This window comes from Carassius auratus, unplaced genomic scaffold, assembly GCF_003368295.1.
Source record: "Carassius auratus strain Wakin unplaced genomic scaffold, ASM336829v1 scaf_tig00028723, whole genome shotgun sequence".
In the NCBI taxonomy this organism is placed as follows: Eukaryota; Metazoa; Chordata; class Actinopteri; order Cypriniformes; family Cyprinidae; genus Carassius; species Carassius auratus.
This window is the reverse complement of record NW_020525715.1, coordinates 56,403-128,491: the sequence shown is the minus strand read 5'-3', so window position 1 is coordinate 128,491 and position 72,089 is coordinate 56,403. Positions and strand designations below refer to the sequence as shown.

The 72,089-nt window shown below is 35.5% G+C and overlaps 5 protein-coding genes across 5 annotated transcripts in view; 3 read left to right on the top strand and 2 right to left on the bottom strand.

Moving 5' to 3' along the window:
- Window positions 1-1,440: 1,440 nt before the first annotated feature.
- On the top strand, window positions 1,441-3,845 carry LOC113079609 (uncharacterized). The gene is made up of 3 exons (XM_026251853.1): window positions 1,441-1,447; window positions 2,869-3,204; window positions 3,508-3,845. Exons 1-3 carry the CDS (start codon window positions 1,441-1,443, stop codon window positions 3,843-3,845), a joined length of 681 nt encoding a protein of 226 aa, XP_026107638.1.
- A 103-nt stretch (window positions 3,846-3,948) lies between these two features.
- LOC113079607 (uncharacterized) lies at window positions 3,949-7,923 on the top strand. Its single transcript, XM_026251850.1, has 4 exons — window positions 3,949-4,077; window positions 5,948-6,256; window positions 6,600-6,890; window positions 7,037-7,923. Exons 1-4 carry the CDS (start codon window positions 4,074-4,076, stop codon window positions 7,138-7,140), a joined length of 708 nt encoding a protein of 235 aa, XP_026107635.1. The 5' UTR covers window positions 3,949-4,073; the 3' UTR covers window positions 7,141-7,923.
- A 1,916-nt stretch (window positions 7,924-9,839) lies between these two features.
- On the bottom strand, window positions 9,840-13,471 carry LOC113079612 (uncharacterized). The gene is made up of 5 exons (XM_026251855.1): window positions 13,333-13,471; window positions 12,409-12,738; window positions 10,840-11,151; window positions 10,602-10,709; window positions 9,840-10,241 (listed from the first exon to the last, which is right to left on the bottom strand). Exons 1-5 carry the CDS (start codon window positions 13,379-13,381, stop codon window positions 10,024-10,026), a joined length of 1,017 nt encoding a protein of 338 aa, XP_026107640.1. The 5' UTR covers window positions 13,382-13,471; the 3' UTR covers window positions 9,840-10,023.
- Window positions 13,472-20,652: 7,181 nt separating this feature from the next.
- Window positions 20,653-54,810, bottom strand: LOC113079608 (uncharacterized). The gene is made up of 6 exons (XM_026251852.1): window positions 54,762-54,810; window positions 54,205-54,516; window positions 48,466-48,753; window positions 39,159-39,488; window positions 38,791-38,882; window positions 20,653-20,703 (listed from the first exon to the last, which is right to left on the bottom strand). The coding sequence occupies exons 1-6, from the start codon at window positions 54,808-54,810 to the stop codon at window positions 20,653-20,655; spliced, it is 1,122 nt and encodes a 373-aa protein (XP_026107637.1).
- Window positions 54,811-59,543: 4,733 nt separating this feature from the next.
- LOC113079606 (uncharacterized) overlaps window positions 59,544-72,089 on the top strand; it is a 15,745-nt gene continuing 3,199 nt past the window's right edge. The window contains exons 1-6 of the mRNA XM_026251849.1: window positions 59,544-59,829; window positions 60,384-60,500; window positions 62,070-62,102; window positions 66,871-66,921; window positions 67,569-67,880; window positions 72,063-72,089. The exon at window positions 72,063-72,089 is cut by the window's right edge and continues 282 nt beyond it. Coding sequence (XP_026107634.1) covers window positions 59,544-59,829; window positions 60,384-60,500; window positions 62,070-62,102; window positions 66,871-66,921; window positions 67,569-67,880; window positions 72,063-72,089 — 826 coding nt within the window. The remainder of the gene's footprint in view (window positions 59,830-60,383; window positions 60,501-62,069; window positions 62,103-66,870; window positions 66,922-67,568; window positions 67,881-72,062) is intronic.

The window sequence follows — 72,089 nt, the reverse complement described above, 5'->3', positions numbered from 1 at the left end:
CTGTAACTTTATAAAGTCCGGAGTCTGTGGTGCTGGTGTTTGTGATGGTCAGAGATCCGGTCTGATCCAGTTTCAGTCTGCCTCTGAATCTCTCATCAGGACCATCATACGTTGAGTTTGTCTGAGCGAGTCTGTTGACTTCAGCTATTCGAGTGTGTCCGAACATCCACTGTATTAACAGATATTTCTGTATTTTATTAGCATCAGCGTGTAGAGTGACAGGATCTCCCTCCATCACTGATATTGTCTTCACTTCATCTGTCACATCTGTACAGAACAATGAGGAACATGTTTTGTAACAGGCTAAATGCTCCCTACAAACTTGATGGTGACCAAACTATTATACAGATGTTTCATCTGTGAGAATGTTGAATGAAAACAAAACTTTAAAGTGGGCTATAATTAGACATGAATAACAATGAAAGTTCCTGAATTCAGAGCAAAGTGATTTTTGTTTTATTATGTAAGGATAGCAGGCCTACTGTGGATCAGCTTTTCACTAAATTCCTTTCACTAAATTTCTCAACAGCCCACAAATAACAGTGATAAACTGTCTGAAAACTTTTTATGAGAACTGAAAACGTTTTATGAGAACCACCATAATGTAAATTATTTATGTAAAAACACGTATAACTTACCAATCAGACGCCACAAGCACAGACATAACAAAATAAACGCGTTAACCATATTCACTGATGGCTATTTGTCATTCACCAGTCTAAAACAACCTCTGTTGCTGCATGCCGCCTATGTTTACAGGCTCGCTAGTAGGCGTTCCCTAAGTTTTCATAGCGATTATAACCGGATGCCATGCCAAGCTGTTGACACAGAATATGTTTTCTTACCACTTAAAACAAACGTATGTAAAGTGAACAGGAGCGTGCTCTTCGATCCCTGCCAGTGATCGTACTGACCATGTACCGTTTCGTTGACACTACCGTGGCTGAGTTCCAAGGAAGTTCCTCTCGCATTCTTTTAGAACACCAAAACAAGACGGAAAGCGCTGATTGACATAACGATTTATTTTTTACTTTAACTTTATTACAAGCTCGTAATACAGCTGGGCTACAGGAAGACGTCTAAATGGAGAGAACAGCCACCAGTCATTTATTTTGTAACTACATTTCCTTCACGGCTTCAGAACTAAGGGACACTTTTTTCCTCCAGTCAGAAAGCTGTTGACAGGTTGTCGCCCTGGCGGCACACAAAGCTGGAGTTTCGAAATTCCTTCAAAGGTAAAATTACTGGGACTTTATTCACATCGACGTGAAAAGTCGTGATTCCCAGCTAAATTTGGCGTTTTTGTTATGTTTTGAGTTCATCAGTCTGTGTGCTTCGAAGTGACGTGACGACAAACGCAATCCTCCAACTCAGTGATCATCCTTATTCAATTCGGATTCTTCACAGCGCTTCAAAATGTTACTGGTCTTTCTATTTCTAATGGCGAGTAAGTATGGACATTTGATTAGCTACTTTCGCTTTCGGTTTGTGTGTTAAAGCATTAAACACAACAAACAGAGAGTATGTTATTGTTTATAAAGCTTTTAATCAAGAGTCATATTTTTATATACCCCAGCCATTGGAACACAAAATCTTATAATGGGTACATCTGATGGTGCTGACAAATATGCCAAGTTCTTTCACAAAACACATGGAGTTCAAACTGTATAGCTATCTTGTTTTTTTTTTTTTTTTTTTTTTTTTTTTTTTTTTTGATGCTATATGCTAATTATGGAACCTGATTCAGGAGAACAAAATGATGTAAATATTTCAAATAATTTTCTCAGAAATTGGAAGGTGGTGTTGACACAACATGGTTGTGACACAGGAAATATAGGATTTAAAATATTTAAAACTATAAGTCTGACTAGAGCCTGGTGTATACTCTGCAGAGGGGGATTGTGGCAAGGGGGTCCTTAAGTGGGACAGCTGCCCCTGATATTCCCTGATGTTGTTACATTTTAATGAATGTCTGACAGTGTTGACTAAAAGTGAGGACACAACTTTGGAACCGTATGAAACGTGTATGTGTCACTGAAAAACAACCTTGTTTTGATATGACATATCAGAAGTGTTGCTTTTGATAAAACAAGATTTTTTCCATCATTTATTTTTTTAAAATCCATTTTACAGCATATAATTGATTGAACCCTTCTCTGTGGACACTGTTTTAGATGCAGTGAGAAGACAATAAGTGTATAATAATGATACAATTAAATTGAAGGGGATAATTGTGTTAAATACATTCTAGTATTAACCCCCCATAACATTTACAATGGAAAAGTATTTTTATTCCTAAACCTAATAGCAGTTACAATTGCTGGGCATGTTTTGTCGCATGTCTCAAGAATCAGTGCAGTTTAACTTAGCCTAAAGCTGACTTCATTCTTGACATCAGGAAAGCGTTTTTCCCCGATAATTTCTGTAACTAAGACTGCTAGATATAACAAGGCCCATGTGAAATCAAATTTAATAGCTTTCGATCGGCAAAAAGCCTGTTGAATTTTAGTATTCATATTCTTTTGGTTTTCATAGACTGTTGCCTGTTTTCAAAGTAAACAGTTCATCTTCATCTGTAGAATCCAGTTTGATGAAAACCTCTGCTTGCCTAAACGTTTAATAGGCCTAATTGCTTACATTCTTCTTATTCTTATGGCAAACACGTGTTAATCACTTATTCATCGTGGTTCATACATGTATCTTGTTTTAATACATAGCTTGTGTAATTTTAATTTTCACAGTTTCTCCCTTAACAGTCTAAAAAGTAGGCTAATCACATATTTAGCAGCTCACCCAATGATTTCAGCTGAATCTGTTTGCTCTAGTCATAGTGTTGTATCATTAAACTGATTTCTGTTTGTTTTTTAGGTGTGCCAGGTGGAGAGACAAGTAAAACTGAGTCCATGTCAGTGACAGAGGGGGATGCTGTCACTCTATATTCTGATCTTTCGGAAATACTGAATGATGATACAATAATGTGGATGTTTGGACCTAAAGACACTTTCATATACCAAATCCGAAGAAAGGATGACTTGACCTCATTTATGGTCACCGATGATGAGCGATTCAGAGGCAGATTGCAGGTGGATCAAAAGACTGGCTCTCTCACCATCAGAAACACCAGAAAGAGACACTCAGAACAATATAAACTAACAAGCTCTAGAGAAATAATTACAATAAAGATATTTAATGTTACTGTCTTAGGTAAGCCTTCCATTGTAACAATGATCCAGTTCCCAAACCCTGAGTGTGTTTTTTTTTAATGTTTCAAACTAGTCATATTTAATCAGGGTTAGTAATAATTTGACCGGTCGGTCTGGATGATTTCAAACCATACACTTGAATAACTGACGCATGTCTGTGTTTAACAAGCATTTATTGAGTGAACATTTACTGAATTTTCACCATACAAGCAGGTCTTCATGATGGGTCTAACGTTCTTTCAGAATTTCAATTCTGATACATTGTAAAACTCTACATTTTATTATTGTTCTGCTGATTTCCCAGCTGTGGTTGGTAAGACGGATGGAGTCAAGTCAGTGTCATTGTCAGTGATGAAGGGGGATCCCGTCACTCTACGTGCTGATTCTGAAATACACCAAGATGCTCTGATGCTCTGGAGGTTTGGAGATAAAGGCATTCTTCTAGCTAAAATTGACATTGAGACCAATGAGAGCTTATTAAATGATGCTGATGAGGGATTCAAAGATCGGCTGCAGCTGAATGATCGGACTGGATCTTTGACCATCAAGAACACCAGAACCACAGACTCTGGACTTTATGAACTACAGATCAAAGGCAGTGAGAGCTTACACAGATTCCTGGTTTCTGTCAGAGGTGAGTAACTCTTTCAATGATATCAATATATGCCATTTTAAGCATATATCTGAAACAATTTGAGATGATCACATTGACTGACACTTTCGGTGTCTCTCTTCAAACCTGTCCCAGATGCTGGTCTTTCATCCAGTCATATAACAGGAATAGTTGTTGGTGTTATTATTTCTGTTCTGCTGATCCTGATTCCCTGTGTGATTTACTATCGCCGCAGGATTTCTAAATTAAAAAGACAAATGGGTAACTATAACATATTTAAACATTTCCTCCAAACGTGCCAGGATTTTCTTTAAACTGTGTACATTATAGTATTTAATTTGAGTACTTTGTTTTACCATTTCATTTCAATTCGAACCACTGACTAGTCTAGGATGTTCATGCTCCGAAGTAAGTTTCAGATTAGTGAGATTTTTGATATTCTTGTCAGCACAGAATCAGTTTAATCCATCATTCCTACTTAAATACATGCACATTAAAGGTCAACCAATATTGGATTTTGCCGATACCGAAAGCTAGGTTGGACCACACTGGCCAATACCGATTAATTAACTGTTAGTTTTTAAAATGGATACTGAACAAAAGTTAATTTAGTACTTAATAAAAAAAATAAATAAAAAAAAAACAGTACTGAACCATACTAATAGTAGTAGTAGTAGTAGTAGTAGTAATAATAATAATAACAGTAATAGTAATAGTAAATGTTGAAATTACTCTAATAGGGCTCTATGTAATCAGTTAATTTTTTTTTTCCTAAATTCCATTTAATTTATTTTGAAATTCCGTTATTTAATTTTCCATTAAAAATTTTCTCCACTCCTTTTTAATAGTTAAATTAAAGTTTATTAATCATAAAGCAATTAATTAAAATCATAAAACTTGGACATTTTCACATCAAGTTAATAAAAGTTTTTATTGTTACCAAATTCTGTTTTAGCATTTCTTTTATTATTTGAAAACTTAATTTATTAAACATTTTCTTAAAGAAGCCTAGTGATTTATTCCCTTTAAAAATTCTGTGTGTATTTACATTCTTGTTGCTATATCAAATCAAGGCATTAAACATTCATTTCATTTATCTTTTAATTACTGAAAATTAATCATTAATTAAACTTTTTTTGGCAAACAAAGGGGATTTACTATTAAAAACATGGAAGAAATGTTGTGAGATTATTACTTAAAAAAATAATGTTTGTTTCATTTTAGTAGTAGGCTATGTACATTGTACCGAATAATATGATGCTTTTGCTCAAATCAAACGGTTAGGTGCTCATGAAGTGACTCTCAGTGCAGTTCTGGAGATGTTCTTCATGTGTTTTCGTCCTTATTTAGTCAGCCGGCAGATGCTGAAATCACCGCGAGCGTCACACACGCTAAACTGAATTTCATTTTTATTCTGCGATTCCATCCGTATTGTCCGCACCACGAAAAACATAGGGCCCAACATTTATACCAGCACAATGTATACTAAATGATTATCTAATCAAAATCAGCCCGCTCTCACACTGTATAATGAAAACAGACCCTTCTCAACCGCTTCAGCAATGGACGCAACCCGGAAAACTATTGGCATGGATTTTTGTAAATAACCAATTGTTCCAGCAATCAACTATTGGTGCCGATTAATCGGCAAAAGCGATACATCGGTCGATCTCTAATGCACATGTACGGTTATGTTTTAGGTGTTTGTTATTTATACTAAAATGAAAATTCATTTGCATGTCATTTCAAACATATATACTGTTGTACGCACTGCTCTTTTCCGTACACTTCACAACATTCATTCTCTAAATTGGAAAAGTATCATAAATAAATATATATATATATATATATGTATGTATATGTGATGTTCTCTAAGCAATTCATGTTGTATACAGCATGTCAAACGGAGTTTCCTGGAATCATATCATAATTACAACGGACTAAAATTGTTGATTCAGTGCCAATGTTGAATTGCTACAAGCGTTGACATGCTGTGACACGTTTTACATTTCTCACTTAAAAGACTTGAAATATAGCATGGGTCATATGGACTTTATAGTGTGACTGTATGAATGTACAGTAACTGAGATCTTCACCTAAACACTCACATTTCGATGCATTTCTGTGACAGTCGAAGAGAAGAAGACAGTGATGGAGGGAGAATCTCTCACTCTACACACTGGTTTTACTGGAACACTGGGAGATGTTACGATACAGTGGTGCTATGAAACTGAAGACAATCTCATTGCTGAAATCAAAAGAGGGACTACAAAGAAACAGGAGGGTGCAGATGGGAGATTCAGCGGCAAACTGAAGCTGGATGGTCATACTGGAGATCTCACAATCAGTAACATCAGGACCATTCACTCTGGACTCTATAAACTTAAGATCAACAGCTCCACAGGAACCAAATACAAGAGATTCATTGTTACAATCAATGGTGCGTATAAAGGCATTGTGTGTAAAAGATCATACAGTTAGTTTTATCTTAAAGTGCTTTAATTACTTTTAAATTTCAGTTACTTTGTGAGTAGTGCACGATAAGGAGCGGATATTCATAATATTGCATGAATTAATTAAGACTGCTTTTATAGGAACTCAAAATATGAATTGAATTTAGTAAAATACTTATCATAATTCTGACACATTTACTGCAACATTCCTACAACAACTATAGCCTATTAGTCTGATTTTGTGTTGTTTTAAGAATTAAATGGCTGGCTAAATTAATTCAGACACTAATGCTGAATTTCTCTGTTTCTGTGTGCTGCTGCGACGTGAAGTGAAGTCAGTGTCAGTGACGGCAGGAAATTCTGTGTATCTCCAAACTAATGCTGAAATACAGAGCGATGATCTGATACTGTGGACGCGTGGAGCGGACAACGTTCTCATTGTTAAAAAAGATTCACAGTCAACTACTGTTAATGAGAGATTCAGAGGCAGACTTCGGTTGGGCAAGAAGACTGCATCTCTGACCATCACAGACCTCACAAATACAGACTCAGGACATTTTAAACTGCAGATCATCAACTCTAAAAGGACCATATTCAGGAGAGTCAATGTGACTGTCACCGGTGAGTAGAACATCATTTATTATAATGACTATCAATATATACAATACAGCACTTCTGTGTTTTGGAACACTTATGTCGTCCTTAAGATTGTGTACAGTATATAGAAAAACTGTTTCTTTCTCTCTTTTTACTTTCCATGGTTTCAGGTTCCACAGGAAACCAAGTGAGTGAATTAGAGACCGCCGTAATGCTGCTGTCGGACGATGTGGATGGAGTGAATGAGCAGGAAGAGACATGGTCCCTTTCATGAAATAAGACACGCCCACCAGTGCCAAAACCTTTTACTCTTAACACTTTAGATGCGTGACACTTTCCCATGATATGTGGACGCTGCAATTACCAAACACTAACAAAAGGGTCTATTTACAGTGATGCCACTGAAGAACCATTTTTAGATTCTTCAAACCAGTGCACAGTTCTTAAAAGAACATTTTTTTATTAATGTGAAGAACATTTGAAAACTTTCTTTCACTATAAAGACCTTTCTGTGAAACGGAGCATTTCCATGGAGGTTAAAGGTACATCATGGAAATAATTCCTTAAAATCAACATGGTGCAAAAATAGTCTGAACACTTAACAGTAATAATGCATAAATTATAGATTGTTATTACTTACATTACAATGAGAGTGTTGATTTTCATTACTTTATACAGAAGTTATTTACTTATAAATATTTATTTTCTTATTCTGTTTCTGTTAATCAGTGTTGGGGATAGTTACTTTTAGAAGGAATGTGTTACAATATTGTTATGTCCTAAAAGAATAACTAATTATGTTGCTTTTAGTATTACGTAGCATAGATACTACCCTATCTTGCTCGTATGGTATTAATTTTATTTGTGGAGGTCCTAAAAAAGGAATATTTAAAGCCTAGTTTTATTCTTTTCTTTTTTTTTAAGCTTAAATACCTTGTAAACTGTGTAATAAAATGCACTCCTTGATATTTGTGTATCTGAATGATGTTTTGACTTCTGTATAATTTTCTAATCACATGGTATGCATGGGGACACTGGGGAGAACTTTAGACCAGACGTTCTTATAGAGGTTGAATATAGGAGTGTCTTTTCCAAGATTTAAGACACAAATAAGCTTAACCCTCTGGGCCTCTTTGGTCATTTTTGAATGTTTAATTTTAAAATGTTAAAAATCATAGCTTCCTCAGAATGAGATGATACTTGGTGACTTTTGTTGCATTAGCTATGTTAACATACAAACATACACACACACACACACACACACAAACCATGGACTTGATTTGGATATGTTTAAGGGTCAAAGAAAGTCACGCTTGGCTGCTTGAATGTCAAAAAATACAGACTTAAGGATTGAATGGGAGATAAAAAAAATAAAATAATAATATATATATATATATATATATATATATATATATATATATATATATATATATATATATATAAGTACAAATGTAGTACAAACTACAAATTAGCCACTGTGCAAAAAAAAAAAAAAAAAAAGTGCAGAATTGAAGGGGTGACACTCTAAAATATCAAGAGTGCCCAGACACACACACAGAACCAAAAATGTATAAACCTTTAGAATGTCTAAATATATATCTAAATGCAAAACCTGATTAAATTAAGAAATTATGTTTAAAAACCGCAACATTACACAATTCTCTTTTAAGCCTCCAGGTGGCGCCATTCTCACTTGAAAAAAAAAAAGATTTTAAATGCCTTCATGCACTCTAATTTTAAGTGAAATATTGTATTTGTTAAAAAATTTTACAAAATAAAATGCAGAAATTAAGAAAAATATATGAATTCTAATGGTAAAAATATCTCATTAAAATTGTTAAAAAGAAAACAAACTTCCTGGTTATGAATATGTCAAGATGGTTTAAAAAAAAAATATATATATATATATATATATTTATGTGATATTGAAATGGCAGACAAAAAAATAATTCAATCACTTTTTCCCCTTTTATTTTTAGTCACTTTCCAGACACATTAAAGCACATACAGATGATGAGATACTGTGAACTTTTGGAGCTGAAAACCGTTGCATCGAAAAAACCAATTCAGGAACAACTAGTATTATTATGAAAATCAGATTAGTATTTTTATTTCTTTTTTTTTTTGGTCAATGATAAAAACCCTTGTTCTCTGATCATCTCCCGCTCCATGTACCACATCTTCTGAAGTTAACAGCAAGATGAATAAAGTCTCAGTATCCTTCTCTATTATTTTTCAAGGCGAGAAAAATCTGTAGCAGTTCATATTGCCAAAATACTTAGAGCATCCCTATTTTATCATTCATTTTCTTGTCACTTTAATTTCTGTGATTGTCTCTGTACTTTCTTCCAGATTCCACAGGAAACCGAGTGAATGAATCAGTGACTTCTGTGACACTGCTGTTGCAGGAATATGTTCCTAAAGGGGTGAATCAGCAGGAAGAAACTGTCTGTTACATCTCCAACATCATTCTTCAACAACAGGCTTCTGCTTTTATGAAACGGAGAAATGAGCCCGTTTACTGGAATGAAGCCTTGTGTGATGAAGCACCCGACTAACAGCAGCTTACACATGTAAAGACAGAAGTGTGTTAACACCAGCATCACTGCAGAAGACCTGCAGCTAACTGATGAATTACTGATTCTTTTTCTCTTATTCTTCATGTTGTCTGAAGTCAAACACTGTCTCACTGTTGTTATTGTCACAGGACTATGCTGTTAAGCAGTCATTTTCTATTTGCTTTGGTGTATTTGTGATGGTCAGATGAAGTCTGACTAAAGATTGAGAAGATAAAATAAGCATCTGCTTACATCTGCACCTTTTGACAGGCAGAATAATTTATATCTGCTTGATAAAGTCCAAATCATCTTTATAAAGACAAACAGTGTTTTATATTTATGAGTGGGTTAAATCTTTTATGTACAAATCAGTTGAGCCCCACCACATCTTTAAAAAAGAATGCTTCTATGCCATCAGTTGTGTTGTGTTCATTTATTCTGTTATAGTAATTATATTTACAGCCGTGTATTTAATAGATTGGTCAAAGTCATATCCTATGCAGATACAATCAATAAACGGTCAACTAGTGCAAAAATGAAGTTATTAAACAGCCGTATAAGGAACAGTAAAGGTGCAGAGCATTAATGCGTGTTTTGCTTCACATCTGGACATATTGAGAACCAAACCCTCTTCTCAGTTCACACTTGTGGTCTGATCCTCCTCCGTAGGTCTCATAGAGATCTTCTGTATCTTCTGTCATGTCAAGCTCACTTCTTGTGGATCTGATATCATAAACCAGCAGAGCAACAGCAGCCACGGCCACCAGAACAGAGAGGAGCATTCGGATCACAGCTTCAGTAGAACCACAGCAGTGCTCTGAGAAATAAAGCACAGTGAATCACAACAGTGCATTTATTTAGAGCTCAAACAGACAAGGCATGGATTTTGTGGGTTGTCGGGAAGGCCGTGAATCCACAAGCTTCAATCTGTGAATGTTTGCATTCTGCATTCGTTCATTGCTTAGCCAAATAACATTAGCAGGGTTGCATAAGCAGTTCAAGATCATTTCTACAGCTCCCTAAAGAATGTAAATCTCTCTCCTAATTCTAATGTTCTCTAGAGCAGCATGAGACCAGTGATTCATTTCTGTCACTTGTCTACTATCCGTTTTCGATTCCTGCAAAATCACGGAAGAAGATTTAAGTAAACATTCCCCATATAAACCCAGTGACTTACCTGAGCTCCTCTTAGAGGTTTCAGTAATATTAGCATTCTCGGTCTGGTTTAGGGTTGATTTGATCGTCGCACCGCTGGACGTCACGTAGTTTGTGCTCTTTGACCTTCCTGACAACGAAGAATTTGGGTATTAAAGGAAGCAATATTCTAAAATGTTCATTTAAGAGATTTTGAAAATAGAAAATGTGATGACGCATTTATAATTCAACTGAAGGGCTAATAGTGCTGTGGTTCTCACTGTAGACGATAACTTTATAATCCATGTAACTGGTTTCTTTGTTGACGATCGCTAGCTGATAGAGTCCAGAGTCTGTGGTGCTGGTGTTTGTGATGGTCAGAGATCCGGTCTGATCCAGCTTCAGTCTTCCTCTGAATCTCCCGTCAGCATCGTAGGTATGGCTGGTTTTTGAGAGTCTGTTGACTTCAGCTATCCGAGTGCTTCTATACATCCACTGTATCAACAAATATCTCTGTGCTTTAGTAACCTCCGGGTTTAGAGTGACAGAGTCTCCCTCGATCACTAATATCGAGTTCTCTTCTTCTGTCAAGTCTAAAGGAAACAGAATCATGTTACAAAATGTGATCATTAATGACCAAATGACTATTTAAATCTTATAAAAGTTCAATGTGAGTTGGTTTTACAGTACTTAAGCACTTTTATGAGAAAGCGGAAGTGAAACAAAATGCACAAAACGCTCATCTTGGACCTGACTGCTTTAAAGGAAGTTCACTTAAAAAATCAAAAGTTACCCTTTTGAGAATTACATAATTTGAGTAAGCACTGCATTGCTTTATTGATGCAGCTGATTACATTTGATTACGTTTCTAATGAATGTTTCCCACTGTTAATCTTTTGAAAACATTAAAACCAGGCAGATTATGGCCTGATGCTTTCAGCAGCAATGTGGCATAGTGTCTGCCAATTCAAACACAAGAAAAAAAGCAGAAACAGCAGAATAGCATTGCTTTAACAAAAGGGCCTTTAAAAGGCAAGAGGCATTGTGCACTTCAATAACAGGCAGAGCAACACATTAGCATTATTAAACATATCCTAGCTTTTTGCAGAAAATATTTAGATGTAACACCGCTTGGTCCCCTTGGAATTATAAGGTTCTATCTGCGTTCAGAGCAGTTTTGAGATATTGAGCTTCAAATTTTTTTGTGTTCCATAGACTTCTGTAGGAAGAACCTTTTGTTTTTTTAAAAAAAAAAGTCTCAAAATGTATACAACTTAAAAAAAATAATAATATAAATAATTTGTCACAGAATAAGAATATGTGAATAACTCAATTTTGACAAAAATGTCAGATAGAACCTTATAATTCCAAGGGGACGGTTTGTTATCGTTAACATTCTCGTAAATGAAAAATGAATTTAAAAACTAAATCTGTTACTGTAACAGATTACAGTTACATTTATTTTTATTTTATAGTGTTCCTGTAGCTCAAGTAGTAGAGCATTGCATAGCAAGCGCAAGATTCGGGGTTCAAGTCGCTTTGGATGAAAACGTCTGCTAAATGCATAAATTTAAATTTAATTAAATTACATAAAAGTTATATGTAACAACACTGCACACAAGAAAAAAAAACTACTACATAGTTAGAAGAACTTGTTAAATCATGACATAATATTATTTTTTTTTGGTGCACTATTCCTTTAACTTCCACATTCTTAACTGTGTTTAATGGATCAACGGGAATTAAAGCCATCAAGTATACCAAAATAAATAGAAAATAATCATTTTAAAATATTGCAATGACAAATAAATAATTTAAATGAGGAGCAAACTATTCTGTGATTCTCTTACCATAGACTGTAACATTGAAACTGATGTAAATGGTCTCTTTTTTGACAACCGTTAGCTGATAGAGTCCAGAGTCTGTGGTGCTGGTGTTTGTGATGGTCAGAGATCCAGTCTGATCCAGTTTCAGTCTGCCTCTGAATCTCTCATCAGGACCATCATACGTCGAGTTTGTCTGCGCGAGTCTGTTGACTTCAGCTATTCGAGTGCTTCTGAACTTCCACTGTATTAACAGATATTTCTGTTTTTCAGTAAAATCGGGGTTTAGAGTGACAGGATCTCCCTTCATCACTGAGACTGACTTTATTCCATCCTCCATCTCAACACCAAACACACCTGCAGAACAAACAGGAACATGTTTTGTCACAGAAATATATTCTCCACTGTTGAATATAATAGGAGAAAATCTCTGCACGTGCTCAGTAAAATGGGAAAACACAGATGAGCATTACTGAACTGATTGTTCCTCCTTTGTCTTGTTACTTCCACACTCATTATGGGGTGTAAACAGAAGTGAAACATGATCTTAAGATCAGAAGGCTTTACTCTTATTGTTGTCCTAACTAAAGCTGTTCGCTTGTGGACAAATTTAATTCTATACAGAAAAATGTAATTGGTACACGCCTAAATTAACTAAAAGCATTACTGAAGCATGTTGAATATTATAACACTGATGTCTATTTGTGTTAATGGAGAGTGTTTAAAAATAATCATAATAATAATAATAATAATATATTTGGTACATTTTGTAGAAATCCTTCAAAAGTATAACTAGCATTACTTTTGAAAAACAAAACAAAAAAGTCAAAGTGATTGACTGAGAAACTTTTGTTGTTGTTGTTATTATAAATCCTGTTCGATTTCAACCTGAAGCTTACTCTTAACTTAAATTACTGAACGTGAAGCAATGAAAACACATTTATAACTTACCAACCAGACTCCCCAAGCCCAACGAGAACAAAACAAACGGATAAACCATATTCTCTGGCCGTTTGCCCAACTATTTAATGACTAAATACCGTCCCGTTTACACCTCAAGCTACTTGTGGTTGCATGTCGCCAATCCTCATATTTGTGTCGCCAGTAGGCGGACCCACTACAGCAGCGGATGTTACAGTGCATTCGTTTTCTTACCGCTTAATATATATATATATATATATATATATATATATATATATATATATATATATATATATATCTGTCAAATTATTATTTGAGAATATCAAATTGTGACGAAAAGTGTGTGGATTGGAATAAAAAAAGAAACCTTGGGCAAAATTTGTAATGGGTTTATGATTGTTTTAATGGGAATGGTCCCTTCGCTTCAACTAAAACGGATTTATTTATTTATTTATTTATTTATTTTGAGCAGGGTCCGAGAGAGGTCCGAGAAGTCGATTCTTGAAAACTTGATCGGCAATATGAGGATGCGCAATGCTAAAGCCGTGCAGGCTATTGACATAATGTCACCGCATTGTAATCAGGCTATTTGAAAATGCTTATGTGTTCATAAGCCAAAGCTTTCACTGATTGTGGTTGACAGTGTGGTGGAAGTGACTCGCATCAAAGCACCGATGCAGCGCTGAAAAGACCGATCGGCGTTTGACTGGGAGCGAACAGCAGAGCATGATTAAGCGTAACGAAATAGCCTAATCTAAATCTGCAGAGATCATTTTCATTCATTCAGTTTTTCACACCTCCACAACAACGCGCAAGAACATGTCATTGCTCTTTCTCATAAGTGATGGATTTCTGTTCTTCCGGTTTCATTTTTAGACACCACAGTAGCATATTAATGAGCTCTGAGTGAAATTCACGGAAAATGACACCGACAAAACACACCCAGACGCGTCTTACCATCGTAACACACACACACACACACACACATATATATATATATATATATATATACACACACACATTTCATATAACATACATTATATATATATATTTTTTCTGGAACATTTCCATTGGAAAATGTTGAACACAAAATTAAATTTCAGATATTCTGTTTGTGGCAGTGTTAATGCGTTATTGTTGTTTCTATCATAGCTGATTTTGTTTAGTTAAAAATACATTTTTACAGTTCAGTAAACTTCAGTGCTGCTGTAATTGCTTTGAGACATGATTTAAACTGTATTTTAAACCAGCATGCAACAAGAATGCCATAATCACAGACAATTTCAGCTGTTCTGTTTAGTCATGCAAAAGTGGTTTTAAAGTAATAAAACTAAAGTAAATACTATTCACCATAATGGTTTCTTCAAAATAAAAATTTCAAAAATGAATAAATAAATAAATGAGACTGTCCTGCTCTTAAAAACGACCACATACGTCGTTTGAGAAAGCAGCGATCTATTGTTAAATTTTAAAATCAGTCTCGTTTGTCGGGTGTGTCGTCATCAAATGACCTTTGACTGTCGTTACCATCGTTACCACCCACAAGAAGCAGGCGTGACCCAACATTTTACAGAGCGTCGTTGTCCAAGTGTGTAAACTTTTATTATATGGTTTATTTTTTAAGGTAGCCTACTGTTCTGATTATCTGCAATTAATGTCAAAGTAAGTGCAGTTTGACGTTTTCTTTACAAATCTGATGCGAATGGCAGTGAACGAATGTGTGGCAATTGCAAAGAATGTTAAAATCCCAGTGACCACAACACTTATTTTACCATGATAACTTTTACTGTGGTATTTGTAGTTAAAACACATTAACCACAATGCCATGTCTTTAATACCTTTTTGTAATATAATTGTAATTCAGTGTTTTTTTTTTTTCTGTTGTACATCTCCAGCTCCTACAACAACATTCAGTGTCCAGCAGCTCTTTATGAAGCTCTCTCTCTCTCTCTTCTACTTTTTTACATACCCCACGACACCATCAGTACAAGCCCTGTGCTACATCAAAGTATTAATAATTCAAACAATTTCAGCAAATTGATATGATATTGCACAAGCGTACTCTCCAGCTGTTCCTCCTGCTGTCATGACCATTCCCTCAGCTCTCATGCAGACTGTGCTCATTGTAAGTAGTCAGAGCGTTTATATCCTAAAGTTTATATCGAGTCCACTGTAATTAATTATCACTGTCTTAACCCGTTCTAACAGTACATGATATCTGTCCACACTTCACAGTCTGCCTTTATTTCAATGTTGATTTTAATTGAACACATCTGTCTAAAAGCAAGAATGGAAATGCTGTTTAACTTGTCATGTGACACATCAGATCTTCAGTTAATTTGGCCAAATTAGATCATTTAAGGCTGTTCACACCAACAATAGTAACTACAATAACTGTTTTAGCATCCACACCAACGCAAAGAACATCAGTCCTGGTGGGGATGAGGAATGAACATGGCCGTTTTGTGTCCAAACAGAATTTGATGTTGATCTCTATTCAGCAATTGTTATTTTTCGCATATTCATCTTTATATAAGTCCTAGAATGTACAAATCATTAGTGCATCATTTCTGGAGTTTGGGCAGAAAATGACTGAATATGGTGAGTACTGACACCTGCACTTGTATTCACCAAAACTGTTTTTCTTATGGACTTAAAGTTTTTGATTTTTTGAAGGAGGATGAAGTCAGTTGATGGAGAGATGAAGAATGAGCCATGTTGTATATGAAGACTTCAGACGCAAAAGCCTTTAATTTCTATCTTAAATGTTCTTCTAAGACACAAGCATTTTTCAAGTAAATTTCACACATTTGGAAATTATAAATCTACTTAACTAAGTTAAGTAAAAAAATAAAAATGAATAAGTACATGTAACTTGACCTGTTAAATTTTATTGAGTACATTTAAATTAAATGTAATTAATTTAATGCATTTAGCAGACACTTTTATCCAAAGCGACTTACAGTGCATTCAGGCTAACAATTTTCACATAACCGACAAGTAACCAAACTCAAACCGTTTGAGTAAACAGATTGCCTTGATTTAAACCATGTAACCATGTTTTAAAACTTAAAATTAAGTGATTAACTAAGTGCTGATTGAGAATTAGTGATGAACAGCTGCTGTTAACAAACAGAATCACTGAAGAAAAGAGAAACACAAAAACTACTACAACTGACTTCAGACACAGCCTTAGATGAAATCAACTGAAATAAAATACATGAAATCTCTCAAGATCTGATTAAACAACCCCACAAACAGCATCACCAGCTCCACTTATTAATAACCAGACTGACTTCATTTCTGTCAGACGTCTATTCAATTCAATTCAATTCAAGTTTATTTGTATAGCGCTTTTTACAATACAAATCATTACAAAGCAACTTTACAGAAAATTACGTTTCTACAATATTTTGTAGTAGCTTATAAGTGGTGACAGGATTTATTTTAGCATCATCTGAGGTCCTCTGAGGGTCAGCATCATCTCTTCTTTGGATCCAGACTAAAGCTTGTGTAAATCCTAGTTGCAAAACATAGAAACAAATATAGACATTAGCATAGCTGCTGTTCCAACAAAGTAAAATTAATTAGTTTAACCCAAGCTAAAGAATAAGAATGTGCATTTGATCAGATGCAACTAACACAATTTAAGAGATACATTATTCGAATGCTTGGCGAAAGACGTGTTTTTAATCTAGATTTAAACAGAGAGAGTGTGTCTGAACCCCAAACATTATCAGGAAGGCTATTCTAGAGTTTGGGAGCCAGATGTGAAAAAGCTCTACCTTCTTTAGTGGACTTTGCTATCCTTGGAACTACCAAAGGTCCAGCGTTTTGTGACCTTAGGGAGCATGATGGGTTGTAGCGTGGTAGAAGGCTAGTTAGGTATGCAGGAGTTTACCTTTTAGACCCTTATACTGTAGGTAAGTAATGATAATTTGTAACTGATACGGAACTTAATAGGTAGCCAGTGCAGAGACTGTAAAATTTGGGTAATATGATCATATTTTCTTGACCTGGTAAGGACTCTAGCTGCTGCATTTTGGACTACCTGTAGCTTGTTTATTGAAGATGCAGGACAACCACCTAGAAGTGCATTACAATAGTCCAGTCTAGAGGTCATGAAAGCATGAACTAGCTTTTCTGCATCAGAAACAGATAACATGTTTCGTAGCTTGACAATGTTTCTAAGACGGAAGAATGCAGTTTTTGTAACATTGGAAATATGATTTTCAAAGGACAAGTTTCTGTCTAATATAACACCCAGATTTTTGACTGTAGATGAAGCAACAGTACATCCGTCTAGTTGCAAATTGTAATCTACAAGATTCTGTGTGCTGTTTTTTTGGTCCAATAATTAATATCTCTGTCTTAACCAAATTTAATAGGAGAAAATTATTGGTCATCCAATCTTATACATTTTTAACACACTCTGTAAGCTTAGATAATTTAGAAGTTGAATATGGTCTCGTTGAGATATATAGCTGAGTATCATCAGCATAAAAGTGGAAACTTATCCCGTATTTTCTAATAATATTACCAAGGGGCAACATTTACTGTATATTGAGACTAGAAGGGGACCTAGGACAGATTCTTGTGGAACTCCATATTTTACTGATGATAAATGAGATGCCTCCCCATTTAAATGAACAAAATGGTAGCGATCAGACAGGTAGGATCTAAACCATCTTAGAGCCTGCCCTTGAATACCTGTATAGTTTTGTAATCGATCTATGAGTATGTCATGATCTATGGTGTCAAACGCAGCACTGAGATCAAGTAAGACTAGAAATGAGATGCAGCCTTGATCTGAGGCAAGAAGCAGGTTATTTGTAATTGTAACAAGTGCAGTTTCTGTGCTATGGTGGAGCCTGAAACCTGACTGAAATTCTTCATACAGATCAATTGAGCAGACACAACTTTTTCTAAAATTTTAGACATAAATGGAAGATTTGAAATAGGCCTATAATTTGCCAGTTCACTAGGATATAGTTTTGGTTTCTTAATAAGAGGCTTAATAACCGGCAGCTTGAATGGTTTTGGGACGTGACCTAAAGATAACGACGAGTTAATGATATTAAGAAGCGGTTCTTTGGCTACAGGTAACAACTCTTTCAGTAATTTAGTGGGTACAGGATCTAATAGACATGTTGTTGGTTTAGATACAGTGATAAGTTTATTTAATTCTTCCTGTCCTATGGTTGTAAAGCACTGCAGTTTATCTTTGGGTGCGATGGATGAAACTTAAGTGTTAGACGTTGTAGAATCTACATTCGCTATTGTATTTCTAATGTTATCTATTTTATCAGTGAAGAAATTCATAAAGTCATTACTATTTAATGTTGGTGGAATATTTGAATCAGGTGGCGTCTGGTTATTTGTTAACTTAGCCACTGTGCTAAATAAAAACCTTGGATTGTTTTGGTTATTTTCAATGAGTTTGTGGATATGCTCTGCCCCTAGCAGTTTTTAGAGCCTGTCTATAGCTGGACATACTGTTTTTCCATGCAATTCTAAAAACTTCCAAGTTAGTTTTTCTCCATTTGCGTTCAAGACTACGAGTTTCTTTCTTGAGAGAGTGAGTATTACTGTTATACCATGGCACAGTACGTTTTTCTCTAACCTTTTTCAGTTTGATGGGGGCAACAGCTTATAATGTATTAGAGAAAATAGTGCCCATGTTAGTCAGTCATTTTGTCTAGTTCATGTGTATTTTTGGGTACAGATAGCAGTTGAGATAGATCAGGCAGGTTATTTGCGAATCTTTCTTTGGTGGCTGGAACAATAGTTCTGCCCAGACGGTATCGCTGAGACATATAGTTAATATCAGTTATACGCAGCATGCACGATACAAGGAAATGGTCTGTAATATCATCACTTTGAGGTACAATATCTATAGCAGTAAGATCGATTCCATGCGATATAATTAAATCTAGTGTATGATTAAAACGATGAGTGGCCCCATTGACATTTTGCTTGACTCCAGAAGAGTTTATTAGGTCAGTAAACACAAGTCCTAATGTATTATTTGTATTATCAACGTGAATATTCAAATCTCCCATGATTAGCGCCTTATCAACTGTAACCAGAAGGTTAAAAAATGCTTGTGCAAAAACTTGCGAAATAAAAATTAAGTACATTTACTTATTTTTTTTTATTTTTATTTTTTTTCAGTTTAGATTGTGTGTACATTAAAGCATGTCACAAAATGTATAATTATGATCATAGTAATATACAAGGCAATAATATGAAATATTGGGTCTGGGCTATATAAGCCTCAGTTGTGGCTCAGATTTGAGGATTCTGGTTTACTTAAGGCTGTGAATTGGCACCAATAATAAAACCTGTTTTGGCCCAGATCAGGGGCAGCTAAGCTGATTAACTGGCTGAGATTCGGGCCGGTTATGGCCCATGTGTGGCCCGAGTCTTTAATCCAGTTCTGGGACACTTCTGGGCCATCATAAAGACAGATAAAGTAGCATATTAAGACAAATGATATTCAAGTGAAATAAAATTGGGTCATGTTAAAAGCATATTATTTTAATCAGATGAAGAAACCAGGATTGAGGCATGGTGAGATGTCTTAAGCACCAAAGAATCACATCCAGTTTCCTTCTCATCATCAGAGCTCTCCTGGTTTTCTTCAAATCCATGTCCCTATCATAATCTTCTTCAGTGTCATGTACAATTTGCAGTTGTTATCCAACACAACAGTACAACTGATGAACAAGTCATGTGACCAATTCAAATCAAATCACTTTATTAATCACAATACCATGAATGCAAGTAAAATGCTTTTGTGCAAACTCTGCAGCATGACAGAATAACAAGTACTGAATATATTTCCAAATATCTGAATATATAAGGGCTCAATACTGGTAGAAAATATAGTGCAATACTATACTATGCAGAGAGAACAAAATGAAAAGAATAAACAACAATCACTGTATACTGTAGATATACCTCTGCAGTGCAGTACATTATGAATTAACGCAACTGAGAATGTCAGGGAGCACAACATGGCTTGTTCTTCATTTCTCCATCAACTGACTTCATCCTTCTTCAAAAAAATCAAAAACTTTAAGTCCATAAAAATATTTTTGCTGAATACAAGTGCAGGTGTCAGTACTTACCATATTCAGTCATTATCTGCCCAAACTCCAGAAATGATGCACTAATGATTTGTACATTCTAGGACTTATATAAAGATTTATATGTGAAAAATGATAATTGCTGACTCGAATAGAGATCAACATCAAATGCTGTATTAATGCATTGATTGAATAAAGACATACCAATGGGATTGAGCACCTTTTCAGTCTTTTCTGTTTGGGGACAATAGAGCCATGATCATTCCTCATCCCCAACAGGACTGATGTTCTTTGCGTTTTTGCTCTTCAGCTGTAAAACAGAAATATGTCTTCTATGTCAAATTCGGTGCAAAATGTAACTGCAGTAAAGTTCTGTCGAGGTGCTCAGACTGACACAGACGTAACACTGGAAAGGTTTGCCTTCACAGCTTTTGGTCTTCTCCGTAAACACACAAGATGGTCAAATTCATCCCTCTCCACAAACAAGATGTGTTTGACAAGAGTTTGAGAGGCCTTTTGTCTTCCTTTTCAGCTGAAATAAAGAAAAAGTAAAAAGTTGTTGTTGTTTTAATGCATACATGTTGAGACCGTGTTTTATAAATGATCTGTGAACAAAATATTTGAAAGGAAGGGCTATAAGGAAGGTTATTAACACATAAAATGAGGATACATTACTTCAGCTTTCCTGACAACTTCAAGTTCAGCTTTGAGATTCGAGTTCAAGTTCCCTGTTAATACAAGAACTGATCCAAATCTGATTCTGAGCTGAGAAAATATGCCATGATGAACAAGAGAAAGAAAGAAAGAAAGAAAAATATGTGTCTGAATTATGAATTACAGTTCAGAAAAATAGGAAAGAAAAATGTGTGTGAGCGCGACTTTTACATGTCCTCTTTCCACCACAGGCGAATTTCAAACGAATATCACAATGAAAACTAACTTTATAATGCTGCAGAGTCCGTCTGAATGATCTGAACGTCAAACTTGTTGAATAGGACAAACAGTGTCCTGTATCGATTTGAAAATAAAAACTCATATTATTCATAAACGATCTACTGCTTTATGAGACGGGAGAAAACCTTACCTGTACATTTTGGAAGTCATCTAAAATCCATATCTTTTTAGCAAAACATTTCAAACATCTGGGAGAGTTTAAAACACAAACAATTCAAAACGCAAATGGCAAACATATTGAAATAAACCCACAATGCATTTAGGCGACAGTTTATGTATCATATCTCCTGTTGCCAATAGGGGCGCTAATTTAGAGAACGCTCGTATGGGTATTTGAGGATAGTGACAAACGACTTATACGGTCGTGTGAGTTGGAGGACTTGTTGGTTTTCCAGCTCCTGTTCCTGTTCCTGTCTTTATGAGACACTCTCCACAGTATCTATCATCATCTGAAAGGTCATCAAAATGTCTGTTGCTGTGTTCAGTGTTCAATGTGAGTCATGTGCAAACGCTGTATTCTCCTACTGAACTCAGACACTAATGTCACTTGCACATTCACATTTATAAAAAGCATCCGCTCTTACGTTACTTCCCCCCCCCCCCATTGTAAAGAATAGTGCCTTGCTAACCCACTGCGATCACTATTATTAAAATGCTAAATGAATATATGGCTCTGTATGTCTCTTTTATTAACATTTGTAATCTCGCTCAATGTGATAGCCTAAAAATTCTTAAGAGTTGTTATGCAAGATCAGATATGAAAAAAATGTTTATGCAGCATATTTCATATAGTCTTTTATTATTATTTTTTTCATGCTGTCATATAGCCTAATTACATTTTTGGGCTTAATTTCTGACCACTGGAAAAATGAACTTTAATTTACAGCAATATTGTTGACTTGATTGCAAATTATTTCAGATACTATTTAAACTGAACTGAGCTGAACTGCCTTTAACTGTCATTTTGCATTATTGACACACTGTTTTCTTAATGAAAAGTGTTCAGTTGCTTTGACGCACTCATTTTTGTATAAAGCACTTTATAAATAGAGGTGTCTTGACTTCATCTGTGCTCACTGTTGATTGTAAAATCTGTAGTATAGTCACAATAATTACAAGTTAAAATCAATCCATGAACAGTTCTGCATTTTCAGTTTGCTGCATGACTAATTCAATTTAATATAAAATGTGTTAAAAACTATTTATTTCAGCATGGTGTCTTTATGTAGCATCCACATGAGCACCAAACAAGAACTGAGAATTCAAGCATTGAGAGAAGCAGATCTATCACAAGATCTATGGCTAACATTATTAACATTAATAACAACTAAATCACTTTTTATCCAGAAAATACTACAAACACCACCAGGTCATTTAAAAGAAGAACTATAGTTGATAATATGTATATTTTATATAATTTTATAATTTTAAAAAGAAGAACGACCTAAATGTATCATGGATGTGGTCTTCCATTAAAACACCCATCCGAGAAGTTTCAGAATGAAGCGTTAAATGTGAAACCAGAAGATGAAAAAAGAAGTGAGCAGTGTAAATGCATGACCTTCAGTTTATATTTGACTCTCGTGTTGAGCCCCACTGGTTTCCTGACTTCTGCTGATCTACATGTTTGATCTGATCAAGTATCTTCATTGTGTTCAGCTGGGAAAATCCTTGTTTGGTTCAGTCAGTGTTTCTCTGCTTTCCACAAATCACAATCAAACTCCACAGACCGACAAAAACTACTGATATGAGTTACTGAAAAGATTTCAACAAGAGATGAGTTCAGTACAACAATCTGAAGACTGTTACACTACACGAATAAGAAATGTATTTCTGTGCAAATAAAGTAACAAACAAATTAATTTCACAATACTGTACTACAACTATAGTGTATACACTGAAAACCCTAATAAGTTGACTGAACTAAATTTATTGAGTAAACTTGTTGCCTCAATTTAATTGAGTAATGGAGTCTCCCAAAACTTACATATTTAAGTTCATTTAACTTGTTGGTTTTGTAGACTACCTAAATCCCTCAGAGGTCACCATTGTGGTGGAAAGTGTTTGGTTTAGTTGGGATCTTGGTCCAGTTACTTCTTGTGTTAATTTGTCTCTTGCTGCTGTTTTTGTGGTGAAAAAAAGACAAATTTAAATGAGCTCAGGTGTTATTTGATGTTTTTTGTTGATGAGAAAGTCATCACATAATACGTAATTGAGATCATAAAATAAGTTTTGTTTGATATTTTTAACAGGCACCAGGAGTAAAATACTTATTTTAAAGATGGATGAAATGAATGTGTTTGACATAATTTGAGTAAAAGAATCAATCAAGTTTTCACACACACAGACTTCTAGATGTAGCATATGCATCACAATAATGGTGACAAACAAAAGAGCTCCATAGCACAAACTCATCCTTATTTTCCAGCCTTTTTTGTTCTGATTGTCACCATTGATGTGATGCATATCCAAAATCTTGATGTCTGTTTGTGACGACATGACCGGTTTTCTAAAAGTAAGTACATTGTTTTATCTACAAAGTTTGTCCATAAAAGTATATCCGTAGTTGCAGCAATACATTTTATTTTACTATAATTAGTCACCATTACAAGCAAGATATGTTAATGTTAGATCTCAACTCTCTTTGCCACAGTAACAGTGTTTTACAACACACAAGTTACAGCAGCAAGAGACAAGCTAACACCAACAAAGAGCTGATAACACCTGAGCTCTTTTAAGCTTCATCTTTCTTTGCCACAAAAACAGCATTTTAAAATATACTGTTATAGCAGCAAGAGACAAGCGAACATAAGAAGTATCTGAAACAAGATCCCAACTAAACCAAACATTTTCCACCACAATGGTGACTTCAAATGAATCAAGTAGGCACATTTAAACCTCTGTTAATTCTCAATAAGAGCTTCTCTAGATGTCTGACAGAAATAAAGTCACAGAACCTTGTAAGGAGGATATGTGAACGTCTATATCGGATGTACAGAAGACATAAAAAACATTAAAAAAATACGTCATAAAAACATTCTCTCCTCAGTGGATGTCTTTTCCATGTCTGCAAAGACATAAAAATACTTTTTTTTTCTTCTTTTTTTTACAGTGCAGTATAGGGTTTACTGTATTTTCATAAATATTGTGACAGTTTGTCAAAAGGTCAAAGTTTAAATATGCTGTTATTTGTTTTACTTCAATGTGCTGTCAAAAATAAGAACATCATTTTCAGTTAAATGTACATGTTGATTTAACTTAAATATATAAGTACACTTGAAATTAGTACCAAGTTAAGTGAACATAATTGTTTAAGTACATTAAATAAGCATCAAGTTTGGTGAACTGAGTAATTTAAGTACAATCTACAAATCCGTCAAGTTAAATAAACTTAAACATGTAAGTTTTGGGAGACTCCATTACTCAATTAAATTGAGGCAACGAGTTTACTCAATCAATTTAGTTCAGTCAACTTATTAGGGTTTTCAGTGTACAGTCTACAAAACCGTCAAGTTAAATAAACTTAAATATGTAAGTTTTGAGGGACTCCATTACTCAATTAAATTGAGGCAATGAGTTTACTCAATCAATTTAGTTCATTCAACTTATTAGGGTTTTCGATCTAACGAGTTAAGCAGTAACTTTAGGTGCCATGTTCTTTCGCTCAAAGGAAAACGATTGGGCCACTTCATCAAATACTTAAGTTGTCATTTCAATAATCATCTCAAAATCACGTACCACAAGGATTTAAATTAACATATTTCACCAGTAGAAATTATGCAAAACAACTTTATATCTACATAATTTTAGTCACCGAACATAGTACACAAAGAAAAACTTCCTCTTGAATTGTAGTTCAGCAACCAAACAGACCAAAAGGACGAATTTTGTAACCCACCAATCAGTGCTTTTGTTCTCTTGTTGCTAGGCAGAATTTCTCCCATGGCCAATCACATTAAAGGAAAAACAGAGTGACGTTGAGTTTTTCGAAAGGATTACTCATGATTTTGAGCTCACAACACTTGAAATCTTAAGTTTGTGCATTTTTAAGGTAAATTAGTTAAATTAACTCATATTTTTAAGTGACAGGGCCAAAATGCAAAATTTTAAGTAATGTTTAGTCAACATTACTTGATTTTTTAAGTCAAGGCAACATTAGGGTTTACAGTGTAATGTACTAAAATACACTACAGTTTACTGTAGTAAAAATGTAAATTACATTATTTATTACAGTTTGTCAGTTCACTATAGTTAATACTAAACTATACTGTAGCATTTATCAATAATGTGTTGTAAAATTATAATATATTATAATTATATACTATAGTATGGTTCGAAAACACTAAAGTATTTACTATAAATTACTATAGTATTTTTTTTTTTTGATTTCTCGTAAAGACCCTGCTGAAGCGCCAACTAGTGACCGAACATGAAAGAAAAGTGTCAAAGGAATTCAAACTGTTACCGATATATTTTTATTACTATATGCTATAGCCCATATATTCACAGCCTGATCCTGTTTTGATTTAGTTTCTGATTAGATCTGATGCTGTTTGAGAAGCTTAATTCCTCACATAACTTAGATTTAATGCTTTTAATGTAATAGTGATATTTTTTTTGTTTTGTTTTAAGAATAGATATGTGTTTTCATGGTTCATGCGTAGTGTTTGTGTCTTCTTTTCTGGTTAGCATGGTCTGCTGAAGATAATTTAAAAAAAACAAAAAAAATATATATATATATATATATACAACAAAAAAACTAATAATAATAATAATTATAATATAATCTCATATATATATATAGTATATTTTTTTTTACTAGTGACTGAATTCAGTATTATGTAGAGCAAGGTATTTCTGCTAATGCAGATGACATTTTACTGCCCTTCCTGACTGAAAATGAAAACACTTTTTTTTTTTTTTTACCACAGTCTCAATGGCTGAATGGTGTTTATTAACAATCTCTTAGCTTTTTTTCAGTATTTGTAATTAAAATGATCAATATATATATATATATATATATATATATATATATATATATATATATATATATATATATATTGATCATATATATATATATATATATATATATATATATTGATCATATATATATATATATATATATATATATATATATATATAGTGAGACAGTAGGCCTACTGTGGGACCTCATGATTCTAATCCTGATTAATTATTTGTCTGTTTTACTTAAAACGACATAACATTAGGCTGGATTTGATTCGAATTCATGTTTTTCAACTTGCCTGAAGTGGCACATTATCATTTTATCATTGTCATCATCAAATTAATATTCTGAAGTCTTACATCCAACTTTTCTGTATTCATATTCAGTGCACCAGATTCAGAGGTCACTCAGTGATTCATCTGACAACCACTAGATGGAGCTAATCTGTTTTTCATATGTATTAGGATAATTCATGGGCATTATCCTCTACAAATCACATCAGTTGTATCTGCTAAGATTCAGTCTACTCTGGTTAGGAAGCACTGGACTAGTCCCCCACTGGTAACCCCAAACTTGTTTCGTTTTACAAGTTTTTTAATTAGATTTTTTTTTTTTTTTTATATAACCTTGTTTGACCTTTTGACCTTTAATCTAATTCATACACACAGTGTCATTAAGGGCCACAAACACAACTGTGTTCTATAGTCATTAAAATCTACTGTATAAAGCAACACAATATTACTATAATATACACTTGGTCTGTATGTCATTGTTCTCTACAGAAAATAAAAATCACTTGTGTCAGCAGCGTTCTATCTGTTTGTGCTTGTGGAGTCTGCCTGGTAAGTCTTTACTATGGCTTCATTTAGATTTAGTCATTTAGCAGATGCTTTTATCCAAAGTGACTTACAAATGACGACAATTGAAGCAATCAAAATCAACAAAAGAACATTTGTGTTAATATCAACATTTCAAAATCAGTTTATTTTTATGTTTATTTGATCAATTATCCATGTAGCGTACGCAATGTTCTGATATATTCATTATTTTCATCATTCATTTTGCATCTAATATTTATTTAATAGTTTTGTCCGACTAAAATACTCAAGTAGGCAAGCTACTTCTGTGTTTTCCCTCTCAGCATGAAAGGTTAAGGTTATAGAGAATTATTGGATTATCCATTAAAATAAGTGCAAGGTTTAAAAAATACAAATGTTCTGACAAATGATTAGTAGTTATAATCAATGTCCCCGCAAAATTTTCTCTATTGAAAAACTACACTATGTGTAAACTCTTATACATTTAACACCCGAAACACACAACAGTGTGTTCAACGAAAGTAAAATAAAATAAAATTAAATAAGACATCGACATCTTCTTTCTTTATACACACTTCTGTAGAAGTGAGACAGAAATAAAGTTAATCTGATTAGTAATAATTTAAACTGGTAATGCTTTATGTGCAGTTGCTTAATCAGATCTTGAGAGATTTAAAGTATTTTATCTTCAGTTCATCTAAGGCTGTGGCTGAAGAAAAGTTGTAGTTTGAGTACTTTTTTTTTCTTTCAGTGCTTGTTTACAGCAGTTGTTTGAGTGATTGAAATAATGTTTTAGGAACATCATACTAACATTTAAATAACATTCTACCAACATTAATGAAACTGAGTATTTTTATGTTCTTGGAATAATACAAATCAAGGTTCCTAAATGTTGAACTTTAAATCAAAATTAAGTTGAAAGAACATTTGAGGAACATCATACCTTTTAAAAAAAGAAACAACTCAACAAAATGTAGTGGTTTACCCAAACGTTGAAATTACTTTCCCAGCTCATTTATGCGTGTGCACGACATATACATACATATATATATATATATATATGGGTCATGTGACAAGAACTAACCAATCAGCTTCATCCTTTCCCGTAACAACGTTGAAAGCTCAGCCAAGATGAAGGAACAGCTGATCATAGTTGTATATGGATTGCAATTTTGAAATAAATTTAGTAGCAGAGCTAGCCTACTGCAAGCGATTTTTAGAGCTGCAAATCCATTTATCCTTTGCTGAAATTTCCGCGTCTCATGGAGAGAGCACGTCATTGTTGCTTAGCAAAGACAGACGCCTCATGAGCGCTTCTGCCCGAGCGCTTTGGAAAGGAGGAGAAAGACGTGCTTAGCGTTTTCCATGCGTTTTTAGGCGCGATATGTGAACGGCCCCTAAGGCGCTCGCTCACTCAGCACACGCGGAAGGCTCATTGCAAAATGTCTAATGCATTTCACAGACCAGAAATATAAGATCCTAAAATAACCAACAGGTCTGGTGTTTGGGTGCACTTTGGATTCCCTGTAAGCTATAATACCAGTGTCTAAATGCTGCAGGGATAGTTTGTTGCGTGCATGTTTCTCCTTTTTTTCGTCTTTTCCCAGATATTGACACAATAAGGTGATGTCGGCGTAAATGAGTTGACATGTTTCAAGTATTCCCGCTGGTGTTTTTTTTTTTTTTTTTTTTTTGTATTCCCGCTGGTGTACCCTGTCATGTTGCAGATGCGACATACCGTTGTTTTTTTATCCACCACTCTCTTGCCATCACCATTATAGCTTAAAGGGAATCCAAAGTGCACCCAAACACCAGACCTGTTGGTTACTGGAGGATCTTCTTTTTCTAGTCTGTTAAACGCATTGGCCATTTTGCAACGAGCCTTCAGCGCGTACTGAGTGAGCGAGCGCCTGACTGAGTAGCCTAACATAAACATATAAGTTGGTGTTTTTTTCTTCTTCGGGAGTGTCAGGGGCGTTGCCTGTTACGTCGTTTGGGTTATTGGGCTACCTTGTTGAACGCATATCATTATATTTCTCTTTTTTTTTTCAAATATAATTAATTAGTCCATGAACCGTTCGGTATACATAATGCGTACCGCGTACCGAACCGAAAGCGTCGTACCGAACGGTTCAATACGAATACGCGTATCGTTACACCCCTAATATATATATATATATATATATATATAATAGGCTATATTACATATTGTAATGTTATATAATGTTGTGCGCTATCTGTCACGCCCACTGAAGGCTTGTTGAAGTGAACTAACCTTGGAACAGAAGCTGCTCCGGAGCAGGTTATATTCAGAGAGTGAGTTGCTATGACTACTAACATACCCTGAAAGTTACCTCCGTTCTTGGAACCGAAATTTGAGGTTATCTGCTTACTTACTCTTAAACATACCCAGGTATGTCACATAACCTGCTTTCTGGAATACCCCCCTGAGCTGCTATCAGATATCAAACATATGTAAATGTAATTTTTCAGTATTAAAAACAACCTTTTCCAATACAGTGGCCGCAGGTTCTGCTCTGGTTTTCATACTTCATCTGTCCCACACTCCTTCTTATACAAAAAAGCAGATAACATTGCATCATATTTTTCACCTATTGCTCCTGAGATCTTCAGTTTCCTGCAGAACTGCTTACAAGCATTTATTTTATCAGCAGCACATCAAACCGCAGCGTTTTTAGGTTAAAGTTCACTTGAAGGTCTTCTCTTTCATCTGCTCTCAACTGCTTAGTTGTTACTGTGCAAACAGATTTTACATTGGTTTATTGATACAGCTGATGTTGGCAGTTTAGTTGGTCTATGTGGTTTTATTTTAGTGTGAAGTGTGAAACGGGGTTAAACTCAGGGTAAACAACGTTCTTAAAAATAAAGTTGCTTCATGATGCCATATAGAACCTTTTTGTCTAAATGATTCCATAAATAATGATTTTTATATCTGAAGAGACTTTCTGTTTTAGAAAAGGTTAATTGTGGCAAAAGAAGGTTTGTCAGATTACAAAAAAGGTATGAAAGAGATTCTTTAAAGAACCTTTGACTAAATGATTGAGGAACAAATAATGGTTATTCTATGGCATCGCTGTGAAGAACCTTTTAAGCACCTTCATTTTTATAAGTGAAGAATTAAATTATGATAACATAAAAGAGTCCCAAAAAATAATTATGTTTAATGATTGTCAAATTAATCACAGTCGCAGTATTTTTTGTAACGCTGCTTTAGAACCATTTGTATTGTGAAAAGTTATATCAAAGCTGTTCAATCAGACCACCTTCCTGAGTATCTGAGTAATCAGAGTTTGATAGCAATGTCTGCTGTTTTCTCTTTTGTTGAAGACTGGATCTGAATTCATAAACCAGCACAGCAACAGTAGCCACGCCCACCAGAGCAGAGAGAGCCAATCGGATCACAGCTTCAGTAGAACCACAACAGTGGATGCAGTCTTGTGAGAAAAGAAATGAACAACGTTACGAAACAGAAATATTATTTGAGGGGATATATATACAGGTGCTGGTCATATAATTAGAATATCATCAAAAAGTTGATTTATTTCACTCATTCCATTAAAAAAGTGAAACTTGTATATTATATTCATTCATTACACACAGACTGATATATTTCAAATGTTTATTTATTTTAGTTTTGATGATTATAACTGACAACTAAGGAAAATCCCAAATTTAATATCTCAGAAATTTCGAATATTGTGGAAAGGTTCAATATTGAAGACACCTGGTGCCACACTCTAATCAGTTAATTAACTCAAAACACCTGCAAAGGCCTTTAAATGGTCTCTCAGTCTAGTTCTGTAGGCTACACAATCATGGGGAAGACTGCTGACTTGACAGTTGTCAAAAGACAAGAGGCAAGAGACAAAAATTCATTGCAAAAGAGGCTGGCTGTTCACAGAGCTCTGTGTCCAAGCACATTACAAGATTGGCGAAGGGAAGGAAAAGATGTGGTAGAAAAAAAGTGTACAAGCAATTGGGATAACTGCACTTCAAGAACCACTACACACAGACGTATGGAAGACATGGGTTTCAGCTGTTGCATTCCTTGTGTCAAGTCACTCTTGAACAAAAGACAGCGTCAGAAGTGTCTCACTTTAAAAAGGACTGGACTGCTGCTGAGTGGTCGAAAGTTATGTTCTCTGATGAAAGAAAAAATATGTCCCATGTCCAGAAAGGTAATAAAAACATCTTCAAAGTAGTGTGACATCAGAGGGTCAGTTAGAATTATTTGAAGCATCGAAAATACATTTTGGTCCAAAAATAACAAAAACTATAACTTTATTCAGCATTGCCTTCTCTTCCGTGTCTGTTGTGAGAGAGTTCAAAACAAAGCAGTTTGTGATTTCCGGTTCGCGAACGAATCACTCGATGTAACCGGATCTTCTTGAACCAGTTCACCGAATCGAACTGAATCGTTTGAAACAGTTCGCGTCTCCAATACGCATTAATCCACAAATGACTTAAGCTGTTAATTTTTTTAATGTGGCCGACACTCCCTCTGAGTTAAAACAAACCAATATCCCGGAGTAATTCATTTACTCAAACAATACACTGACTGAACTGATGTGAAGAGAGAACTGAAGATGAACACCGAGCTGAGCCAGATAATGAACGAAAGATTGACTAGATCGTTCTCGAGTCATTTGTGGATTAATGCGTATTGGAGACACAAACTGTTTAAAACGATTCAGTTCGATTTGGTGAACTGGTTCAAGAAGATCCGGTTACATCAAGTGATTCGTTCGTCAACCGGATATTGCTACACTGCAGTGAATGCGCTCACAACAGATCCGGAAGAGAAGACAATGATGAATAAAGTCGTAGTTTTTGTTATTTTTGGACCAAAATGTATTTTCGATGCTTCCCTCTGATGTCACATGGATTACTTTGAAAATGTTTTTATTACCTTTCTAGACATGGACAGTATACCGTACACCAGTGATGTGCTGGATGATCAAAAATGATCTGTTACCCGCGGTTACGAGTCATCCAAAAATATTTTGAATTATATTCGGTTTGCGGTCGGTCGGTTTGTTTGAAATAAAGATGTCAAATAAACCTTTGTAATTTATATAGTACTAGACACAATTTTGAAATACATAGGCCTACACTTTATTGGCTGAATAACTGGCACCAAGATGATGCACGAGCTCAGTCTGCAGGTAGAGAAGGAGGCGGTAAAGAAGACTGGGGAGCAACAGCGCTGTTTTTGGTAAAACATGATTTTGAGGACTTCATTAAGTTTTGTTTTATAGAAAACTCTTTTTAAAAGATTTTCATTTTGTATAAATTGTATCTTAATTTTGATCAATGTTTTATCAATCAATTGCCCATATTTAATACATAAGAAGCAAATAGACAATATAATGAGGCACCGACACGATCACTTGCGTGTGAACTGGAGGGCACCGAAACTCAGCCTGTGCCTCACAGATTTGTGAAATATAGGCTATATATTACAGCAAACTTCAAATGTCTCTTTTAAAAGAAAATATTCAAACCAAAATAAATAGGCTGCTCTCTGATTATGTAGGCTAATCCATTAGACGTGAATTTCTCTCTGGCGTTCATGGCGAGTCCGCATCGTCAACTTCATCTTTGCAGCGACACAGAAAACACTAGTTTATTACTAAACAATTAAATGTCTCAAACCAGCAGGCCATTCTGGGTTGAGTGAGCAACCCCACAGAATGAGTGAGCAGAGCGGAATATTCAGAAATGCGCACTCCGCTCACGAGCTCTGATCAGAACAAACCCGAACCTCACTGTCTGCTGAACAGAAACATCAAAATAGACATAGCCAGACTAGACTATTACAAATTATGAGCTTATTGACAATTTTTTATCATTCTGAACAAAAATAGAATATATCAAGTTTTTTTTTTTTTTTTTTGTCTAGTTCCTACGTCTATGGCCCAATGACGCTACGATGAGCATTTACTGCTTTTAAAAAATGTAGGTCAGGAAGCGGGTCGGGTACAATATTTTCTTTTTCTTTTTTTGCGGTCTTAGTTACGGGCAGGTTAGTTGAAAACGTTGGTCAGGTGCGGGTTATTAATACATTGACCCGCGCATCACTGCCATACACACATTTTCAATGAAGGGGAGGGACAGAAAGCTCTCGGACTAAATCTAAAATATCTTAAACTGTGTTTCGAAGATGAACGGTGGTCTTACGGGTTTGGAACGACATGAGGGTGAGTTATTAATGACATAATTTTCCTTTTTGGGTGAACTATCCCTTTAAGGACCATGGTATCTCTGTTCTTAATTGGCGAGCAAACCTATGGGGTTTGCTGGCCAGTAAAGAAAATCTATGGGGTATTGTGAAGAGGAAGATGCGATATGCCAGACCCAACAATGCAGAAGAGCTGAAGGCCACTATCAGAGCAACCTGGGCTCTCATAAGACCTGAGCAGTGCCACAGACTGATTGACTCCATGCTACGCTGCATAGCTGCAGTAATTCAGGCAAAAGGAGCCACAACAAAGTATTGAGTGCTATACATGCTCATACTTTTCATGTTCATACTTTTCAGTTGGCCAAGATTTCTAAAAATAATTTCTTTGTGTTGGTCTTGTAACAGAAATGAGTCGAACCAGACAAATTAAAGAGTCTATCAAAGCTGTATGCATTGAAACACGAGAGCTGAATTCCTCAGGAAGTCGTAAATCACTTCGAGTGCCACAAGAACCAAACAAGATGACCAACTTGTTCACACAACAGTAGAGCTGTAGTCAAGTCCAGCTTTGTCGAGTCCAAGTCAAGTCCAAGTCCAGGACTAGTCGAGACCGAGTCAAGACCGAGTCCAAAGAGGTTCGAGTCCAAGTCAAGTCCAAGTCCAAAAGTTTCGAGTCCAAGTCAAGTCCGAGTCCAAATGAGAGAAAAAAGGGTCCTCTTCAAGACCATATACTTAACTACTGATAATGTTTGTGATGCGAGAGACAGCATATCTCCTATTCTAAGAAAATAAATGTACATTATTATTTGTAATGATCAAAAAGCATGTGCAAAGTAACAACTCTGTAGGACAGGGGTCTCCAAACTACATCCTGGAGGGCCAATGTCCTGAAAAGTTTATCTCCAACTGGCCTTAACACACCTGGAAGAGTCTAGTGTGTCTAGTAAGAGCTTGATTAGCTGGTTCAAGTGTGTATAATTAGGGTTAAAGCTAACAGGGGCGTTACACAAGATACTGGGCCCTATGCATAGGCAGTCCTGATGGGCCCCCATGCCCCCCACCCATGAAAATATCCAGGTAAAATAAAACATATTTCAGATTCCTACTTTTCAAGGGCCCTCTCTTCCTTTGGGGCCCTGGTAATCAGTACTGGTTTTACCCCCTGTCCGACCCTGGGAGCTAAACTATAAAGGACACTGGCCCTCTAAAACATAGTTTGGAGTTGTAAGGTCAAATTAATTTTATGTACTTTATTTTCATTTTATTTACTTAATAATGCTGCTTTTGCTGACATTATGTCTGTGGTCAAAAATTAAAATGACTGATGCCTTGCCTTGGCACAGTGCACAGACGCAACCAAAGCTCGGGATATGACAAATGCGCGCAGCAAGGAAGGGATACGTTTGGCTATACTGGGCATGCGCACATAAATACAGCGACATTTTTGTCATACTGTACTTAGTGCTTGCATAGACTACTCTGCGCTGTCGGAAACAATCAACTACTCCAGCATGCATTAACCATAATTCACACAAAGTGTTTGCAAGTACGACGTGAATTTTAGAATTATAATATTGCGTGGAGCTGTTACTATATGAACTTATCTATGTTGCATGTAAAAATAAAATATGTAATGTAATAATTAGGGTTGTGCCTGAAGCCGAATACCTTATTCGGAATGGCAAGGATAATGGCTTAAAAAACGAATAACGCACAAGGAATAATTCTGCCTGAATACTCGGCTGAAGCTGACAAAGTCTGGTGTTTGCTAGATAACAGGTGAGCCAGGGGATCAGCGCCAGAAGTGAACGAATGTAAACTTTATGAGTGAAAAGAGCGCAAATCAAACACCGCATTGTTGTCGCCTCTCTGCACATCTCTCAGAAATCAGAGCGTTGCAAGAGTAATTTTACCTATAATAATACATCATACACGTTATAGTATTTGTATATATTTAAAAGGCAATGATTTAAAGCTTAGGCTACGATATGATACGAATGAATGGAATAAGCACAGCGCACTCACCAATCAAACAACCATGCTGCGCCTCTCAGTCTCTCAAAAACCAAACCAGTTCTCAAGAGTAGGCTAATAATCAGCTTAGATACGGATACATTGTCTACTTGTCCTACATGTTTGCATCTTTACCTTTTGCTGGTTTGCGCGGCACACACACATTTGTTTAGTGAAGTTCACTAAACATTATAGACTCACTTAAAGTGTTCTGCGTACTGAAAGTGTGCGCATTGAATGGATTCAGTCGTGTTCAAATGATCACTAAACATTTGTCATGACATCTCTCTGCTTGCATGATAAATATTATTTTAGAAATTAATAATTATTTTAGTTTAACACGACATACTTGTTCAGTGATAACTACGAAAAAAATATAAAAAGTCATAACGGTCTAGTAACTGTACGATGTTGTATCCGAATGCAGATAGGAAAAAATTTGTGATTGTTACAGATACAAATACTGGCTGTTACATGACAATTTAAATATGTAATGTCATAATTATAAAGTTTTTAAAATTTATATATGTAACTGTTGCATAAGGCTGTACATTAATAAGCGTTTATCAATAAAAAAAAAAGATTTAGTGTTTTCATTTGCAATAGCATGAACCATGAGTCGAGTAACTCAAGCAAAATCGACTAGTAGAAATCAGTAGTCTTGCAACCCCTATACTGTACAACAATAATTAGTATTTCATTATTGTAAAGGGGACGTTTGAGGCGATCTAGGTGTAGACGTAAATAAAACACAATCTAACATAGAAAATTAAATTAGAAACATCTAAACTTTTCAGGTCGCAGCAAGTGCACCGCTGGTCATGCACATCCTTTCCCGGAACAATACTGAAAGCTAAGATGGAGAAACAGATGATCATAGCTGTACAAGGATAGCCATTTTTTTAAATGAATTTATTATCAGAGCTGGAAATCCATTTATTCTTTGCTGAAACTTATGCATCTTCATGGAGAGCGGGTCATGGTTGCCCAGCAACAGCAGACGCCACTGGAGCGCAAGCACAGATTACAGTGCTTTGGAAATAAGGAGAGCGGCGCGCCTAGCGTTTTCCACACGTTTTCAGTCGCGACATCATGCAAATGTGGTTTTGTTTTGAAGGATAAAAATGTTTTTTTTTTTTTGTTTTTTTTTGCTGGACTCGGTCGAGACCAACTAGAAGACTTGGCGAGTCCAATGGCTAAGTCCGAGACAAGTCCGAGTGCAAATGCAACGAGTCCGAGACAAGTCCGAGACGACAGAAAAATGTCTCGAGTCCGGACTCGAGTCCAAGACCGGACTCGAGTACTACAGCCCTACACAACAGCTTTGAACATTAACACCACTAGAGCAATTATTTACAATTTCAATTCGAAGAAGAGATTGTCAAATTTGTTGTTCGTAATTGAAATGCAACGCTGGACATCACATGGAAACCCATGAGTTATACACTTACATTGACTTCCCCCCCACCTAGCAGAACCAGACTGAAATTCCTAAGGTGGGGGAAGGGCTTTAAACCTCTATCTTCACAGAAAAGTCCTTTGCCAGAGAATGCCAAAGAAACTGCTTTTGTACATATCTATGGACCAGAATGAACTCAAAAAGACTCATAAATGAATCAGTCCATCGCATCACTCCATATTCATTTATGTGTAACCCACACATTTGACTATCATGTTATAATCACTTATTGTGTATGTTTTTTTAAATAACTATGGTATAGCTGAAGGGTACATAGTCGTTTTTGATATGTGTGTGATTGTATTTTCTTGCTTGATATTGTCCTGACAATCATTTATTTGTAAAATATATCATAATCGTGTTATAGGAATCATGTCGAAAATTAGACCCTGCCAGAGCAGGAACATTCGGACCACATGCTTGGTAAGATAAACAAATGATTTACGATACCCCCGAGCCAAGACAATATCTGATTGGTCAAGACAATATTTGAGGCGTGGCCAACAGGCCTCTTTAAATACTTTGGACACCATGAAATCTTGCTTTTTAGTTCCAGCCTTGTTTGTGCTATCAGTCATGCCTTGCTTTTAGTCTGCCTGTAGTCCCTAGCTATGCTGCTGCTATTAGTCATTTTAGCCTGCTCTTAGCTTTTAGCTTGTAGCTTTGCTACCTAGCTTTAGCTTTTAGCTTCTAGCCATGCTGTTTAACCATCACTGTTCTGTGAGCGCGGTTCCAGCGTGCTTCAGCCTGCACACGCCTGCTGCTACTTAGTCACAATGAGAAGGAACACAACCTAGTCTCGTCAAACTTTATTTCTTTTCTTTTCCGTTTGAGAGTTTCGTGTTCTGAGTTAAGTTTTGTAACGTCGACCTCGTCTGCGCGTTTCAACTCCAACCAGCCACACAACTCTGCACCTTCAGCCAACGCCCAACAACCACGGGCCTCCTAAGACGTCACTTCAGCGACTGAACTTCCAGCCAATCAACGACCTCGGGATAGCCCTTTCACCGTGGCTCCTTCTTACACAGGAGACGCAAGTAACATTACCTCCAGACTGTGACCTTTGCTGGTGTATCTAATATAATTTTAACCTCACTGAGGAACTCAATGCGAGGGCTAATTACGTGATTGATGGTTGTTCATGTCTATGCAATTTAACGTATTGCTGTGAACTTGGGATTCCATATTTCCATTCTCTTAAACTCATCTTTCCCTAACTTTCCATCTTCCTGCAACTTGTGTGAATGTGTGTGTGCGTGCGTTTATGTGTTAGATTAGTTTATATGTCTTAGATTTATCTAATAAAGCCTTATTCATATTGAAAAGAGAAGTATCTTGTGTTTTGTGCTTACAAGTTAATGTCTTAAACTGCCGATCTTGTTACTGTGCTAATTGATAGTGTTTCACTATAGTTTGGATATTAGTATCCAGCGCAGATTTGATGTTAAACGGCTCGTTCACTGACCAGCCGTGAAACAGTGATTCTGTTCAAATTCCCTTTAAAATCTTAAATGATTCCCTTTGAGCTAAATTGACCTGTTTCCCTTACAGTCTTAAGCAATATTCTAATTTTCTGAGATGCTGAATTTGGCATTTTCCTTAGTTGTCAGTTATAAGCATCAAAATTAAAAGAAATAAACATTTGAAATACATCAGTCTGTGTGTAATGAATGAATATAATATACAAGTTTCAGTTTTTGAATGGAATTAGTGAGATAAATCAACTGTTTGATGATATTCTAATTATATGACCAGCACCTGTGTATATGTATAAATAGTGTACCTGTACGTGTGTGACAACGTTGAGTGATGTCCAGATGTGTGGTCTGGTTACTGGTGAGACTGTGGAGCACACAGCTGTAGCTGTTGTTCTCCTGATATTCCACCTCCAGAGGTAGAGCGACACTGTTGCTGAGATCAGACTCACTGATGCTGGACAATAAACTGTTTCCTTTGTACCAGGAGAGAGTCACGTGACTCACATTGAACACAAAGCAAAACAGCACACATTTGGAGACTGATGATGAAGAATTTTGTGGACAGTAAATGGTGATGACAGGGATCGGCAGATGAGCTGAGGAAAAAAATATGGTTATTTTATTTAGGCAACCAAAGAGTTGCTGGTAGCCATTGACTGCTGGGGAGCAGCAACTGTTTGGTTAATATCATTCTTTAAAATATATTCAGTGTTCAGCAGAAGAAAGAAGACTATAAAGAGGCAGTAAATGCTGACAGAATCTTAATTTTGGGGTGAAATATCTTTTTAAGATATGGTGATGGTTTCAGAGAAATCCTCTTCTGTGATGATGGACAATGTAAAAATTGGAGTGTGAAAAGTGTTTTAACTCACCATAGACAGTAAGATTGAATGTGTTGTGTGGTGTCTCTGTGCTGTTGCTGGTTACTTTATAAAGTCCAGTGTCTGTGATTCTGGATTTTGTGATGATCAGAGATCCAGTCTGCTCCAGCTTCAATCTGCCTCTGAATCTCCCATCAGTATTATTATTATGAAACATATTCATATTGTTCTGTTTGCTGGTTTTAGCTATGAGAATGCCTTCAGGTCCAAACCTCCACTCTATCACATAATTTATCTGTATATCAGTACTATCAATGTTTAGAGTGACAGAATCTCCCTCTATCACTGACACTGGAGTCAGTGCATCATCACCAAACACACCTGATGAGCACAGAAACATTAAGTCAGAAACAGGGTTTTAGTAGGCCTATTGCTATTTGTGAAATCAATTATACTGTTATAATTATAACCAATGTTCCCTCTAAGCTTCGTGCTTGTGTGCCCACACACTTCTTCCACTGCAGCCATGCAGAAGAATCAATGTGTCGTGCACACGCATAAATGAGCTGGGAAAGTAATTTCAACCCTCGGGTAAACCACTACATTTTGTTGAGTTGTTTCTTTTTTTTAAAGGTGTGATGTTCCTCAGATGTTCTTTAAATTTTATTTTGATTTAAAGTTCAACATTTAGGAACCTTGATTTGTATAATTCCAAGAACATAAAAAGACTCAGTTTCATTAATGTTGGTAGAATGTTATTTAAATGTTAGTATGATGTTCCTAAAACATTATTTCAATCACTCAAACACCTGCTGTAAACAAGCACTGAAAGAAAAAAAAGTACTCAAACTACAACTTTCTTCAGCCACAGCCTTAGATGAACTGAAGATAAAATACTTGATAAATTTCTCAAGATCTGATTAAACAACTGCACATAAAGCATTACCAGTTTAAATTATTACTAATCAGATTAACTTTATTTCTGTCTCACTTCTACAGAAGTGTGTATTAAGAAAGAAGACGTAGATGTCTTATTTAATTTAATTTAATTTTGATCACCATCATGGAGATCAGTGTTTGCTTCACTTGGCCCTCAACTTTCGTTCAATTGTTTCTTTTGCAGCAATCAGTTGTTTTTTTAAACCAAAAAAAAGTGGAAAAAGAAGATCAATACATCTGTTCAAATAGCAGCCAAACAACTGCATAAAAGTAGTATAACTAGCGTAACAGAAACACTGTTGTGTTTCAGGTGCCAAATGTATAAGAGTTTACACATAGTGTTACTGTTAACTTTTTAAAACATGTTTTGTGTTGATTGTCACCATTATTGAGGATTGTATGACAACAATATAAAATACAGCATTTTATTGTAATAATACTACTATAATCACAGTAACACTGTTGTATAAACACAGATTTATTTATTATATATATATATATATATATATATATATATATATATATGGAATCTGTGATAATTTTTCCATTAATTCTTAAATTAATAAAAAGCTAAAAATAACACAATTTATCTTTTCTAAAAATGTGACCAAAATGTCCACCCAATACAGAAAAGTTTTTCAATAGAGAAAATTTTGAGGGAACATTGATTATAACTACTAATCATTTGTTAGAACAAAATATTTTTTTTAACCTTGCACTTATTTTAATGGATAATCCAATAATTCTCTATAACCTTAACCTTTCATGCTGAGAGGGAAAACACAGAAGTAGCTTGACTACTTAAGTATTTTAGTCTGTCAAAACTATTAAATAAATATTAGATGCAAAATGAATGATGAAAATAATGAATATATCAGAACATTGCGTAGGCTACATGGATAATTGATCAAATAAACATAAATGTTGATTTTGAAATGTTAATATTAACACAAATGCTCTTTTGTTGATTTTGATTGCTTCAATTGTTGTCATTTGTAAGTCGCTTTGGATAAAAGCATCTGCTAAATGACTAAATCTAAATGAAGCCATAGAAAAGACTTACCAGGCAGACTCCACAAGCACAAACAGAAGAAAATAAATGCCTCAAACATTTTCCAGCTGTTTTCCAAAGTTCCACAAGAGATAGAACGCCGCTGACACTTTTGAATTTTAATGTTTCATAAACCTGTCAGTTTTTAGTGAAGTGGTTTAGTGAAGCTCTGCACTGAGTGTAAATGAACTCTTCCAGTAGCTCCACCCTTCAAAATGACACTGATCTACAGCAAGAACAACAGAGAATGTAAACCCTTTCTTAACCCTCTATGGCATGTTGATTCCAAGATGGCGCGGCCGAGTTCCTAAATGATCATAAATCATTCAGTGCAGACGTTATGTGTGTTAACAGAGAAAACAAAAGTAAGTAAAAAATAAATAAAAACACAATCTATGCGGAGCGACCTGGATGGCATCCTAACTCGGTGACCATCTTGAAATATGGAAATAAACTTGAGGAAAAATACAAATAAAATTAGCCGGTGAAAAAATGAATGGTGCACAGTAAAAAACGTTGGGTTGTTTTTTTTAACCTAACCGTTGGGTTACACATATCGGGTCAATGTGTTGGGCTATCTTAAAATTTGTTGGGTCATTTTTTTTTTTCCGTTGTTGGGTTACTTTTAGTTATAACCCAACTGTTGGGTTAAATATGTTTCCCGCTTCACTTCGTTCAAATTTTAACGGTCCAGTCAGCGACTCAGCATGGACATCAGCGGCAGCCTGCATGATTATGAGGTAAGTAACTGTTAATATAATCGTATTATGTATATAACTATTATAACATTAAGAAATGTGTCTGATACGTTAATTATATTTTTTTTCATACGTTCAAAAAGTTTTGATTGCCTTTAGTCCGTTTGTTTCCCCCAGAGAATCAGATTGATTGTAAATGAATGATGTTCCTGTTAGTTCCTCAGCATTAATACATTCAAAGATTAGCTGCAAAACTTTTTAGACAAGTATTACTTAAAGTGAAATTTGAAAGTTTGACGAAATCATTAGAATTAAGCTAGAAAAGCCGCACTGACCATTTATCGGATCAGACCAGTGAAAGAAGCTGCTCGAGCGAGCTCTGAGCTCACCTCACACACATCAGTCATGAGACAGACAGCAGACTCCGCGAGAATCGTTTGAATGAACCTACAATTTTCTGTTATAAAAGTTCAAAACCCTGACGAAAGAAAAGCACACAGTCGTGAGGCAATCCACTCTTTCAGTGCCCTAAATATACATAATGACATTAACGTTACTCCTACAACAAACCTTGAAGAGGGGAGCCATATTCGTCTTAGTGCACCAGCACTTATTAATTGTGCAGTAAAAGTGTTTTAATGGTTTATTCATATTGAATATTGTTATGCATCTATTAGAATACCCTATAATTACAGCAATTTCTCTTATGAAGCTAGATTAATTGACATGTTTTTTAAATGTGTTGTACTAAATGTGTTTATACTTATGTTTTAGACAATGGACTCTTTTGTGAAGGAAAAATTGCAACAATAGAACCTCTGCCTGTTAATTGAAACATTTCAAGGTAAGTAAACTATTTAAATTAATGATACATACGTTTTCTTAGACCTATAACTTCCGAAAATTATGAAAAAAGACAAATGAGGTGAATGAAGTGTATTGCTATATTCCGTCCAACAAAGCTTCCTTTCATTTACAGTGTACTTTTGTTCCTCCCTACAAGTCCAAATCAGTTAAATGGTAAAGGGTGGTCAAATTTACTCACAAATATTGCCACACATTTTCTAGAGGCAGTGTAAACTGGTTTAGTCTGTCTCTTGGTGCAAATGATAGTAGATCCCCAGTTTTTTTTTTTTTTTTTTTTTACTTGTGCTTTCTCTGTACTTTTGTCATTTAAAGGCCTTCGTGCAGAAATTGTCTTCAAAACCCTTCCTGCCATCTGCACCATACCACTCAAATGGAAAATGGTGTGCACATCATACACGGAAATGAAGTGGTCCTTCATTGACATTCAACCTGTAAGTCAAAGCAACACTTAAAAATTACAGTGCCCTGTGTAGTCAAGTCACCTTTATTTATTTTGTATACGACACACGTTGTACAATACAAATCGTTCCAAGAAGATATTTAAAAAAAAAAAAAAAAATGATGACAGAATTTTCATTTTTGGGTCAATTTTCACTTTAACCAATTTAAATTCGCTATATCTTTTAACTCATTTAAATTCACTCATTTTTAAAGTGAGTGTATCGATGAAATATCATCACAATGCATGTAAACTAAACTTTTTTTTTTTAATTTTAAGGTTGGCACTAATTAGTGCTGTACTTGAATCACGAGACAAGCCAGAATCCACATGTCCTGGTGCTTGGTGACAAGGAAAACTCCTCCCAAGATTTTATTATTTTAAACAGGGAGGCGATGGAACAGGAGATGATACTACAAGCAGTCGATCTGTGTTTCAAACTTTTCTTTGTATATGACATCAACTACTTAAATCCCTCCGCTCATATTTGAGTTTTTTTTTTTTTTTTTTAACATACAGTCTTTAACCGTTTCTTCTGCACACTGTCTACTCCTTAAAAACTTTGTATTTAGTAATCAGTAAAAAAAAAAAAAAAACTTTTTTATTTTATTGATCATCAGTAGGTCCAGCAGTATATTTTGTATTATTATTACTTGATTTTATGGTTATTTTTTGTTTTATTATTATATATTATGTTCATTTTATTTGAAAGTCTTAATATTTGTCAAGTATGGTAACCAATACTCAGAATTGGTGCTCTGCATTTAGCCCATCCAAGTGCACACACACACACACACAGCAGTGAGAAGTGAACACACACCCAGAGTAGTGGGCAGCCATAACCAGCACCTGGGGAGCAACTAGGGGTTCAGTGACTTGCTCAAGGGCACTTCAGTCATTATTGAGGGTGGGAGAGAGCGCTGTTCATTCACTCCCTCCATCTACAACTCCTGCCAGCACCGAGACTCAAAACTAAACATAAGGCCACAGCTGTGAACTGTATTTGCACATTTGTGTGTTTTGATATGAATATGAATTGACACATTTGTACATCTTGAAAATGTTGGTTGTATTTTTACACATTCTTGTACATTTAAATAAAATATTTTAAAATATATTTGTAAATGTGTTATTTGCATATTAAAATAAAATCTGAAATTTACAACAAAGTAGTTTCAAAATATGGTTGTATTAAGTAATCTTTAATAAAAATACTGATGTTAATTAATATAAATAATTAACTAAACTGTTGGGTAACTTTTAACCCAACAGGATTTTAACCCAATGGGTTGAGTTGAAATAACCCATAAATGGGAAGTTGCTATACCAACCCATAGTTGGGTTACACGTTGGGTTATTTTTAACCCAACATTGTTTAGTGTGTGTCAACGTGAAAACCGCTAATACTTTTTATGCACTAACTGCACATTATCAGCAAAAACAGAACGATTTTGAAAGTACTCTTTATAACGTTGAAGATTCCAGAAAAATCTTATTTCAATGAATATTATTTATGCTCAGTTTCAATCTTTTCGTACTTTAGCACATTTATGCATACATGGCTGCTGAACCCTGTAACCCTCAGTTGTTTGGTCTGATCAAAGTAATGAAGTGATTCAATAAAACAATTCAACAATTCAAATTAACAGAATATCATTTTTGTGCAAATATAGTAGTGAAGATCAAATTATAGCGATGAGAGAAAAGAACTGTAAGTGTAGACATACTTTAACCTTTAAACATACTGTGGAAGCACTCCAGAGACAAACTAACAAAACTGGCAGACATTTCTGCTTATTTGCATGTGAACGTGTGAGTAAGATAAGGCATAAAAGACTAGAATTTACCAGTGATTTTAGTTTTTCAGTAGAGAACAATGACATATGGACCATATTACAGTTATATTGTGTTGCTATATACAGTAGCATTTTAATGACTATAGAACAAAGTTGAATTTGTGACCCTTAATGTCACTGTGTGTATGAATTAGATTAAAGGTCAAAAGGTCAAACAAGCATATTTAAAAAAAAAAAATCTCATTAAAAAACTGGTAAAACGAAACAAGTTTGGGGTTACCAGTGGGGGACTAGTTCAGTGCTTCCTAACCAGAGTAGACTGAATCTTAGCAGATACAACTGATGTGTAGAGGATAATGCCCATGAATTATCCTAATACATATGAAAAACAGATTAACTCCATCTAGTGGTTATAAGATGAATCACTGAGTGACCTCTGATCTGGTGCATTGAATCAGATGATGATGACAATGATAAAATGATAATGTGCCACTTCAGGCAAGTTGAACAACAAGAATGCAAATCGAATCCAGCCTGATGTGATTTTGGTTTAAGTAAAACAGACAAATAATTAATCAGGATTAGAATCATGAGGTCCCTCAGTACTGTCTCACTCTCAGAAATAGGCTATATTCTATATATATTGATCATTTTAGTTACAATTACTGAAAAAAGCTAAGAGATTATTAATAAACACCATTTTAGCCATTGAGACTGTGGTTAAAAAAAAAAGTGTTTTCATATTCAATCACGAGGGGCAGTAAAATGTCATCTGCATTAGCAGAAACACCTTACTCTACATAATACTGAATTCAGTCAATATATATATATATATATATATATATATATATATATATATATATATATATATATATATTATTATTATTATTATTTTTATTATTATTATTTATCTTTTTGAGAAATATTCTTCAGCAGACCATGCTAACCAGAAAAGAAGACACAAACAATACACATGAACCATGAAAACCCATATCTATTCTTAAAACAAACAAAAAAAAATATCACTATTACATTAAAAGCATTAAATCTAAGTTATGTGAGGAATTAAGCTTCTCGATCAGCATCAGATCTAATCAGAAACTAAATCAAAACAGGATCAGGCTGTGAGTATGATTTAGATTAAAGGATCAGGCTATGAATATATGGGCTATAGCATATAGTAATAAAAATGTATAGTTTACAGTTTGAAGTCCTTTGACACTTGTTTTTTCGTGTTCGGTCACTAGTTGGCGCTTCAGCAGGGTCTTTACGAGAAATCACATGGAAAAATACTATAGTAATTTATAGTGAATACTTTAGTGTTTTCGAACCATACTATAGTAAAGTGTATTTTACTGTATATATTATAATTTTACAACACATTATTGATGAATGCTACAGTATAGTTTAGTATTAACTATAGTGAACTGACAAACTGTAATAAATAATGTAATTTACATTTTTACTACAGTAAACTGTAGTGTATTTTAGTAAATTATACACTATAGTTGTAGAACACTTAGTACAGTTGATTGTGTAAATTAATTTGTTTGTTACTTTATTTACACAGAAATACATTTCTTATTCTGAATTTTTCGTGTAGTGTAACAGTCTTCAGATTGTTGTACTGAACTCATCTCTTGTTGAAATCTTTTCAGTAACTCATATCAGTAGTTTTTGTCGGTCTGTGGAGTTTGATTGTGATTTGTGGAAAGCAGAGAAACACTGACTGAAGCTGAACACAATGAAGATACTTGATCAGATCAAACATGTAGATCAGCAGAAGTCAGGAAACCAGTGGGGCTCAACACGAGAGTCAAATATAAACTGAAGGTCATGCATTTACACTGCTCACTTCTTTTTTCATCTTCTGGTTTCACATTTAACGCTTCATTCTGAAACTTCTCGGATGGGTGTTTTAATGGAAGACCACATCCATGATACATTTAGGTCGTTCTTCTTTTTAAAATTATAAAATTATATTAAATATACATATTATCAACTATAGTTCTTCTTTTAAATGACCTGGTGGTGTTTGTAGTATTTTCTGGATAAAAAGTGATTTAGTTGTAAAATAATAATGTTATTAATGTTAATAATGTTAGCCATAGATCTTGTGATAGATCTGCTTCTCTCAATGCTTGAATTCTCAGTTCTTGTTTGGTGCTCATGTGGATGCTACATAAAGACACCATGCTGAAATAAATAGTTTTTAACACATTTTTTATTAAATTGAATTAGTCATACAACAAACTGAAAATGCAGAACTGTTCATGGATTGATTTTAACTTGTAATTATTGTGACTATACTACAGATTTTACAATCAACAGTGAGCACAGATGAAGTCAAGTCAAGACACCTCTATTTATAAAGTGCTTTATACAAAAATGAGTGCGTCAAAGCAACTGAACACTTTTCATTAAGAAAACAGTGTGTCAATAATGCAAAATGACAGTTAAAGGCAGTTCAGCTCAGTTCAGTTTAAATAGAATCTGTGAAATAATTTGCAATCAAGTCAACAATATTGCTGTAAATGAATGATGTTGTCGTGTTTGCAAACAGAGTAAATTTTTCCAGTGGTCAGAAATGAAGCCCAAAAATTTAATTAGGCTATATAAAATCATGATAAAAAAAAAAAAAATGTAATAAAAGACTATATGCAATATGCTGCATAAACATTTTTTTCATATCAGATCTTGCATAACAACTCTTAAGAATTTTTAGGCTATCACATTGAGAGAGATTACAGATGTTAATAAAAGAGACATACAGAGTCGTATATTCATCTAGCATTTTAATAATAGTGATCGCAGTGGGTAAGCAAGGCACTATTCTTTGCAAAGGGGGAAAAAAAGTAACGCAAGAGCGGATGCTTTGTATAAATGTGAATGTGCAAAGTGTGAGGCTGCAGCCTAGCCTACTTATATTAGCTTATATTAGCTGAACAAAAACACTCTGTTATGCTGCTTGTTATTACAGACTTGTATATTTATAACCTTTATTTTTTTAATTGTTTTCATAAGCAGACTGGTTTGTTTAATGCATCTTGATCATCTATGATCGGCTAATGAATCTGAAATCTTGCACAGAAAATAGCTTCTTTTTTTTTTTTTTTCAAATCTGATGATATTTTTTCCACCGGTTTGAAATTATATTTTCTCAGTATAATTCTTCAAGGACATCTGCATATGTTAGATCCGTGTCCATTGCTCTTTTCTCCATGCTTTTCTTCTGTTGAAGATTTCTGGTTCTGCATCCATTAATCAGATAGATCAGAATGGCCACCAGTAACAGCAGAGCAATGAGATACAATCCAATCGTAGTCTCAGTAGAACAGCAAATGGAACGGTCTTATGAGAGAAGAATAAGAAGAACGTTAGAAAACTAAAAATATGATTCATGTAGTTTGGGGGAAATACAGCAAGTGACATTAGTGTCTGAGTTCAGTAGGAGAGTCTAGCGTTTGAATTGTTTTATTGTGAAACCACAATTAATCACAGCACCAGCAGATTATGATTAATGGACCATAGGCTGGCTAAATCATCCCTAATATCAGAGCTACATTACCTGAACAGATTTTAGTGATGTCCAGGTCTTTGGTGTAGTTGCTGATGTGATTTTTCACTGCACAGCTGTAGGGGTTATTATCCTGATACTCCACCTCCAGAGGTAGAGAGAGACTGATGCTGAGATCAGACACACTGATGCTGGACAATGAACTGTTTCCTTTGTACCAGGAGAGAGTCACATGACTCACATTGAACACTGAACACAGCAACAGACATTTCGATGACCTTTCTGATGATGTTGAATACTGTGGAGAGTGTCTCATAAAGACAGGAACAGGAACAGGAGCTGGAAAACATAACAGAGAAAGTAAAGTTATTACATCTATGCAGCGATTTCCATAGGCATGAGCGACTGCTAGAGATAGGATGTAGGTGTGCAGCAATGCTTTTTTCTGCTTAGAAGTGTTTTATTCTCAAAAGGAGCATATACTTTTAGGGCATAGTATAAGGCCCATAGTATATGATAATGGACTATGAACTAATCAATTCTCTTTCCAACTCAAGACTGCATTGGTTTAGCGTATGGGGCTGTCACGTGATTAAGGAACGAGCCAAAAACCCAATAGACCCGAACTATGAGCTAATCAATTATCTTTCAGGCTCAAGAGTGCATTGACTGACACAGGTGAATTACTAGCAGAACAGAACCTATAGAATATTGCACATGCGTGACTGAACGAATCACTCCCCGAGTCATCACTCCCCATTCTTCCTGAGTCACATTAAAGATTCGTTCAAAATGAACGAATCTTTCAAAAACAACACATCACTACACCAGATGCTAGCACATTTAATGCGATCATCTGACATGAAACAATATCAAAACTGTAACGTTGACCGATGAATAGATATTTATTAAAGTCAAGCTTTGGGGTGTTGATCGACTCCATACATTTTGATTATCATTCTGAATCCAATTCATAGTCTTTTACTAACTAGTCAAAATGTTAGTTCTTTATTTTTTATGAAACACATTAAAGTGTTTAAAAAAATTATGCATGAAGCTTGAATATTTTTTTTCTTTTTTTTTTTTACAAACATATACCCTGTTCTTTCTGTGGATGTGTACTCAAAGTTTGCTACTGTTATACATAAAGTATACTTAAAAGTATATTTTTATATACTAGAAAGTGGGCAAATTTAGTCCAAATGAGTATTGAAACAGTAAACAAGTATGCTACTAGAACACTGATTTGTGTATACTTTCTAGATAAAGTATACTTAAAAATATACTTGAACTTTACTTAAGTATACTTAGTAAAATAAAATTGAAGTACACTACTTTTTCGTAAGGGAAGTACTATTTAACCAGAGAATGAGACATGTGTGAGAGAGAAGCATTGCTGCCAACTAATTTTCATGGGAAGTTGCTAAAGGAAGGTCAATTTTTTGCTAAAAGTTGCTAAATGAAGTTGTGATGTCATTGCACGATGACATCATATAATCACGCGCAAAATTGTCACTGCATCAAATCTCAGCAAAAAAAAAAAAAAAAAAACATATTTTATAAATATTTTTATTTGTTCATAAAGTAATTAAAATGGATAATATAATCATATACAATTTTAAATTGGCCTAACTGTATTTTTAAATACAATATTGAATTAAATCTATTGAACACTTTGGACACATTTTGTAACAATTAAAGTTTTTTTTTTTTTAATTAGCTAGTAAACTAGTAAAACAATGCATTCTGAACAATTATAGATTTAAGCAGTGTATTAGTAGTTTGTTAGTATACTACACTCTAAGAGATGTCTGTAAGTAATAGTATAGTATAAAGGAACTTTTTTTTCTGCATTTTAAATTACGCATTGTATTTTATGTTTTCGGTTTAAGGGGTTACAACAGATAATGGATAAAGCATAAATTCCTGGAAATGTACTACTTTTTCTATTTTACTAGATCCACTAACTGATCAACAATCACAGGTACAAGCTACTAACTAAAAATGTATACCATAATAAGTGTGTTCAACTTGAAGCAGAACTGTGCAGACCGATCTGTATTTGACATCAAAGCACTGTGAAAACAGCCGCTTCAAGACAAACACACCTAATTCTTACTGAACAATTGCAAATAGCAGTTAACTTAATTCACATGATGTCGTTTGAATCAATTTTCAAACGTTGCCGAAAGTAGCCAAATAAATAATAATAAAAAAAAAATCTACATTTGTTGCTAGGAGCTTTTGAAAGAAAGGGAAATCTGAAAAGTTGCTAAATCATTGCTAAGTTGGCAACACTAGAGAGAAGGGGTCATCAGAGAGAAGAATGTAGACTGTGTCACTGGTAAAATAATGGATCATCTCAAAATCAGAAAGAAGTGAGACTAATCAATTGGTCACCGATCCGGGCATGTATAAAACAATATACCTTCATTATATGCCTACATTTAAATGATGCAATGTAAATAATCTGTTGGAAGTCTTAGAGAGTTTGATCATCTGGTTAATTACGTTTACATTCGTCAAGTCAAGTCACCTTTATTTATATAGCGTTTTAAAGAAAAGACATTGTGTCAAAGCAACTGAACAAAATTCATTAGCAAAACAGTGCAACATTACATTTACATTTAGTCTTTTAGCAGACACTTTTATCCAAAGCGACTTACAAATCAGAGCAATGATATATAAGTTATACACAAGTCTCAGTTAGCTTAAACGCAGCAAGGGATTTAAAAAAATATATAATAAATAAAAAGAAAACAGATATAATAGAAAATTAATAGAGCAAGCTAGTGTTAGAGGTCTTTTTTATAATTGTATAATAAATGAAAATAAAAAAGAATACAAAATTTTTTTTTTTAAATAGAATAGTGCTAAAGTTAGAGGGTCAAATAAAGATGGAAGAGATGGGTTTTAAGCCGTTTCTTGCTCGGACTGAGTTGGGCCGGTCATTCCACCAGGAGAGAACATTTAATGTAAAAGTCCGTAAAAGTGACTTTGTGCTTCTTTGGGACGACACAATCAAGCGACATTCACTTCCAGATGTTCAACTTCCATTCAAGCTTCTAGAGCGCACATAAGTCTGATGTAATACATTCAGGTAAATGGGTCTAGAGCCACTGGTGGTTTTGTAGGCAAATATCAATGCCTTGAATTTTATGTGAGCAGCTATTGGTAGCCAGTGCAAATTGATAAACAGAGGTGTGGCATGTATTCTTTTTGGCTCATTAAAAATGTATCTTGCATTTTAATTTGCATTTGGATTGATTGTAAAGGTTTGATAGAAATAGTCCAGCCTGGACAGAACAAGAGCTTGAACAAGGAGTTGTGCAGCATGTTCCGAAAGAAAGGGCTTGATCTTCTTGATGTTGAATAAAGCAAATTTGCAGGACCGTACAGTTTTAGCAATGTGGTCTGAGAAAGTTAGCTGATCATCAATCATAACTCCAAGGTTTCTGGCTGTTTTTGAAGGAGTTATGGTTGATGTGCCTAACTTGATGGTGAAATTGTGGTGAAACAATGGGTTTACTGGAACCCCAAACAGTTCTGTCTTGGCAGGGTTGAGTTGAAGGTGATTGTCCTTTATCCAGCAAGAAATGTCTGTTAGACAAGCTGAGATGTGAATAGCTACCGTCGGATCATCAGGATGGAATGAGAGGTAGAGTTGAGTATCATCATAGCAGTGGTATGAAAAGCCATATTTCGGAATGACAGAACCTAATGATGCCATGTAGACAGAGAAGAGAAGTGGTCCAAGAACTGAGCCCTGAGGCACCCCAGTAGTTAGATGTTGTGACTCGGACACATCACCTCTCCAAGATACTTTGAAGGACCTATCTGATAGGTAAGACTCAAACCATTGAAGTGGGGTTCCTGAGATGCCTTTTGCGAGTAGGGTTGATAGGAGTATCTGGTGGTTAACAGTGTCAAAAGCAGCGGACAGATCAAGCAGGACAAGTACTAAAGATTTGGATTCCGCTCTTGCCAGTCTTAGGGCTTCAACAGCTGAGAGAAAGGCAGTCTCAGTTGAATGTCCACTTCTGAAACCAGATTGGTTGCTGTCAAGGAAGTTGTTCTGTGTGAGAAATGCAGAGACTTGGTTGAACACAGCTCGTTCAAGTGTTTTTGCAATGAAAGGAAGAAGAAAAACTGGTCTGTAGTTCTAAAGGAGTTCTTAAAGGAGATGAGATGGATCTCAATAGGATCAAGTAGTAGGATGATTAGAAAGGATGAGTTTGGAGACCTCTGCTTCAGAGAGTTAAGAGAAGGATGTGAATGAGTGTATGTTTGCTGGTGATTTGAGCTTAATGGATTTTGGTTTGGAAAATTGTGCACTGATGTTTTTAATTCGTCAGCTACTAGAGATGAAGCAGGAGGGAGAGGAGGAGGACAAAGACTTGAGGAAAATGTTTTAAAAGGCATTGCAAGAGTTAGATGAATTGTTAATTTTGTTATGGTAGTATGTCATTTTAGCAGTAGAGACATTAGCAGAAAAGGAAGAGAGGAGTGACTGATACACATTAAGGTCAGTAGTATTTTTGGATTTGTGTCACGCCCTTTCAACAGCTCTAAGCTTAGAACAATGTTTGCGTAGAACATCAGATAACCAAGAGGCGGAAGGGGTGGTATGGGCTGGTCTGGAAGACAAGGGGCAAACAGTGTCTAAACAAGATGTAAGAGTGGAGCAGAAAGTATCAATAGCAATGTTAGTGAAGATTAAACCATTGCAGATAGTCGGGAGGATGAGAGTGAGCGTAGGTTATGTCAAAATTTGACATGTGGAGGGATATGTGATGTTTCAGGGACCATGTTGAGGTTAAGAGTGACGAGGAAGTGATCCGACATGTGCAGTGGAGTAACCAGAACATGATCAGTAGAGCAGTGTCATGTATAAATAAGGGCCAGTTGGTTGCCTGATTTGTGAGTAGCAGTAGTTGACACTCGGTTGAGATCAAAAGAGGCAAGCAGAGTGTGGAAATCAGCAAACAGAGGTTTATCTAGGTGGATGTTGAAATCTCCAAGCATAACTAGGGGAGTACCATCGTCAGGAAAGGTTGAGAGCAACACATCTAATTCATCCAAAAAGTTACCTAGTGGTCCTGGGGGTCGATAGACAACTACAAAATGTATTTTAAGAGGGTAGGTAACAGTAACTGAATGAGATTCAAAAGAGCTGTTGATACCCAAAAATGGTAAAGGATGACATTTCCAATCATTAGAGATGAGAAGACCAGTACCTCCACCTCTTCAAATGGCGGGAGTGCGAAAATGAGAAATTATTGGAGAGCGCTGCAGGTGTAGCAGTGTCCTCTGGTTTGATCCAAGTCTCTGTGAGGGCCATGAGATTAAGCTTTGAATGACTAATAATAGAAATAATGAAATCGGCTTTGTTTACAGCAGACTGGTATTTCCAGAGACCAACAGAAAAAGAAAGTAGTGTATTAGCAGACATAGGCAAAGTGTGCAGGTTGTTAAGATTGCGCTGCCTACCATTGTGTGATGCATGGTTTGTGAGTGGTAGTGATAGAAAAAACTAGTGATAGATAGTGATAGAACAAAACGCAAATTGAATTCAGCTGAACACACTTTACTGTTTCACAACAATGGTCAGCAAGCGCACGAGACTGACCACATATGCTATAGAGTACGAGACCAAGCGCAGCATTTAGCAATACGATACAAAGAGCAGCTGACACAAATGAATCTATATTTCCATTATCAGATGAATTTCGACATTGATTGACAATGTTAAAGGGTGAATATACTGTATACCAAACAACATATACTCACCATAGACACCAAGTCTGAATGTGTATAGTACAGCACTTGTTTTAGTTCTGGTTACTATATATTCTCCAGAGTCTGTGGTGCTGGTGTTTATGATGCTCAGTGATCCAGTCCGATCCAGGTTCAGTCTGTCTCTGAATCTCCCACCAGCACTATCTTTATAAAATTTGAAGTCATTGTTCTCTTTGACTTCAGCTAAGAGAATTTTGGTTGGTCCAAACCTCCACTCGATCTCATCGTCTCTCTGTATGTATAGAGTGACTGAATCTCCCACCGTCACTGACACTGACTTCACTTCATCAACACCAGACACACCTGGAGCACAAACAGAAATTAATTGCTGTAAACAATTCTTTATTATTATTACTATTAATAAAAAAATAATAATTGAAACAACTCTTTGACTTGATTTTAAATGCATAATCAAAGTAAGTTAACATAAGATAAGATAAGATAAGATAAGATAAGATAAGATAAGATAAGATAAGATAAGATAAGATAAGAAAAGATAAGATAAGATAAGATAAGATAAGATAAGGGTAAACATTTGTTTTGCTTACTTGAGTTGTTAATCACATCGATTGATTTACAGTCATCATTATACGACATTAACAGTGCATGCAAAATCGTTTTCATTGCTTCTGTATGTACTGACACCATTAAACATTTTAAACTTACCAACTAGACACCACAAGAACAACTGGAAAAAAATCAGGTGAAGCATTTTCTTCAGCAGTTTGAACACCAGAACAGTTTTAAAAAAAAAATTAAGTCCTCAATACTGAAAATAAGATTTTTATATCAGTACGAAATGTTTTATCAAAGGTCTCGGTATGACTGAAAATGTCACACTGAAGTTGAGATGCATCAGAGATGGCAGTCTGTGGTTTGTGCACTTCCCTTCAGAGTGTGCAGGGCTTCTATATAGACTTATTTGGAGATGACGTCTAATAACACTTTTGGCTTTGTTCCTCCGGTGTGATATTTCAAGACTGGTTTGCATTTCCCCTATGGTATAAGGGCACATTATCAGATATTAGCAGTGATCGAATTGTAAAAAACCTTTTAAAAATTCTGGGAGAATTTGGTGGGTTGGGGGTCCTGTATCTTACTTTAGATAATAACAAAATTGGCCAAATTTGTAGACACATTTTTATTAAAGAAAAATATTTAGCTTTATAAAATGAAATATGATTTATACACTGGTTTCCTTCTGGTGCCAGAAGTTTTATTTTTTATTATTATAGTTTTTTTTTGTTTTTGGCGGTAACATTGGTATCACTTTTGTCTATAAATAAATTATTATATGTCTTTTTGTGCTGGTATCTTGGGTGGTTTAGGTCTGTCATGGATAAATTGTAACATGGGGTTGGGGTTTCATGTTCATTGCTCTCATGTCTTTTATTTTGGAGATAAGTCATGGTCCCTGTCTAATCATGGGATTCCCTAACATGAGGGTATCCTGCTATTGTTCTTTGATCATGTGTCTTGCTCTCATTGGTTGTTTTAGTCATGTGTCCTGTCTCTCATTGGTTGGCTCTGGTTGTCTGATAAAAATAGCCTTCATGTTGCCAATGTCTCCAGTCGAGTATTGTTGTAACCTGCTGTTGGTGAGTCAGGTCTGTTCAAGTTAAGTCTGTTCATTAGTGACCAAATAAATAGATTAGGCTATGTGGAAATGGATTATAACTGTAATCATAGATTACATCAGGTCATCTGTAATGTGTCTGCATGTTTTGCACTCTTTGGCCACCAAGTGGTTTTGTGAGCAAATGAAACCTTGAGAAATGAAACCTTTTGTGAACCACTTGGATGAAAAGCTTCAGTGCTTCATGAGGCTTCATCTGCCCATCACCAGTGTTCATGACAAGTCAAGTCTGTTCTTTCCAAGTCTCTGTTTGGATTATGTTTGTATTTTAGATTACTTTTGGAATAAAGCTGCTCTCTGGTTCTTAATCTCGCTTTCAGTGGACTACTTGTTGCATAAATAAAGAGAAACCACTAGTAGGTGGCTGCAAAAAAAGCAAGTGACCCTTGATTCATGAAGTGATTTTCATGAATCGTTGAATCATTGGCTCATTCGATTTGTTCAAAAATACATTAATTGTGTAATGAAACACCACAGTGTGCTCCACACATGGGAGGAAGTATTGACTTTGCCTCATAAGTATCTGATCACCAATAAAGTAAAAGCAATACTATTTTAAGTTGATTCATAAATTTACCCTATTAAAATATGTTACCCCTGCTTTTCTTAGAAAATTTGAAATTGAAGTGAAAAGACACTTTGGTGACCCATACTCAGAATTCATGCTCTACATTTAACCCATCCAAAGTGAACACACACACACAGCAGTGAACACACACACACCCGCAGCAGTGGGTAGTCAGGGGCACCTCAGTCATGGTATTGTCGGCCCGACACTCGAACCCACAACCCTAGGGTTAGGGGTCAAACTCTCTAACCACTAGGCCACAACTTCCCTTTTTAAGTTAAAGATGAGTCAGACATTGAAGTGAATTGCAGTTTTTGTCATTCTTCTGAAGAAGACTTCATGTATATTGGCAATGTTCTCAGACCAAAAAAAAAAAAAAAAAAAAGATAAGATTTGTAATGCTTATCCAATCTTATTTTGTTGGTGACTTTTCTTTTTGTTTTAAAGATTCTTTCTTTGGATTTTGTGTCTACTCAAAAGAGAATACAGAGAAATTGTACATACATTTGTGTTTCTCTCTTTTCAAAGTTGACTTAGACAGGCAACTATTCAAGGCTCAGTCAGTCTGAATGCTATGGAAACAGTGGCGGAGCTAGAGTTTTATACAGGGGGTGGCCAGGGGGTAGCCAATGCAAATTCAGGAGGTCCATGACAGCAAATCAGTGTATAACTCCAACCTGGTATAAAAAAAATGGGATTTATATAAATTAATACTTTTATTTAGCAAAGATGTTTTCAAATGATCAAAAGTGATGATAAAGACATGTATAATGTTACAAAAGATTTCTATTTCAGATAAATGCTGCTTTTCTAAACTTTCTATTCATCAAAGGAACCTGAAACAATTCCACTCAGCTGTTTTCAACATGATAATAATAATTACTTTTTTGAGCAGCAAATCTGAATATTAGCATGATTTCTGAAGGATCATGTGATCGGAGTAATGATGCAAAATAAATAAATAAAGAAAGAAATAAATGAAATTGCAGGAATAAATTACATTTTAAAATATATTCGAATAGAAAGCAGTTATTTTAAAAAGTACAAATATTTGTGGATCAAATAAATGCAGGCTTGGTGAGCAGAATAAAATTCTTTAGATTTTTTTTTTTTTTTTTAACTGGTAAAGTACACGTTATTTTTTCTAAACAAAAACCACTGTGATCTTCCTTCGTGTCTTTGTAAGGCATTTATTTTTTATAATAGAATTAAAATATTTAATCTGCAGATTTGCATAATATACAACATTAATCTAAGGCTGATGCACGGGTTAACTTTTCATTCGTGACCCACAGCAGATGGCGGTAATGTGTTCGTTTGAGAATGTGAGCCGCCAAGAAAAAGAAGAAGAAAAGTCTTCTTTTGAGGAGCTGAAATAGCCAGCCAGATTTGTGAACAGAAACTTAATGCCTTTTTTAGCATATGAAACACGAATAAATTCATTAGTTAATAACAGTCGGTATTAAATCTCTTAGTTTAGTGACTTTGTGAACAGTTATCGCCGCCCATCGGGTGAGCGCGTATAATATTCAGCGAAATTATATTCAGTCATCGAAATTTCGTTGGAATCAGAAAGAAAATATGAAGAGCTTTTTCATTACCGAGCTGTTGTTTTTATTACTGATGTGCGGTAAGTGTACGATTTCTGGTTATTCGTAACATGTTTAGTTTCACTTTCACGACAGAAATTTAAGGTTTATTTATTATATGTAATAATTATAATTATATATTTCTTATATTAACAGTGATTACATTCATAACATAAACAGCAAGGGTAGCCTAATTCTTCAACGAATCTTAGTCTGTATAAAATCTTTGTTTTTAAAACAATATGCCACTTGTGGCCTTCTATACCAAGTTTGGGTGGGTCACAGTACGCCGCTCTCTATACGCGGAGTGGGCTACGCAGTTTGCGTAGGGTGCCATCTCATGCAGTTGCTCGAAACAAACAAACAAACAAACAAGTTTCGTTCGATCTCAGTATATACATATACAATTCTAAACACACACACACACATATTAATTAATTAATTAATTAATTTATTTAAAGCATTTTATGGTGTAAGCTGTAGGCAGTATAAGCACGTGACTCTCTCGTTCTCTCTCCCACTTCATTTGTGCGGCTGAATACACATGAACAGCTAGGCTACACTGTATCAGGGAACGTGTTTTAATATGGTAATAACTTCGCCACCAACAATGCATCTGACTTAATATTGCAGTTTCCATGCATTAAAATGTATTATATAAAACAACTAGGCAATTGGTTATTATTAATAATAGTCATATGATTACATTGAATAACACTTTTAAAATACAAAATGTAATAAAAAAAATACATTATTACAATTGCCTGCAAAGGCGATCAAAACGATCAAATCCTTGTTTAATATTGACCAACCATTTATTTAAAAAATCCACTTAATATTAAATTTTTGGCCATCTTTTTGAGATAGAAATGCTACAGTCTCTAATTTCTTCAACAAAAAAACATGTGGACTTCACAGCCCTTACCATAATTAACCATGGTTTTATCGCATTAAAACCGCTTCATTTTATTTTGTGTGATTTCTGAATGTCTGAGACTATAACATCAATCAGACAACTGTATTCATAAAATCAGAGCCATTGTTAACTCTCTAGAGCTAAAATTGTAATTTATAAATAATGCAATTGAATTACAATTTATTTATTTATTTTTATATTGTATTAACGTTTTATTTTGACCCCTTATAGTAAGTGTTTGTTTTTTTGAAGGAGGGGCACTACAATAGTCTGCTAAGGGCACCTACTGTATTTGGCAAACAGAGGGCCATTTTACCCCACGGTCTTATTTGAATATTTTTACTAAATAAATACTAACATTTGCACTTCACAAATCCAGAAGATTTGTATAAAGGTGTCTGCTAAATAAATACATGCAATCCATAGATTCTAGATAAATGAATGAGATTTTCTCTCATTTATTTGTTGGACTGCAAAAATCTTTATTTTTAGCTTGTGTTTATAAGACGAGACTAAATGATGTGGTGAATTTGTACAATGTTCTGTGAGTTAAATCTCTGAGAAACTGTTTCTGTTTGTTCTTCAGGTGTGTTTGGTGCTGAAACAGAAAAAGTGAAAGTGATGGAGGGAGATTCTGTCACTCTGAACCCTGATCTCACTCAAATAAAGGAAATTATTAAGATTGTGTGGAGGTTTGGAGTTAAAGGTCCAATCATTGCTGAAATTATTGAAAAGAAGTTGTCAAATAAAACTGATGAGAGATTTGGAGACAGACTGCAGGTGGATCTTCAGACTGGATCTCTGACCATCAGGAACATGAAAACTGAACACTCTGGACTTTATCAATTACAGATCGACCACACAAATGCTGGAAACTCAAAGAAGAATTTCAATGTTACTGTTTTAGGTGAGGATACTTGTTTTAGTAAGTTGTTTTCAAATGTGTATTGCTTAATAAATGAAATTGAATTAAACGGATTTTTAAGGTGCAGTGAACAAAACACTAGTTACACTGTGTTCAGCAGTCTATCATAGTTTTAGTTTCATGATATCACAGTCATGCTGTTGTTCTGATTATCATCACAGCTGTGATTGGTCCACAGGTGATCACATGACTGATACTCAGAACAGATGTTGATTATATACAACAGCTCTAGAAAGATTCAGATCTGATTGTTCATCATCTGTCTGTAACGTGATGATGTCAGAATCATGAGGAATCAGATTTTCCTTTTCAAATAAACTTCATGACTTTAACATTCAGAGCTCAAAACTTCTTTCCCAGACGAAATCTAAGCTTAAAATATGTGACTTCTTAAAATATGTATCTTCACTACTGTTTCAATGTTAAAATGAATTTAAGGATCATTAATAGAGATGTAGTTATCAGATCTTCTCATGTTATACAGTGCTGATGTTTAAAGTGTTTGTTCCTGTCTCTCTTTATCATTACAGTACCAGAACGGTCTTCAGGTGCTATTGCAGGAATATGTGTTACTCTTTTACTGATAGCTGCAGCTGGAGCTGCTGTTGCTTTTTACTATCGCCACAGAATCTGTGATCCAAAGCGTTTAATGGGTAAGTGTTACAACTCACACAGCAAGTGTAACATGAGCTTTTTTTGATAATAAAAATGAATAAATAAGAAAGATCTCACCCCGCTATTGTTGGGGTAATAACTTAGTACTCACAAGCTAGATTGTTAACTATATTTATTGAATGAACTAGGGCTGTGCCATATGGACAAAAAAAATAAAAAATCTTGATTTTTTTTTATCAACTTAGCTATTTCGATTTTAATCACAATTTTGACGCACACATATATGCTTTACAGTCATAAATACATTTAGGATGAATTTGAAATATATTTCCAAAAGAAAACCAATTAGAGCTTTATCAAAAAGTTGTAACGTCTCTAGAACAGACATAAGTCAAAATAATCACTATACTCAGGTGTTGAAATAGATTTGTTATACATTATACAGGTTCACACATTTGCAGTGTGTATACAGTATGTGTATGCAATGCAGAAGCAGCAGAGAGAGCGCATTATTGTAACGCGAAAGCACATTAAAATAATGCACGAGCACGAATCTCGAGCACGAGCACGACGTGCTTGCTCAGATACACGCTGCTCTCTCCCGGAGAGAGTGTGCGCACTTAAAACGTGTCTCCTCTCACTTAAACTTACAACTCTCTCTATGCTCGTGTGCTAGATATTAATTATTTTTGCACGTTTTTATCTCTAGCCTTTTACCGCGTGCAGTGTAAACGCTCTGATCCGTCAACATGGGCTCGGAATAAAGGCCCATCACAGACAGTGTGTGAACCTACAGTTAGGTATATAACTCGGACTGGCAGCGCTCAGCAAAACGGGAAACAGTCAGCGGAGCAAGCAGTCAGGAGGGAACATGTTGACAGCCATTTATGCATGTTTGAATTTGTTGTTCTGTAGCATATGCAGCAAAAATATCTAAGATAAATTGGCGGTTTATTCTTAAACAATCACCGAGCTCGAAAAGTGGAAGCATAGTTACAGTTAAAAAATGTTTTGTTATTTAATTATATATATTAAATATATTATTTATTTTAATAGTAATTGCGGGCCCACCTGCAATACCATCGCCCCACAGGTTGAAAACCACTGTTCTAATGATTGTTTTACTGTAATATTTAATAACATCTGTGACCGCACAGGTTGCACTAGTCCTTAAATCATAATCCTGCTCTCTTTTGGCCATTTTCAACTGTAGCTGGTCTGCCTGTGCTCTTCATCTCACCTCACAGATGTAGATGTAAAACAAGAAAAAGATATGTCAAGTGTCAATGAATCTGTTGCCTCTTATCTGGTCATTAGTTTTACTTGTTTATGCTTGCTTAAAAGGATGGGTCAATCAAAAAAAAGTTAAATGCCATCCTACGGAGCTCTCTCTCTCTTTCTCTTTAATGCTATAATAGTTCATAGAAACTTTTCTGTTAAAGGACCGTAATAGTATTGTAATTGACTGATGAGCAAAGAGGACAATTTTCACCAAAAAAAAAACACTTAACTGCACATACAGTCGTCAAATGGTGTTTGAAAAAAATGGTGTGGATCATCTCTAATGATCTCCTGTTTTCTCCATTTCTATGTGCTGATATGTCAAGAACCAGAGATCTCTGAACCAGTGTTAAACGAGAGTAAGTATTACAGCTGAAATGGCAAACTGAGATTTTCGGACAGTAGAGTTATGTATGTGTGTTCATATTCAGTGTTTCTATGTTGTTGTCTTTTCTTACCACATGCTCTGTTTGTAATTTAATGCAATAATTCATATAATGTGTGATTGTCCATTACTGAGTTGCATGACATAATACTAATGCAATATACTAATTTCTGAATATTTGTTAGAAATGCAGAACTGACCACAACTACATTATAGTTCACAGAACTAAGAGCAAGGCTGAGAAATGTAGCATGAAGCTTGCTGTGGCTGTTTTTAGGTTTGTGTTGGCTGTCTATCTCACATCTGTATGTGTCACTGTTTATGGCTTCATTCAGCTTCTTCTTTCAGACACTATTACAGAAACTCTGAAGATGGAGATGCACTGGTGTTTTTTTTCTTTGCTTTAATGCTTTTGTTTCCTAATACTGTAAGTGAATTCATCTACCATTTCATATCTGATCATTACTATTACTTTATTTATAGAAAATATGTATACATTATATATAAAAGATATATTACACATAGAACAAAAATATATAATTTAGAAACATTTACAAAAAGATGATTATTTATTAAAAAGAATAAATCAAATTAGGTAACACTTGAATATAGGGACCAATTCTCACTATTAACTAGCTGATTGTTAACAAGCCTATTATTAACATATTGCCTGTTTATTAGTACTTGTAAAGCATTTATTCTTTGTGACCCCATATACTACATCCCTAATGCTACACAATACCTTAACTTAAAGGGGACATCAGAAGACATTTTCCACACAAATTGGTAGGATTCTTTATGGTCTTCATGAAAAGTCTATAGCATACTTTGGTTAAAATTTTTCAATGGTACACTGTAAAACCCGACAAGTTAACTTAACTCAAATCATTTGAGTAAACCATTTGCCTTGACTGTAATACCCAACAAGTAAACTTAACTCAAACGGTTTGAGTAAACAGGTATCCTTAAGTTATGTTAACTCAAACCGTTTGAGGAAACCGATTGCCTTAAACCGTTCAAGTAGAAAAAACTAACAGTTATAAGTACTCTGAACTTAATTCAGTTGAGTTCACTGAAAGAAGATATACATTGCAATTAAGTGATAAAGTGATTAATTGAGTGATAATTGTGAATTAGTGATGAACACCTGCTGTTAACAAACAGAATCACTGAAGAAAAGAGAAACACAAGAACTACTACAACTGACTTCAGACACAGACTTAGATGAAATCAACTGAAATAAAATACATGAAATCTCTCAAGATCTGATTAAACAACCCACAAACAGCATCACCAGCTCCACTTATTAATAACCAGACTGACTTTATTTCTGTCAGACGTCTACAGAAGATCTTATTGAGAATGAACTAAGGTTTAGATGTTGATTTATTGTTTCATTTGAAGTAACCATGTTAGAGATCAGTGTTTGCTTTAGTTGGGCTCTTGACCCTTGATTTCTGTCTTAGTCTTTTCTCTGGCTGTTATAACCATGTGTTTCTAAAACACATTTGTTGTAACTCAAAAGCCCAGAAGAAATGCCATCAGGTGTTAACCTGTACCTAGGTGTAGGGTGTTATACTTTATATAGGTGATGATAATTATTCATTACTATTCACAATTATTGATTTGTGGAGTCTAATCTCTGATGAAATAGGTGTGTAATTAGTAGAAGTGGACCTAGTAAAAAAAGACACTAAGAGCTAGTGATTCTGTGATAATCAGTTAATATAAAAATGACTTCATAAACATTTTATACACATACATTTTTCTTCTATGCAAGTAATTGGTCAAACACAGACATCAATAATCAGAATATGAACCTCTACAATGGTGACAAAAAAACATGCTGCAATGCATGCTGGGTACTATTGTAGTACAGAACTCATCCATGGCTCCCAGCATGCTCTGCAGCATTTTTTTTTTTTTATGGTCACCATTGTTGAGGTTCATATTCTGATTATTAATGTCTGTGTGTGACTAATTGACACCATAGAAGACCAAACTGTTTAGAAAGTCTTTGTATTAAATGATTATTACAGAACCTTTGACTCTTAGAATTACTTTTACTATAATCAATCAAATTACACAACACCTATTTCATCAGAGACTAGACTCCTAGCAGTTCAATAATTGATGATTATCATCACCGATATAAAGTATAACACCCTACACCTAGGTACAGGTTAACACCTGATGGCATTTCTTCTGGGCTTTTGAGTTACAACAAATGTGTTTTAGAAACACATGGTTATAACAGCCAGAGAAAAGACTAAGACAGAAGTCAAGGGTCAAGAGCCCAACTAAAGCAAACACTGATCTCTAACATGGTTACTTCAAATGAAACAATAAATCAACATCTAAACCTTAGTTCATTCTCAATAAGATCTTCTGTAGACGTCTGACAGAAATAACGTCAGTCTGGTTATTAATAAGTGGAGCTGGTGATGCTGTTTGTGGGGTTGTTTAATCAGATCTTGAGAGATTTCATGTATTTTATTTCAGTTGATTTCATCTAAGGCTGTGTCTGAAGTCAGTTGTAGTAGTTCTTGTGTTTATCTTTTCTTCAGTGATTCTGTTTGTTAACAGCAGCTGTTCATCACTAATTCTCAATCAGCACTTAGTTAATCACTTAATTACTTGAATACAAAGTTTTAAAACTTACATGGTTTAAATCAAGGCAATCTGTTTACTCAAACGGTTTGAGTTAAGTTAACTTGTCGGGTTTTACAGTGTAGTGTAAAAAAAAACCCTGTAATAAAACAGATCTGTTCTCAGTGTCCTGTTTCAGTGCATGTCCCTTTAAATGCTAATGATCTCTGCTCACCCCGCCCCTCTCTTCCATGGGGTGAGCAGCAGTTCTCTGAGAATGGAAACTTTAGCCGCATTCGTTGTGGAACTTGCTAACTAGCACATTATTAGAAAAGGCGGTTTGTAATGATTCATAGAAAAAACAGCTTATGTTCACATCTTCTGTAGGTGTAGCTGGATCACGAATGAGTCACGCAAAGATAGATGCAGTTATGTAGATCAGGGGGCACATTCAAAAACAGAAGTAATCCTCTGCATCTTCAGCAGTTCAGATGTCGGGAGTTAATGATGACTGCTGTGTTCATTATAACATCCAACAACAAAACACCTCAAATGCTTTGGAGCCATTCTCGTCTACATCTGTGAACATCTTGATCTGAGAAAGTGATTATGATTTTTGGTGGATTTTATAAAAACACTGGGCAAATTTTATGATTATAGGGTGGTTGTGTACACACACTTTAAGACACATTTATGTTCAAACAACATGTAAAAGTGCATTTTGCATCTGATCTTCCCTTTAACAACTACCTTACTAATAGGAGTTTGAGGCTAAAGTCGTAGTTTATGGTTTGTTAATAGTGAGAATTGGACCTTAAAATGAAATGTGAGCCAAATAATATTTAGATTTATTATTTATTCTCCTTTAACTAATTTGAAAAGCTGTATGTATGTAAATATTTTGATTAATCTTCATTTTTTCTGTCTCAGAGATGAAAGTCAAAGTCAAGTTTGGAATGACATGAGGGCAATTAATGTCAGAATTTACATTGTTGGGTTAACTTAATGTTTTTCCGTGATTGATGAATTGGGATCTCGCTAGAGAAATGAATCGCCTTTGAGTGTTAACAAAACAAGTCAATGAATGTTGGTGTGTGAGTGGAGGAACCCGCCACTGCTGTTCATACAGTGGGAATTGGATAACACTGGGAAAACGTACCCAAGTAGAGGAATCACTACACACGGCACCTAGCCCAGCACAAGGACTGACCTTGGGCACACACACGAGTGCTGGACCTGGCGTCTTGTGCTCCGCCACGCCTGACTGCCGAGGGTGCGGGAGGAACTTCAACTGGGAAACTGAACTGAGAAGCACTTAAGCACACATTTTTTTGTCTGTAGAGGGGAATGGTGCAGCAAGAGTCAGAGTCCAGCATTACAGGCAATCTGAGGCAAGTACACAAGAGGACACAAGCTCTACACAGAGATTATAGAATCTCCCAAACCTGTAAGGTGTCACCAAGCCGGCAGCACTACAGATGTCTTATATCGAGGCCCCCCTCTGCCAAAGCCCAAGAGGAAGCCACAGCTCTTGTAGAGTGTGCTCTCACTCCAAGGGGGCAAGGTTAAGCCTCCTTGCCTCCCTAAGGAACCTGATGACCAGGTTGTGCTTCCCAATGGACTTGCCGTCTACTGCATCGTGATGTGCAGTAAACGGCAAGAAAAGGAGAGCACAAACATGATCGGGCATCTACACGGGTTTTCCCCGGTCGGGAAGAACACCAATCAACGAACAGGTTCCACTTCAGCACGTAGGCGCGCTTTATAGAGGGTGCTCTAGCTGAATTGATGGTGTTTGCTACTGCTGGAGGTAAACCACCTAGAAGCTCCGCATCCTGTTCAGAGACCATATGTGGATATTCCATAGGTCTAGGCGTGGGTGCCAGGGTGTGCCCCCTCTCTGAGAAAGGAGATCCTTCCTCAGAGGAATACGCCAAGGAGGGGCTGTCGTGGGGAACATCAGTTCAGTATCAGGGGTGCACAATGCAAATCTTGCATGTCAACATTCATTGGCTTGTTTTGTTAACACTCAAAGGTGATTCATCTCTCTAGCGAGATCCCAATTCATCATTGACGTAACATTGAACATGACTGACTGAAAGGGAACCACACATCTTCATCTACATTCTCACAATTTAATTTCACATTTCTAGTTCCTGCTGTGACAGAGGAAGACACAGACACTGGACAACTATGGAAAACATGTAAGTATTTCAACTCATATAGCAAGAGTTTAACTAATTTAACTTGTATTATTAAGACATAACATTAATGTAAACCGTTATCGATTGTTATACTACGGGGGCAGAATGCTTGAATCTGATTGGCTGACGAACAGTCTGAGGTGTGCAATTATTTTCTGGGAAACGCACAGTGAACGTAGTTTTAGGGAGCTCTCCTGACCGCATACAGTTCCATATAACACAACTACATTGTTTGGTGGAAGAATAAGTTTTATTTATATAATTTCACCTTATTTGTTCCTGTTGTATTCTGTGAAACCTTACTACGTTTATGGAATAACCATTTTATAAAAGCAATAAGCCTCATGAAGCTGTGGTTTACAGTGAATGTATAAAAGCTAAGGGACGTTGTTAGGGATGACACGAAGCGGAGTGCCTAAAACCAACTTCGCTGTCACAAATTCACTGTTAACCACAGCTTCACAAGGCTTATTAACCTTATATGTAGTTCCCCAGAAACAGTTGTGGTTCTAACAAAGTGATTGGCTGCCTCTTGGGGTTTATTGCTTTATTAGATCACAGAATCTTCTCAGTGTTTCTGACTTGTCAATTGCGCTCATCCACTTACATTTTCCTCATTTCTCTGTTTCTGTGCACTGCTGTGACAGATGAAGAGAAGTATTTGTCAGTGATGGAGGGAGAATCTGTCACTCTAAAAATTGATGCTGAAATAAAAGGGGATGATCAGGTCCTGTGGATGTTTGGTCCTCAAGAAACTCTCATAGCCGAAATCAAAAGTGAAACCAGAGAGATCAGCACCTTTGATGGTACTGATGGGAGATTCAAAGACAAACTGAAACTAGGCAAGACTGCATCCCTGACCATCACAAACATCACAGCTGACCACAATGGAGTCTATAAACTACAGACCAGCAGCAGCAGAGTAACCTCGTTTCAAAGATTCATTGTAACTGTCAGAGGTAAGAATCATACTTTTTTCAGTATAATGATCACATTTCTTTATTGCCAGTTATTTCAGAAATTAAGCTTGATACATTACCTTAAATTTGTGTGAGTTTTCAACATGCTGAACAAATTATTTAGAAATATTAAAAATAATAATAAAAAAAAAATTATGGAAACTATTTGTTAAATTAACACATTTCTTTGTCTTTATGTTTCGATGCCTTCTGACAATTATCAGTTCTTACATGGGCCCATGGAAAGAAGTATGAACATTAAGCCTTTTAGTCTGCTCACAAACTTCTTCAAAGTTTATTATTACATTCACACATTATATAGTTGCATTGCAGGGGGTGGTGTTTTAGTTTATCCAATGAGATATGGATTACACAAGTGTTGAGTATGAGCCAAAACAACAAGTTAGCTGAGGTAAGCATTAGGGGTGGTGAAAAAATCGATTATTGATTAATCGCGAGTATGGTATGGACGAGTATGAATCGATTATTAAATTTTCAAAAATCGATTTTTTTTTTTTTAGCATTATTTTATTTTGTGAAAAAAATTATACCGGGAGTTGAACGTCACGAACGCGCCCAGTTCCAGTTAGCAAGCAGCCAGAGCAGGTGTGTAAAATGGAAAAACCAGGAACGAGCAACCAACCGATCCACCCAGCTCCATCTGGGCTCAAAGCAAGCGAGTGGATTCATTTTGGTTTTCATGGCAGGAGCTCTAGCCCTCTTGGTGCCAGGGTCGAGTTACGGCACTGAATAAAACGGCCGATTTTGTCAAATAGGGTGTCAAATTTCACGCGACCTCCCCTGCACCAGATCGCAGACATGTAATACTTAATCTCTGACTCAAAAAAACGTCAGGCTCCTTAACAAAATCTTCGAGAGCGCATTGAATCAGTGCGAAAAAAAAGCGGAGCTAGTGTGAGAGTGAGCCATTTTATCTGACCAATGTTGTCAACGTCAGCGAGTATTGGCATTAGATTATTATTATTATCATTATTATTATTATTATTATTATTATCTAATGGCATCAATAAAGCTTCAATAAACCCGCAATGAAATGTTGGGACTTCTATTCGCGGACACTGATTCTGAAGGGGAATATCTGCATTCAGAAGATGACGGTGATACTGAAAGTGAAAGTATAGCCCTACACCAAGCACAAACGGTGAATCCTTTGCCCAATGTAAATGGTCCTTTGCCAAATGTCAGAGGTGTGAACAATGTTTGCAGGGGTCGGAGTTTTCATTGCAAAATTAGCAGGCGTGTTATTGTTGCAGGGACGAGGAGATTTTTTCCGCGCTAGACATGTATATTTGTCTTCTGACCGCACCTCTCCGCAATCGCGGTGACAGTATTGTAGTGGAGACTTTGTCTAATGCCTCTGGGTATATTAGACGAGGTCGAAGTATTCATAGGACAGTTAGGAGGCAAGGTGGAGAGTAGCAATGACACTGACAGTGGTCCGAGCTGTGCACACTCGGCGCGTGCGCGAGGCAGATCTGGCCGCGCTGCTCATAGCAGAAGCAGAGGCGATGTGACACGGGGCATAGATTTTGAACTAAACCGGTCTTGTCTACTTGTGTTTGTGTGTCATATGAATAATAAATATGTGCCCCATACATGGAATCAGAGTGCCTGCTGCATGTAGTAAACTGAAAATCCCAACCGCTACATGCATTCGGGTTGTTTCTACCATTTATTAGTAATGATTTATACAGTTTGTTTACTACTTACTGTTGTGAAACGGAAAATTAATAATCGCTAATCGAGAATCGTTAATAATCGAAAATCGACTGTAATCGAATCGGGACTTCAATAATCGTAATCGAATCAAATCGGGAAATCAGACAGATTAACCACCCCTAGTAAGCATATAGTCAGCCATTACTGGACATATAAGGACTAATATTGGCAGTAGAACACTTCAACTTTTAGTATAGGATAAACTAAACCCAATAACCTGGGCCCACAGAGGTCCCCCGCCATCCTTCACCGATTCAACTCTATGTATCATCTGTGCATGTGTGTATACATTGAGGTAAAGAGACATAAAATGAAAGAATAGATAGAGGAAGAACCCAGATGGGAGGAGGGATTGCACACTCCAACAATAATAGGAAACACGTGGAACGGAGTGAGTAAGAAGGGAGGAGGGATTGCAAAGAGGCAAACTCACAGTAATATCTGACAGAGGTCTTTAGATGATCTAACACTATTATAACACAATTTATTGGTAAACCATAAAACCATTTAGAGATTGATATTTTTACCTGCATAATCAGTGTTTTGTGGTACTAAAGCACTTTCCATTGCGTTTAGTAGTAGCTGATTTTCTTTCCTTTTATTTACAGATGTAACATAAACATGCATGGATGAATGATAAAAGTGTACAGTTTCCCCACAATCTTTACTGTTATGTTGAACAAAAAAGCCATAAAACCTAACATGTTTAATGTAGAATTGGCCAACGTCATTGCATAGGAAACGGTATCAACGTCCCTCCCTTGCTTTTGTATGTGTTTTGACAACATAATCTAAATAAAACATTTCAAGACAATACGTTATTAAATCATTTACTTTCAAATTGTGTCGCAGCTGCAGTCATATCTACTACCATTTATCTTCCTTTTGTAAACTCTCCATGACAATGTACCATTCTTTTACTTCATTTGTCCTATTGATGACAGACGTAAACACGTGGACGGTGTCAGAAAGTGAACGCGCATCTGTACAATGTATCAAGTGTAAACAAGATTGTGATGTCCGGTTCACGAACGAATCGTTCGATTTAACTGGTTTCGTCTTAGTGAACCAGTTGAACCAGTTCACCATATCAGACAGAACTGTCTGAAATGGTTTGTGTCTCCAGTAAGTTTTAATCCACAAATTCACGTTATTGTAAATTCAAGTTATTCACTTTATTTTAATGTGGCTGACCACTCCCTCTAAGTCAAAATAAACATATATTCTGGAGTAATTAATTTACTCAAACAGTACAATGACTGAAGATTAACACTGAGCAGAGCAGCATGACATTTAGAATGGTTCTCGTTCTTCAGGAACCGATTACATCGGTTTTCGAATCACCAGTACAGTGAACAGAAAACAGTTTCTTTTGGACACGTCCGATTTAAAGGAACCTATGAGCTGATGATACTGCGAATGCGTGATGCAGCGTGAAGTTACCAAACAGATTGCCTATGACTGACACAACACATCTGAACTGAACTTGTTCAGTTGTTTTATGGTTATGTTATTGATTACTGACTTTATTTGAATGTGTATTTTCATCCCGGGCCCAGGATGATAGACTTCACGTCATTATGTCATCGCAAATTACGTCATTACTTCTGGGATTCGATGAACTTGGTTCATTGAAACAAACTGTCTGAAAGAACCAGTTCGTAGAAAAGAACTGTAATTCCCATCACTAGCAACACTCGCATTCAGCATAATCAAGTGTCAGCCATTAAGCGAGTTAAACGTCAGCCTATGGTGAGACAATGACTATTCGTAAAAACCTTGCAAATGATTGAGCCCTGGGGCAAGTTCAAGCTCAAACCGGTGTGCAAAATTTTGCTATTGTTTCCAGGTTGAATGACATGCAATGGTATGCAACAGGGTTTGAGATACGTTTTCTCTTGTTTGGTGGGTGTGTCAAAAATGTCAGCCAAATCAGCAACAACAAATATAAACAACACGGTACTGGAACTCGCATGTAATCTACATCTAAATAAATTCACAAGGGCAAGTATATTGTTTGCACATTTATTTACATTAAAGGCAAAAACACGTATTCATACCAATTTCATCAGGCTCTGAAAATTCTTTAAAAAAAAAAAACACAAATAATGGCCTTCTCATCTGCCGTAGTTGCAACTCTTGCATTATCAGAACAGGGTTTTTTATGCACCACTGTTTCCGTTTGAAAAACATTTTGCTCCGATCTTGTCGGGGCTGAACGCAGCCCCTCAGATACAAAACGAGCCATTTTGTGGCACTTGATTAAATAAATGCTTTGTTAATAATGAGGAGGGTGATTTAAGCTATGGAGTTTGCAGGATGTTTCAAAGCAAATTTGATTACTCATGTCATGACCTTTTGAAAATGATAAAAACAACTTCCACACTTGATCTAAGGGCAACCTTTTTTTCCTCCTTTTATGCGCTGCTGTCCCAAATGAAGTCGTGGTAATGTCAGTGACGGAGGGAC

What these genes read in the sequence shown, in the direction of transcription:
- LOC113079609 (XM_026251853.1), top strand. An exon ending in ATTTAATGTTACTGTCTTAG is followed by an intron (nt 3,205 to 3,507) that starts GTAAGCCTTCCA and finishes CTGATTTCCCAG; the next exon opens with CTGTGGTTGGTAAGACGGAT.
- LOC113079607 (XM_026251850.1), top strand. An exon ending in ATTCATTGTTACAATCAATG is followed by an intron (nt 6,257 to 6,599) that starts GTGCGTATAAAG and finishes TGCGACGTGAAG; the next exon opens with TGAAGTCAGTGTCAGTGACG. An exon ending in AGTCAATGTGACTGTCACCG is followed by an intron (nt 6,891 to 7,036) that starts GTGAGTAGAACA and finishes CCATGGTTTCAG; the next exon opens with GTTCCACAGGAAACCAAGTG.
- LOC113079612 (XM_026251855.1), bottom strand. Translation starts at nt 13,381, where the DNA reads ATGGTTTATCCGTTTGTTTTGTTCTCGTTGGGCTTGGGGAGTCTGGTT. An exon ending in TTATAAAGTTATCGTCTACA is followed by an intron (nt 10,710 to 10,839) that starts GTGAGAACCACA and finishes CTTCGTTGTCAG; the next exon opens with GAAGGTCAAAGAGCACAAAC. An exon ending in AACCTCTAAGAGGAGCTCAG is followed by an intron (nt 10,242 to 10,601) that starts GTAAGTCACTGG and finishes TTTATTTCTCAG; the next exon opens with AGCACTGCTGTGGTTCTACT.
- LOC113079608 (XM_026251852.1), bottom strand. Translation starts at nt 54,810, where the DNA reads ATGTCGTATAATGATGACTGTAAATCAATCGATGTGATTAACAACTCA. An exon ending in CGATGTGATTAACAACTCAA is followed by an intron (nt 54,517 to 54,761) that starts GTAAGCAAAACA and finishes TTTGTGCTCCAG; the next exon opens with GTGTGTCTGGTGTTGATGAA. An exon ending in ATTCAATCTTACTGTCTATG is followed by an intron (nt 38,883 to 39,158) that starts GTGAGTTAAAAC and finishes TTTTTTCCTCAG; the next exon opens with CTCATCTGCCGATCCCTGTC.